Below are 67306 nucleotides of genomic sequence, written 5' to 3' on the forward strand. Positions count from 1 at the left end.
GCACTTTGTTCTGCCTCATCTGTAGTGATTTGCGGGACATCATCAACCAGGTTAGATTCATCACTTGATGGACTTTGTTTATCGTTGACCTTGTTTGATTCTTCATTTTTTTGTTTCAACTCCTTAGTGACTTCCTGTGTCTCAGTTGTGCGCTTACGCAATTTCTTATCAATCAATAAAAAAGGAGTCTGGGTTATTATACAAAAAAAATAGTTCAAAAATTATCAGTGTCTCAGCAAGTATCCAGTAACATTTTCATATTCAATTAAAAATCTAAAAGAAACCAACCTGGGTGTAACCAGCAACAACCAGATAGGACTCATCACTTGATAGACTTGATTTAGTGTTGACCTTTGATGATTCTTTATTCTTTTTTTTCGACTCCTTAGTGACTCCCTGTTTTACAGTTGTGGCATTACGCAATTGCTTATCGATCAGTATAAAGGAGTTTGGGTTATTATATAGAAATAAAAGCTAAACAATTATCAGTGTCTAAAAAGTATATAGTAACATCTACCCATTTAATTACAAATCTGAAAACAAACCTGGTAGTAAGGCTGTTGTGATTTTGACAGGCTACTGTCACGAATGATTTCAAACTGACTACGCCTCCTCTTTATATTCCAGTGTTGAGAGCGAATGTGTGGCTTCAGCCATCCTTCACGGATAAACACTTTATCACAATGTGGGCAGGCGACCGTTTTCTTTAGCTCTTGCAAATTCTGTACTTCTGTAGTTTTAGGTACTGCCTCCATATTTTCTTCTTTAGATGGCTAAGAGAAATACAAATATAAAAAATTAATAGGAAAACATGAATTGAAAGTATCACATATACAGATCAAAATCATGCATTGTGTAAGCAGGTACCTCAGTCTGGATTGGCATCTTAAGAGTTTTGCGTAATAAAGCCCTTTTAGCCGTATGGGACTTCATGTGGAAACGCAACTTGCTTGCCAAATTGAAGACTTTGTCACACTTTGGACAATGGACCTCACTTTTGCCAGTAACTTTGGCCTTCTTCACTGCATCATTTTTTCTTTGCTTCTGAAAGAAATGCAAGTCCAATTGACAATGAGAGAAGAAAGGAAAGACATATGCAAAGAGCTCCAAGTGTAATATGCCCTGGATGTGAAAGTGAATGAATAAATGTCTGTATGTTTTACAGAAGTCATTCAAAATCCCAGCATATTTATACATTGTCTTTAACAGTGAACTTGAAAGTATCATGCACTGACAAAAATATATATAAAAATATAAAAAATATTTGTATTGTAAACCGTCAAACCACCCACATAAATGACTCAAAAACAATTCATTTAAAACCGATTTTATTAAAACCACTGCATTTCAACTGCACTGTATATATACACAAATGGTACATAAAAATTAAAAAAAGTTGCGATTTTCTATTTTGTATATACATGTAAAAAAGTTTGTGATTTTCTATTTTTATTATATACATATTTACAAATTTCCATTTGATGGTTCTTCTGGTATCAAGACCTTCATTTTCTCACTTTCTCCTTCTGCAACATGTTCTTCTGGCTCAAAATGTTCCAATTTAATCTGAGTTGTATTGATCAGCATATTGACTGGTCGGCTGAACCCTTTCGCCTCTAAATAGGCATGTCGATGATTTATTCTAAGATGAGACCACAAATTAGAGGTGTTCTTCTGAGAAGCCTTGCTGGACCCCTGGCTAACTCTGGCGGCACATTGATGGCAGAAGACTTCACCATATGCATCTTTTGAGAAGTAGTCCCAAACTTTGCTAAAACAGCGCTGGGGTGCACATGTCACCTGCGAATCAATGAGAAGAACATGCATAAGCTTTGTGTTATAAAACATACTGAATGCTTTCTGTTGTAGAAATGACTTAAATGCAGGGGTTAAAGCAGACATAAAAAATGAAATTTATCCAAACATTTAAAAATAATAATAATTGACTTGATAGTAACAAGAATTTAATAATAAAATAATAAAACAGTATGTTCTTCAGCTCACTGGTAGTACTACAGTAGTCAACATTTGAAGTGGATCTAAAAAGTTAATCAAAGTAGTCCTAAGACAACGGGTATTGTTCAAAATTCATGTATAACTTTGATGAAAGGTCCTGATCCACTTCAAATGTTGACCACTGTAGTTTTAATGGTTTATAGCCAGGGTTTTAAACCAGGGTTCCCTCAGGATACACCATTGAAAACTATTTTCTCATACATGGTCTTTTAAGCATTGCATGATTTAAAAATCTGTCAATGATAAACAGCAGTTGAATAAAATGGTATATAGTACAACTATAATCAATAGTGCTTGAACCATCTTATCACTAACATCTACTTCTATAACCAGTCAATGTTTTCATATAAATGTAACTAATGTTATACTTTTAGTTCCTGTTTATTTCTATAGAGTGCAAATGGCAGATTGCCTTGTAATGATAAACTTCCCTAAGCATTTCTTTCTTTTCACGTAGTAGACGGCTAGCAATTTAGTACTATCAAGCTGATAAAATTGGTACAATTACAGTACATTTTCCTTGTTCTTCAATTCAGCTTTTGACAAACCCATAATCCACTTTTCAAGCTTTTTCCATAAAATGCATTATCTTCCAGAAAAATTAACATGATTACTTAGCTATAGCTGATATAATTGTTATGCACAAAGGCTGCAATCAGTTTGATCCCAAATCAAATAACTTCTTATCAGGTAACCTATCAGTCGCAGACATTTGTTTGTATGAACTGCGTGTTTCGAGCAACATACCAGCTCTTGTTTTCATAACTTTCAATTTTGACCTAAAACTCACCGTTTAAACTGCATCCGCTTCAGTAGTTGCTTTCTTGTTCTCTTCGTAGATTGGCTGTAGCTGTACAAACGTGTTCAGTTCATCCTAAGATAAGTTCTTACTATCTTAGAATTCATTGAACTACTATGGAGAGGTCATTTTCCATTCACTTTGGTGCCAATTAGTTAACGATAAAATTTATGAACTTCTCACTTATAATGGCAAAAACATATATATTTGCCAGAGCCAGACCAATTTATCGGCTACTATTTGCTTATTTTGAGATAACAGGTATCGGCCAATAACCATGAAGTGCTTATCCCCCACAAATTCTACTGACTGCTTTTGTGTAAATGGATAGTAAATAAAGTCTATTAAATAAAGTTTACAATTGTTTTGTGAATTTTGAGTAAATGTCGTCTAAAACAAGTTTTCTGCTCAGTTCAGCAAGTCCTTGGACATTTGTTATCCTTGAATATCAGCCAACCTACTTTCTAGGTATCAGCATCGGCCATTAAAAAAAACCCATCTTGGTCAACCAATACCTCGAAATGTGTGGTGTGAGATCTCTAGCTGTGCCCGTTTTATAATTTTTTACCTCTTATTGTATCAAATGACAGTATACATTTTACAGCAGTTTTAAATTTCAGTGATCAGACACAATGTTTACAAAGTCCAAATTTGTCCCGCACATCACCCCAAATATTCAGAATAGTGGTTGATGATAGCTTTTTCAATGACTGATTTATTTTCCTCTATTTCTTTAGATCAATGATAGGGCTTATATGTGAAAGAAAATATCCATGTACTCATATCTATAAACACTATTTCTTACACTAGAGAACATGAAGTGCAATACCTTGGGTGGTTTCATCTTCACATCCATCATCTCATCGGGAAGGTTTACAAGAGCTTTGCCAGTGTGGGTTTTCATGTGCATGGCTAACTGACAGGGCCGAGCGAACACCCGATCAGGGCAATGAGGGCAATGACACTTTATCCGGTTTGCTCCATTTTTCTTGGTTCGATGATGCACAGGGGCAGTAGTTCTGTTTACTGGTTCTTTATCACTGCTGTGGTCGCTCCCAGTAGACAGGCTGGCGGGCTCTTCTTCTTGGTCTGGTGCAGTAACTGCTAGGCGTTCGGGTGATGCGCTACTCCTGTTGGTCTGCTCAGAGCAATCTGACAGATCATCCACTACTCCTCTTGATAGCTGTGTGTCAGAGAAAAACAACACTAACATTAAGCATGCATTAATTAACCCTCCCATATTGTAGTGGTTTTTTTCACAAGGAATTATGGTATATGACTAATCTATCATATTATTACCTCTTCAATTTACAATTCAAGAACTTTATTTTTTTAGTTTTCTGTATATTAAGATATTTCAAAATTCTATATTAAATAAAAACTGATATTAAAATTCCATACTATTTTGTCAAAATAAGTTAAAAATAAAACACTAAAAACTCAAATTAACTAAATGATTTAGGCATCACAACAACAAAATAATGCATTTCACAGTATAATTCATTTTTGTATTTGCTAAAAATTTAATTTAAAAGGTGTTATTAAATTTTTTTCTTTATGTGCGCATGAGAAGAAAAGGTAATCTACAGTAAAATGTAAATATTGGGGACATGAGCATGTGCAATTAAATATACAATGTCAGCTCATGTGGATAATAAAAAAAGTTGATAATATCGGCTAACCATGGTCCTTTTACATTGTGCCCTAACCCTAGTGAATTTTAAATGCCATTTGAAAGACATTTTACTAATTAAAACGACATTTTCTAAGTGAATCAGTATATTCAATGTGAAAAATGAAGCAGAATAACAGAATGCTTCTGCTTCCCAATAAGACAAAAAATGAAAAAGGTAAAAAGGGTCAATTCTGTCATGTTGGCTTCAATTACCATGCTGATGTTTACCTGAGAAAGGGCTAGCTGTTTCTTCTTTTTCTTATTGTCACCATAGAAGAACGCCTTGCGCCGGCGGTACTTGTACGGCCTCTCAGTGGAATGGATCCGCATATGAACCATTAGCCTCTGTTCCTTTCCAAAAACTTTACCACAGTCTGGACAGGCAAAGGACATCCTCTGCCTTCTGTTGTACCCTCTCCAGTGCCTGACCCTGGTGGTACCCGAAGTTGGATCAAAGTCCAGAGGGGCCATGTAACTTTGGGCAGAGTCCCAGGTCATACCATCAGCCAGGCCATAGGAAATACCAGTGCTTGTCCCAGCAACGTCAGATCCCTGATCCACGCTTAGAGGTAATGTGGTGGCGCTGTACAGGGGGTGATCTGCAGTCTCTGTTTTGACTACAAGTGCTTGTGACTCTTGTCCAAATCCAAAGTTGACAGCGCGCTCATCTTGTGGGGATGGATTGGACTCGTCTGTGATGGAAAGCGTAACCGGTTCTGATGGGCCTGAGAATTTAAAGAAAACAAACAGCAACCATTTAATGAGATCAAGTGCGATTTCTGTTTTCAACCTAAGAAACTAAGTAGCTGTAGGTAAAATGTGCGGATTTAACACAAAAGGAAATGCTAAATATATTTTGTCTCGTATTTAGTTTTTGACTCTAGAGGGGGTATGTCTGTTCTGCGCGCCCACTTAAAGTTTTGAAGCGAAAACAACAGGCATACAAAACAACACACATCTATGTTTGCTTCGGCCTAATGCAGCTGCGAGCAATCATATGGATCTCATGGCAAATATTTACACTTCCTGTAAAATGATCATCCATTGCTATGGAAGACTAGAAGCTGAATGAACGCAGATGATCTCAACAAAACAAAGTTTGCGCGGTAGTGCATAGGCTAAAGAGCACAAACCTGTGTAGCATCTAGCAACCATATAACGTTACATGTCTCCGCCCCCAAAGTTTTCATCACATATTGCTATCAGTCTTTCACTATATTTTCCTTAAAACTGCATTAATCCCGGTGTTGTCCTACCTGGCCAGTCCGCCTGATTAGCCCCCTCCATCCATCGGAGCCTCCGTCTCAGAATCTCGTTTTCTTTCCGTGCCCGGATCGTCTCCTCCTCGTACTCCAGCACCGTCCCGCCGACCATCTCCATGATCTGCTCCACCGCGGCCATCAGACGCTCGTTCAGCGCGCGGTGCAGAAGCTGCAGTTTCGTCATTGTGGCTGTTTTATCTTTGCAATTCGGCAGCAAAGAGAAACCACTGAAACGGCTAACTATCCCAGTTGCATGAACACAGTGTGCCTTTCGCCTCCTAATCGCAAAGAAAAAAAAGCAGCAGGAAACTGCTGACTGCCACCTACTGCACAGGAGAAATGCTAGCGTTCGGTTGCAGAGCAAAAGTCATTATGCAAATTATTAGTGGAAGGGGAGCAAACCTGGCCGAATAGAAGCAAGACCGTAGTAATTTAAACGCGGTTCTTTTATATACAAGAATATGCATGGTCTTCAAACATTTAAGGAATTGACATAAGTAGTCGGTGACCAAACTGGGTCACAAGTTAAGTCGGGTGGATGTCAGGGGGTTTCAAACTGGGGCCTCGAGGGGGTGCTAGGGGCTCAACGGAAGAGTTCAGAGAGAAATGTTGTAATAATAATACTAATGAGATTAATGGCTCTTTAGTCTATATTTTATGGTTCTCTTCAGGTTTATACATCTATGGTGGGTAAAAAAAGAAGATACAATTTCACCTTAATAGAAAGTAAGAATGGAGGAACCCCACGCTGGAGGGATTATGTCTCCCGGCTGGCCTGGGAACGCCTGTGTCCCCCCGGAAGAGCTGGAGGAAGTGTTTGGGGAGAGGGAAGTCTGGGCATCTCTGCTGCTTAGACTGCTGCCCCTGCGAGACGACCCCGGATAAGGATAAGGAGGAAGATGATGATGATGATGATCAGAAAGTAAGAATGAAAATAATTTTCCAGATTGAATGTACATGTATTTCTAGCGTTATTTTTTTACTACATAGATGTATATATATATGTTTATATATACATATATATGTTTCTATTTTTTATTCATATTGTTATTCAAATTGTATATATAGATATATATCGGTATATATATATATATATATATATATATATATATATATATATATATATATATATATAAGAATTGGGTCCCTCGCAAATATCATAAGCTCCATGGCATCAAAAAGTTTGAAAACCTCTAATCAACACTGGAGTTCTATTGCAATTATTTTCCCATAGCGATTAGTTTTGGGAGGTACTGAAAAGTCATTGTGTATTTTTCTTTCTTTATTTTTTATTTTATTTTATGAATCTACATTTTACTAAAAAGTATTTTATATAATTAAGCTAGTTGTGTTGGTGAGATGAACCTACACAGATTATCTTTACAATTAATAATATTTTTCTTTTTAAATCAAAATTCCTTGTACTTTTGAGAATATTCCTTAAAATGAGTAGGGAGAGAGAGCCTTAGTTGGGTCCCATCATCACAGGGCCCAACCCAAGACAATGTATCCAGGTTTTCACCCCCGATGACGGCCCTGCAAAAATGAACCATCATGGTAAGTGTAAACAGTCTCGGTAGTAACTGGAATTATCGTTACTGCTTTAAACCTATGGTAACTTGGTAATAGTCACTACTGCAGTAAAAATATTTTTTACAGAAATATTCTGAAAGCTTCTTGCACCGTTTGAAGAACATTATTTTAATACAGTTTTACAATAGTGACAATTACTCTAGTAACTATGGTATCTACATGGTTAACTGTTTACATGAAATTTACATTGGTGTACCATTTGCACAAATTATTTCATTTGTGCAAAATTATGGAAGATAAGCTCATTGAGCCTGGGAGAAATCTGGGGTATAACCTACTACACATGGACAGAATGGCAGGCCAATGAAGGATGAATTGAAGAAACAATACAAATAGAGTACCAATAATAACTGAAGACACTGACATACTAAGAAAAAACAATGCTAAATGCAGTAGCTAGATAATTATAGGACATTTATGACATAGTTATGCCATAATTATCATATTACCAGTAAAATAATCATTATAAATGCATTTATTGCGTTAGTAACTGGTGATTCAGTGCTTGAACTGACATGTTTAAGTAAAACAATATGTGCTAAATGACAAGTAAAATATTTCCAAGATAAGGCATCATTAACTGCATCCCTGGTTATGCACACATACATAATCCTCACAATGGCCACATTAACATGTTCCTCAGATACAATAACTGAGATGTCCAATAACATTTCATCTAGTTTATTCAAGTGTTTGTTGTTACATAGAACAAAGTTCCTCATTTACACATGTTTGACAGTCATGATCTCCTGAAATTACATGATTTTCTTCTGACAATTTTGCAGTTTAAGTAAATGTTACTGTTCAGTCTACCACATTGATTAATTTCCTAATATGCTATTTTTTATCAAATTGTCCTCTCAGTGATTCCCGCAGTCACTGAAAACCTTGAATTTAAAAATCGTGATGCGTAGATACACAGTGTAGGCCTGGAAAAATAATGGAAATTAATAAAATATTAAAATTATTCCTTTCTAGTGAATATACATTTTAATAGCTATGCACTGCCTAAAATATTTCAGGCTAGATACTGCTCTCTGTGGAGTATTTATAATAGACAACATCAGTCTTGAAGTATGGTAACTCATGGTACTCTGTACAAAACACAAAGTGGTCTTCCACAAAGGGGAAAAGCAAAGCCATTCTAAGAGCATTTTTTGGCTTAGTGGAGACATTTGTGCACACATATTAACTGGAAAGGTCATTAAAATGTCAGTCAAACAGCATATCGGCTTTCTATATTTTTTATGTAACATGGAAGCTTCTTACATCCTTAAAATAATAAATATCCCAATACATCTATCACAATGCGGTGTTCTTTCTCGAGGTGTGCCTGCAGCGATCTGTCAACAATGATGTCCTCGTCACTCGGCGGACAGCTGTTGGTCGTCTTCTAGCGTATGCGCTGCTGGTTCTTCATTGAATCTCTGGCACGTGCGCTCATGTCTCCTCATGTTCCCGCTCTGGCTGAAGGTCTTTGAGCACCAGTTGCAGCGGTAAGGCCGTTCTCCGGTGTGTGTGCGCATATGCATCCGAAGGTAGTCAAACTTGGAGAAGTTTCTGCCGCACCAGTGACAGATGAAGGATCTATCGTGTAATTTCTTGTGGAGCTGCAGCTTTGCAAAGTCCTTCAACTGCCTTCCACATTTATTACACTTATATGGCCCTTCATGATCCTGATCTTTCGCTGATGCCCTCCTTGGTTTGGTGAATCGTGTGCGAAGGCGATCCCTTCGCTGCAGTCTCCTCAACGTGGTTGAAGTGTCACTGGCTGTTCTCAGCTGGTGAGCCGGTTCTGAGTCCTGACACGGACCGGCATGGGCAGGGGTAGTAGTAACTGAAGATGTTATTGTGATGATGGTGTCCTCGGGCTCAATCTTAATCCTCGGTGTTGAAACAGTGGGCAAGGTCACATCCCACATCTCATCCGTACTCGAGCTGTCGAACTGAGGAAAGAGTCGCTGTTCACCTGCATTTTTTTGATGCGCCGACTCCCTGTCCTCTGCCTCTGTCTTACAGGATGAAACGGCATCTAGTATGCGTGGCTTTAGTTCACTAGGTGAATCTTGACTCTGGTCATCGGCCTCCGGTTGCTGATCTTCTAGGTCTTCTGATTCGATTGGAGACGTGTACCCACGTGATGGCAATTTTGTGGGTGAGGCTTCATCAGGAGAGACATAGTGGACTTGTCCTGTATGGTGAAAGCAAGAAAGGATGAAAACAGTTATTAGTTGCAATATTGGTCATTTTAAGAGAAGCTGTGGTCATTATTATATTCATGAAATGCATACAAACAAGAATATCAGTTCTAAGCAACATAAAGATGTACAGATTGACCTTTTTGGGTGTGGAACTAAATATTTGTAATGGCTGAACGTTTTATCCAATTGAAACCTGTTTGACAGACTGCTTGGTGTTGTCAAAGTTAAAAGCGCTACTGAGAAATTACATTTTACTAGGGGTGTAACAATATATCATGTCACAATATATCGCAATACAAAAATGCAACATTATGTATCGTGGATAGTGATTAGATGCATTGTGTATAGGTCACGCAAAAATAAAATGACTGGGCATGAAAAAATTCAAGTTTAAACTACTATATATAATGTTGAATATGATGGATAATAATATGGGTCTTCCTGATAATGCCAAATGTCTTATGTTACCAGTAAAAGTGGCCAACATTATTTTAAATATATCTAGTCAGTGAAAGAGTGCAAGCATAATTGTCTAAAATAATTCTTTATTTTACCACAGCTGCCTTTATTTGATGAAAAATACAGTAATTAATACAGTGTAAAATTATTGATTTATATTGTAATATATTCTAAAATGTCATTTATTCCTGTGATGTCAAAGCTGAATTTTCAGCATCATTATTCCAGTCTTCAGTGTCACATGATCTTTCAGAAATCATTCTAACATGCTGATTTGATGCTCAAGGAACATTTCTTATTGCTATCTATGTTGAAAACACTTGGGCTGCTTAACTTTTTTCAGGATTTTTGATTAATAAAGTTGAAAAGAACAGCATTTATTTGAAATACATATTTTTGTAACATTACAAATGTCTTAAGTGTCACTTTTATCTAATTGAATGTGTGTTTGCTAAATATAAGTATGCATTTCTATAAAAACAATTTAATAACCCTGAATATTTGAAATGTAGTGTATATGTTACAGTTGTTGAATACAGAATACAGTTGTTTATACCTGTACATACCTGATTTGTGTGATTTTGTTACTCTATTAATTATTTCATTTAAAAAAAAAACATAGATGGAATTTCTTTTCCATTCTCTCACCTCGCTGGTCTTGTATCTAGCAATCAAAATAAAACATCATCATAATTAAACATTTTTATTGTATGAATTGCAAATTCCTATATTTTTACCTGCGTTGATAAATTCAAGTCCACACACTGACATTACATAACTGATAACTTAATAATACAAATATACAATAAAAACGATCAGTTAACAATGGTTGTGCGGGACTAGTCAAGTTTTCATAACATCTTTCCTATATTTCCTCGCCGTGTGGCAACTGTCCCCTCTCTCTCTCCTCCACCCTTCTTTTTTTCTGAATATAAATATGTTATTATCCTCAATGAATTGAATATCCATTCAACAGACTATGTTAATTATATTATTGTTGTTGTTGTATGATTGTAATAGCGGGATACGACAGAGAAGGACTAGACCAGTGAGGTGACAGAAACTTAGTGGTAAATAAATGACGTCTACGCTTCTGTGTCAGTCAGTTTCACTATCAAAATGCCGTTGACGGGAAAATGCACCCAGCCTGGGTTGTTTAAGAGTGAATTTACCGTTTAAATGCGCCTGATTCCTCCTCAGCACATTACTCAGCTGTTGTTTCAGCTTCGCGTTTTCTGATCGTGTTTGGGCTGCTTCCTTTTGATATTCATTCACCGTCGCTTCCACCTCCACCCAAATCTCACGAATGACAATTGACATTCGCTTCATCAGGTTAGAATGTAACTTATCAAGTCTTGACATTTTGCCGAAGTATAAAAAGAAAACAAATTCGATAAAACACTCGAATAAAAGCAACTCACTACACTTGCTTTTTCTTTTCTTGTTTTAGCGATACGCTGACTCTAGATGTAAATTACTGCCACCTACTGTACTGTAGCATATGCACTAGTAGACGTATTTTCACTGCCCTGGGTAATATCAAATCTTTAAAGTATTATTTATTTATTTATTTATTTAAGGAAATAAATGAGTGAAGATTATTATTGTAATTACACAATTTATTGTTTTAAGATATTTGTATGTTTAGTGTCTGTCAGTGACCCTTATTTCATTCAGATGATTGGACATAATCTGAAAACACCTTCATCTATACACCTATACACTGTTATCTAGCAACAACTTTAAACCAGTACGGTTAGCTAATCATGTACTGCACTCCCTCGTGTTTTTTAGGGCCCAAGCCCAAGGGGCGCAGGGTCCTATTGTTTTCCAAAAAGATTATTATTTTCTTTTTTTCTTTTCAAACTCTCAAGCACTTTTAGGGGCCTAGTACAAGTTGACATTGGGGGGTCCTGGGGGGGCTCTGTGGCGCACTCTTTTATGTGGTCATTTTTGAGGGGTTCCGTAGCGCACCCCTTTTCACATACAGTAACCAAACGTCACACGCTTGTAGATCTCATAAAGCTGAAAAATTTTAGCGCCCATAGTCATACGATAGCCCAACAGGAAGTCGGCTATTATGGGTTGTTTGAAAAACACATGCGCTGCATCCTGAATCAAATTAATTCCTGTGGTGAGCAGGACGAGGCCGAGGACTGTGAGAGAATGGCACGGCCATTCTCTCACGGCCCTCGGCCTCGTCCTGCTCGCCACACTTCCCTACTATATAGTATGCGAAAAACAGTAGGCCAAAAGAGTAGTATGTCCAAATACATAATTTGAAATTTGGAATTTGAAATACTCTTCCTAGGAGATTCATCCAATCGCCACCAAACTCGGCGAACATGAAGCCAAGATTTTGAGGATGCTAAATTGCGAGCAGATTTTTTATATCTTAAATTAAATTAATAATAATAAATTAATTTATGGTGATAAAATGAAAACAGGAAGTGTGTTATAACTTCTAAATACATTGACTAATTTTGATGAAACTTGAGCTGTATATTCATTGAAGGAGTTTGGTCACATGGATGTAGCAGCAGGAAGTGTATCACTTTAAAATTGTTTTCAAATTTCCCTCTTAGTTTTACCCGATAACTTCGTCAGAACAATGTCAAGAAACAGCAAATGCAAAACTTTGAAAGGATTTGTGATATCTTAAATACTGTTGCCATGGCAACGTGTCAAACTTTAATATTCTTTTTGGGTGTTCTTGAGACTCTTGTGCTTCATATTGCGTGAAAATCGACACACACGTGTCTATTGTCGGCCAATAGCATAGGCAAAGCCTTAGAAACAGGCATGGAAGAACTTCTGACAAAAGTGGGGGGTTAGTTACACATTAGTTTAATTATAGGCAAACTTCATCAAACTCAGAGGAACTGATGTTTCTGTTCATTTAATGGCTTAGTCTTTAATCATAAGATGGCTGATTGCACTCCATGTAATTACATCTTTCTGTCTCAGGTATTAATTAGGTTCTGAGAGCAGTAGCCCTTATCTAAAACATGTCTGCCACTGTCTGCCTGTGAAAGAGTTTGTAGTCTGGCTCTGGCTCACAAGGATACACAGAAGTCTCTGTCTTTTTAGTTTTTATTCCAGAGGTCCTGAACTTCACAATAACACCGGGCCTCAAGTGTCATGGAATCTGGTACATTTAGTGACAGAAACAATGTAGTAAAAACATGAGTAGCAAAAGATGATGATTAAAGGAATTATGGGAAAGGATGTTTTTCTATGTAATATAGTTATTTTTTAAACAGCTTTTAAGGACCTCCACTTGAATGAACATGCATCAAAAAAGGTTTAATGTGAGTTGGGAGTCTCATGGATTTTACTCCCATCCTTATCAAGTTCTCAAGTGCTATTAACATCACAGTCAAACAAGAGGCTTGCCAAGCAGAAAGAGACACAACCGCTCTGATCAGATTTAGCAATTATGTTATTTGATTAGATTGTGTAATTAAATCCCACAAAGTTAAGTGTGCACTACATCTCGCCGTCTCCCCTACTCTCTTTTCTTTGTGACATTTAACCTTCACTGGTCTCTCTCAGTCCATGAAGACGCTTTTGGAAGTAAGGGACTAGTTTATTTGCATTAGGTACATTTAAATTAACTCTTTATTTAAGCCTTATTGCCTATTTGTTAGCAGCATGGATCTATTTAGCAAATCTAAAGCTTTATATGGTTCTCTTATGCTCACCAAGGCTGCATTTATTTGATAAAAAAACTGCAAAAATATTTTTTAATATAGTAAAATATAATTACAATTTAAAAAAAACTGTTTAATATATTTTTTAATATAGTCATGTGATGTCAAAGCTGAATTTTCAGCATCATTACTCATTACTCCAGTCTTCAGTGTCTCATGATCCTTCATAAATCATTCTAAAATGATGATTTGATGCTCATTGCTCAAGAAACATTTCTTGTTATTATCAATGTTGATCACAGTTGTGCCGCTTATTTTGTGGAAACAGATACATTTTTCAGGCTTCTTGGAAAAATAGAAAATCCAAATGTTTTGTAAAATGATTTGTTTTGTATTGCTGCCCCTGGCCCACCCTTCCCTCTGCCTGGCTGCATTATGATTCACTTTTCAACATATTACTTGATTTTCTTATCATGCTCACTGTTACACAAAACATATGGCTATAAGCCAAGCATGTTGGCTAAAACATGTCCTTATGCATTGTTAGTGTCTCTGCCGTCTCTACTTGTTCATTATTCCTCTTTTCAGAAAGCATGTATTCGATCAGCCCCTCCTTTTCCCGTCTGTTGCACAAAAATATAAAATTTTCACTGTCTAAACCGGTCTGTCTCTGCAGCTCCTATTAATCTGGCTCACTCACACGCACACTTTCTCTCGCCATCTCCTCTCCTCCAGAGCCTTTTAATAATGCATGCTGCTATAAAATTCAAATGAGATAGATTTTTAAACACACCAGTGAAGTCTGAGCGCACACTCTCTTTCTCCCTACATCCTGCTGCACCCCGGTCCCTCACTGTCCTCCTCGCCTAACAACCGTTGCCCTGGAAACTGTAACGTCCTGGAGACATATGCGGTATAGAAGGAGCAAGGAAACAGCGGAGAGGGAAAGAGTGTTAGATCCAACAACATGCACACGGAGTCTCAAATATATTTATAATGACAGAGCAGTGGCATAATGAGGGACAGTTTATTCACTGGACTCATTGATGCATAATCAGTGTTGGTACAGAACAGAATAAGGATCAATACTGCAAGATCTATCAAACGCTTCGGTTCAGATACAGCGTACATCACATATTATTGTTCCAAAGCAATTCATTAAGGCATGCACAGGCAAATCTGGATTATATTAGCAACAAGAGTTATCATAATGCCTCTCAAATCATTTCATGTCACAGAGGAATCTTGAGTAGCACGGGTGCTTTCACCAAAATGCTGATGAATTTGTAAGGGAATGTTTAATAAACACAAATAACGGATTTATTCTTCACACCAAAAAATCAGAACAGCAGGTAGAACTTGTAACCCAGAGAATTGGACTCGGCTGTGGTCTTTGCAACATTTGTTTCAGAATTATAATATGTAGCGCAGACAATCTGTAATCAGTAAGCAAACATGCTTGTATAAGGTCAAAGTTTCAGAAAAGCACAATGGCATAGAAAACAAAAGGGCTGATTTCAAAATACATACCAATAAAAATTCTCAAGAGAGAGAAAATTTGTGAAAGCACTGCAGTGTTAACAGTCAAGAGTTGCATTACGAACACTGTTCATGTCCATCAAAGATATTCAGATTACCAGATGCAATTGGAAGCGGTACAAATATGTACAGAAACATATATACATACATATATATATATATATATATATATATATATATATATATACAAGCATGAATTGTAAGCGGGTTAAATACAAATAGCTGAGCATAACAATTCAAGAGAACAAAGCTGGCATTCACTGACTGCACGCAGTTGGATCAAATGGGCATGCTAAGGTCATTCCTATTTGAGTGGTGGGGATGTGAAGTGGCCACAAATGGAAATGTATCAAAAAGACAACTGTAGCTGCTTCTGTTGACGCAAGCCTAGCCCACTGCGAGACCCCAAAATGGAGGCCTCTCACTATACCCAAACTGAGTCAGCATGCTTATTGACGTCATACTGTTTGTGATACTGAATATTTTGCATTAGATAAAGAACATTTACAAAGTGCTAGCATAGGTTTTTGCTTGTAAAAAAATAGTAATACTTGATTTCAATCTGTAATTAATACTTCATACTAGACTTAACAAGTGCTGCCCATCTCTGTCAAAAAGCTGTTGACATCAATGAAACAGAATCGCATTCTGCATGCAAGAGACCTGAAGCCATGAAAATGAGGGATTTATGATATTATCTGTAAAAGAACTCCAAATATGTAGGGATGCACAATAATTGGGTATCATAGTTGTTGTCGTTTGGTAGTATTTTCATTGATCAGTCAGTCAATATTAGATTTTTCTTTTATTTGGATGATTTTGAATTTTAATTGTGCATGCTCATTTCATCAGTTTTTACATTTAATGTATCAGTCGTTGTATCGAATTGGTCAGTCAATATTGGAAATGTATTGGCTGATATTGAGTATTTAATTGTGCATGCTCATTTCCTCTGTTTTAAAATGTAATTTATCAGTTATTGTATTTTATTAGTCGGTCAATATTAGAAATGTTTTGGTCAAATGAAAATCTTCTTGCTTTTAGATTATTTAGATAGCCTACATTTAGAATAACTTTTACATACATTAATTAAATAACATTTCTTAAATGTAACCTTGAGTATTAATTTTAAGCACAATTTTTTGTTGAACCTAAATGTATTTTTAGCATTTTATTCTTTATTAGACATTTATTAGACACACATATCAACTATCGGGCAATTGTCAGATTATCGGTATGTACTACATTTTAATTATCGGTGCATCCCTGCATATACCTTCTTAAAAATGCATTCATGCTCTTATTTCCCACATGCCCACCTAAGCTGGAGTCTTGGCAGCATCTGAATTTTGGCACAGTCGGTGTGGCCTAACAAGGAATGAATCAGGTATCATTATGTTGAAGAAAACACATCATTCCACCAAGCAAACAGTTTTGGGCTGTGTAAAACGATTCGTCATAACCAAAACGTCCTAGCGTTCCTGCTGAATGTGCTGAAGGAGTCTGATTCTACGGTGTAAAAACATGAGTATCATCTTTTTGCCTCATACTGATTAAAACACAAAAAAATCAATGGTTTGCTTTTCTGTTTGCCTCGAAGGATCTGGCCGAGCATAGCTGTAAGGAAGAGGGTAGGGCATGTTGGCAAGCGTTAAAATATTGGCTTCCTTACACACACACACACACACACACACACACACACACACACACACACACACACACACACACACACACACACACACACACACACACACACACACACACAAGCAAGCAGCCAATCAGAGGCAGCTAGGATCCCTCTCAACACTACTGCATTCCCTACATCTCCCCATCTCTGGGGTATCTTTTCATCTGAAGCCACCGCCCCCCTCCTCTCTTCATCCTTCCATCTGTGGGAAACAAAAGACTGCAGCTTGGTCTCGGTCCCTCCCACTTTCTCTTCACCTCTCCCTCCTTCTCTCTCTGTAGGATTCTCTGATACATCTTTTTTGTTTTGTTTATGTGCATTACCCTGCATCTTAATACCTGTGCTTTATGTGTGAATAAATAATAAGAACAGAAAGAGAGAACTAAAAATAGAGAGGCGACTGTGCTGTTCTTCCACATCGTTTCATTCCTTTCCTTTGAGACAATCATCGTGTCTGATAAAAAAATCTGTTGATGGATGCCAATACAGAAGGCATCTGCTGATTTATACAATCGATTACATCTTAATCTGAGCTTTTCTTTATGGATTCACACTTCTGAGCAAACAGGGGCTACTAAGCTGAACTTAAAAGCCTAAAAAGACTTCTAATCTTTGTCCAAAAAAAAATCAAATCCTCTCCAGCAATTCACTCTGATTATTTTCCTCCCTCAAATCCTCAAGGGGTGTGCGGCGAATGAAATGAAATCATCTTTGTGGTCTCCTTACTGACATCATCTGAAAGGAGGAATCCTTTGTTGAAAAAAAAGAAAAAAATATGCATGACTTGCCACTTCACTCGTGATCCCGCTGAGTGTGTTGTTTCTGAAAGTTCTGGCATGGTAGAAGATAAAGGTAACATCCAGTTAGATGTTACCTTAAAACATTATAGTCTTCAGACAGAGTATAAAACAGGTTAAAAAGCATTCAGGGGCATTCAGATGTAGAAAGATGAATGACACATGGAAGAAGAAAATGGTCTTCATGTACTGGTTGTTGGGTGTGAAGTTTAGTGAATTTTACTCCATCCTGAGTGTTGCGATGGCCGTCAGGTCTTAAGAATTACTGAAAGAGAAGAAGAGGTGTTCAAAGAGTGAAGCAAAGTGAATTCAAACAAAACAATGAGGATGATAATGATGATGATGATACAATTACAACTCAATAAGAATTCAAATACAAAAAGGTCGCTCAAACTAAAGCAGACACAACAAACAAGATTTGCTTTATACAAATATTATTAACTTTTATTAATTATATATTTCAGTAACTTTCAACTGTTAGAACAAAGTCAGCTTGTGATGTTTCTGTTCTTTAGCATTGTATTTTTTTTAATTAAAGCATAAGTATATGCAGTTGTACTGTAGATGGATTTTCAAAATTGTTAAAATAAAGCAGGATACAAAGTTATATACACTACCGTTCAAGAGTTTGGGGTCGGTGTTTTTGTTGAAAGAAAGAACTTAAAGCTTTTATTCAGCAGGAAGGTATTAAATTGATCAAAACTGACATTTATAATGTTACAAAAGATTCTATTTATCAAAGAATCCCAAAAATCCACAAAAATATTAATCAGCACAACTGTTTTCAGCATTTATAATAAGAAATGTTTCTTGAGCAGAAAATCAGCATATCATAATGATTTCTCAAGGATCATGTGACACTGAATGAGTAATGTGAGTAATGATGCTGAAAATTCAGCTTTACATCACAGGAATAAATTATATTTTAAATTATATTTAAATAGAAATCAGTTCTTTTAAACTGTGATAATATTTCACAATATTTCTGTTTTTGCTAGTAAACTTTTGGTGTAAAAATGCCGCCTTGGTGAAAATGAGACTTCTTTCAAAACATTAAAAATCTTTCAAACCCCAAACATTTGAACATTAGTATATGTCATATTCCAACTTCTAAAATGACATCTTAATCTAAACAGTAATCCTTCAAAATATAATATCAGATGTTTAAATGGGTTACCTGTGAAAAAACCTTAATTTACAAACTAAAGAAACATTATTTTTAATCTGGTCCCTGAAATGGTCTCAACAAACTTAGATCCATTAACAACAGGCCCACGGTCAAACTTACCTGTAATCAGATCTAATTCAAATCCTCACGAGCTAAAGTCAATCTGACATTGACCCAAATCACAAAGTCAGCTCTAGGGTTACATTCAGTTTCACATGCTCTGGGCTCATGGGAAGGATACTCACCACCCCAGTTGATGACGATAGTAAGAAGAATGATGATAATCCCACCCACCAGCGACACGATGGACAGGACCTTTGCATTCCGGCCAAGACGGCGTGCGCCATCCACGTTGCCCTGCTGCAGACTGTTACGAGACTGAGATTGGAAAAAGAAGTTGAATGATCAGGAGAAAAAGATATACAAGTAGAATAAATAATTCCGTTATCATAAGAAAGAATTGTGCAAGATACAGTTTCTTTGCCAGTAAGAAATGTTTTCAGTTTACTCTCCAATGGCAAAAAAGTCACTTTCCGAGTTGCACGATTCTTGCATACACAAGTGAAATCGCAATCCCTCCTTACTCGACAGAAACTGTATCCAGACATCCCACCCCACGAACACACAAGCACACACACACCATCACTGAGAAGGTCAAGCCGACGATGTTGATGGGCCAGACAGGGCAGAGGCAGGCCAGAATAGCCCATATGAGATAATCGTTGGGTTTGGATCCGTCTCCTCCAGCATCAGTGGCTGCACTGGGCTGTCGGGTGAGCGATGGTCGAGGCGACCCCGCGTAACTCAGTGACCCGGAGCGGCTGCTCAACCTGGCGCGCCCGTTTGCTTGTGCGTGATTGGGTTTGACATGCTGCTGACGAGGAGAAGCAGCGGTGGGACAACCGGCGATAGGAGCTGGGCAAACACCATTACCTGTGTGATGGTGAGAGAAAGAAACACGTCAAAAAGCCAGACATTGGACGGATACATAAGCCTGCATTTCAGCCTGTCCATTTTAAAAGATGTGACTCTTCCGTTTGTTTCCAAAGGCACAAACGTCTCAGATTTTATTGGTAGATAGCTGCCACTCACTCATCTACTTGTTGAGAAAAACAGACAAGAAAACAGAGTGGGGGAGGATACAAATCCTGAGAAGAAAAGTGAGTGAAAGTAGAGTCTCTAAGTAGAGGCTCTAAATCACGTCCTTCTGACATCTGGTCTAAGATTAACACTCAAGGAAATTGAGGGGGGAAAAATGCGGAGAGGTCATCGAAGACAGAAGGGACAGCTTGTACATCACAGTGGGACTATGGTCATTATTATATCACAGCCCCCGTCCCCCCGGGTCATTATAAATTGTATATTTTAAAAATAAAAACAAACTTTTTAATAAACAAATACATTGCAAAATGCAAGACTATAAAATATTTTTAATTAAATGTTTTTTTACTTATTTCCATCTTCTCGTCAATGACTGTCAGGTGATCTTGGGGTGGGGCATCCTGGGAGGGGGCGGAGTCTACAGCAGGAGTAGGTGTTGTTGTGGGGGTTGGATCTTGCTGCTCATTTTTTATTGGTTGAGAGGAGATGGCAGTGAGGTCTGACTCTGTGCCTGGTTGCTGACTGGTCTCTTGCTCTGGCTGTTGCTGTTGCTGTTGTACCTCCTCTGCACCAGGGGCAGCAGTGGGAATGCTGGCGTCAGCATTCAAATCCATTCCCAAGATGTTTATGACAACTTATGTGTGGCAAAATCAAGCTTTTATGTCCAGATTCTGAGTTGTTTAGAACTGTTGGATAAAAGTAAAATAAATTAAAATATATAAGGCATCACATGAATTATATAATGCTCATTCACATACCACTTATATTATAAAGTCAATGATTAACACTGCCATTCAAAAGACTGGGGTCATTAAGAAATGATTTTACAGAAATGTATATTTTTTATCAGCAAGGACACATTAAATTGATCAAACGTGACATTAAAGACATTTATCATGCAACAAAAAATTCAATTTCAAATAAATGCTGTTCTTTTAAACTTTCTATTCATCAAAGAATTCTAAAAATAAATAAATATTACCCTTTCCAAAAAATTAAGCAGCACAATTGCTTTCAACATTTGTCAGCATAATTAGAATATGATTTCTGAAGGATCATGTGACACTGACAGCTTCGATATCACAGGAATAAATTACAATTTTAAATATTTTCAAATAGAAAACAGGAATTTTAAATTGTAATCACAATATTACTGTTTTACTGTATTTGTGATCAAATAAATGCATCCTTGGTGAGCATAAGAGACTTACCTCTAACAGACCTCAAACCTTGTCCCCCTGTCTAAGTTAGCAATTTACACTGTCTGTTTTCAAACCAGTTTCCCAAACACTACCCTTGTCTCTCACGTACTGGTTTGAAAGACAGATTGTTACGCCCCAAACTCACAGTTTGAACCAACATGATTATTTTGGTTTCTTAAACATACAGAGCAATGATTTGATGTGCTATAGAGCTACAGTGTCTGCATTATTTTTAAGGGAACAAATTCTTGTTGCTGCATATCAAGCTGTAACAGCACCGTTTAACAAAACCTTTAAGATCTCACCAACATTAAACCTACATTAAGTTGCTGGTAAAACGCATTTGAAGAAAATAATATGTAATCAAATTCACTATATTCTTTACTCCATGATTTTAGCAGGGTATGGCTTCATTTAAAAAGTCAACTGGTCTTGTGGCTCTGCACCTGTTTACCTGCCTACAGTGAATCTCCCTCACAGCAGAATACTGTCCTGAGAAATGAAAAATAAAGCCACCACAACCCGCTTTATTCGCGTGCTATCCTCACCTCATCATATACAGATGTGAAAGATGACAGATTTTTGAAGGTCTTCAAAAACTAGCACTCTGTTACACCCAAGATCCCAGAAATCAAGATCCTAAAATAAAATAAAAACAACCCGAATCATATTCATTATATTCAGATAGAACTTAAGTCAAATATTGATTGCTTTAAAGTCCACACGAGCATCAGACGTATCAAGGTCTGTGAGAAAACAAAGAGCATCAAATGACACACCCATATCTGCAACTATATATATAAAACCTTTTATGATTTATGACAGATAGGCTGAACACTGTAACTGACTTGTACACCATTTAACATAACGCTAAAATCAATGGAATAATCCATCAATCCCACATTAACGACTTTCCCCTTAGCCTGTCATCTGTCTCATTCTTTGAAAAGGAAAGAGGTTTCTGACTAGAGATGAGCACACAACAGACACACACGGGACACCACGCGTCTTCTGCACGAATGCCAAATGGCTATATATATATATATAAATAATAAATATATATAAGTAAAAAAAGTGACACACCCACAGGACCCGATAAAGACAGATGCGATAATCAAAATGCCAGTAATAAACCACAGCAGCATGCAGATCGAAAGTATACTCACCTTAATCTAGTGCAGAACAACTTCAAATATCATTATAATCCTTCTCATTTTGAATTTAAATAAACACTAGACATATGAAAGTTTCAGATGGTGCAACAGAATTAAGATTTAAAGGGTGTTGATTTACGCAACAAGGCAGCTGCGTTTTAGTATAAAAACGTGGGGTGATCTGTCTGCATAAGATCCTCTCTGTATGACTCTCTCAGTCTGTTCTTTCTCTCTGCGTGAACCACGAGGCTGAATCCAGCTTCTTATTCGCAGCTTCTTATTGACGCTATCCGTTCCACCTTAAATGACGCGAACTGCCGCGTTTGCTGGCTTCTTATTGACGCTCAACTTAGGGACCGTGCGGTTTTTCTCTTTTTCGCGTTTTTTTAAGGGATCGTGTTACTTTTGTGTCTATATTCAGACTAAAATAATAATAAAAAATGTTTAAATGCAAATAACACTGATATATCAGCGAAAATGGTCTGTAAAAATATAAAGGTACATAAATATAATTAGGCTACATTATTCTTTAATTATTGTACAAGTCATCAGCTCAATTTAGGGATCATGTGGTTTTTCACTTATTCACACTTATTAGAGATCCTGTTTGTATTTTTTATGTTTTCATAAAAGAATAATAAACTATTTTGAAAGGTAAATAACAAATAATGATAACACATAAATTACTGTAAAACTATAATTAGGCCAACATTATTCTTTAATGATTGTAATTAACATCATTTGGATGTATTCAATGCATGTATTTAAAAATAAATAAATATTATTACAAATTATAATTTCACAAGGTAACCAGAGATTATGCACCAGCTTGGATCCAGCCTCTTATAAAGACCCAGGTGACCCAGCAACTTTGAATAGATGACACCTAACCCTGCAAGGACTCCAGAACATCAAACATGAATGATTATACAAAATTATCATTTTATAATTGCTTTAACATACACATTCATTTTGCTTGTATATATATATGGTATTTTTTAAATATACTTTAAAAAATACTGGGTTGTTTTAACCCTATTTTGGGTCAAATATGGACAAACTCAAACATTGGGTTAGAAATGTCATTTAAAAATGTAACCCAATGGCTGCATGGGTTTGTCCATATTTGACCCAAAAATGGGTTAAAACCACCCAGCATTTTTTGAGTGTACTATAATTTGTGGTAGCTATCTTATAACTGTACTTTACATTTTACATCTCATTAAATCCTATTGTGGTTTTGTAATACAGAAACCTGCATTTTCTGTAAATTTGCCTTGATATGATATGTATTGTGAAAAGGGTTTTACAAATGACTGTATGAATTAAATTGCATTGACTTGAAAGTGCCATTGCATGGTTACTGTACATTAGAAAGATATGGACCTAATTTGACAATACAGAAGAGTTATCACATTGTTGGCCTATTTGGTTTCACTGATGCTTTATACCCTGTATCTGCTTGAATATAATCATGCACAATTTCACGTTTTACTGTTTAAAAAGCCAGTGCATTGTTGGCTCAATTGGGGGCTCTATATCTTAGGTGTATTGTGATGGTGCGTAAAAAGTTGCACTGGGGCCTTATACACATTGTTCTTGACTGTCACCATGCACAAAATGAGACATTTTTACAATCGCATCTTGAAGTTATGCTCCCATGAATTTGACAGATGTGACTAGTTATGGGGAAGTTGCAGTTTTGGTTTCAATTTCATTTTCTGCCCATTTCGCAGCGTTGTTTCTGGTAGCCTCAGAGGGTGCGTTAAATTGGACATTTTCCCATTAGAGTAGAGCTACTACTCTGACGAAATCCTCAATTTGAGCAGTTTTTACTGTAGAATTTTTTTTTATTAATTTTTTAATTTTGTACTTTAGACAGTGCACAATAAGCCGCCTAATGCATTTTCTGCCCATTTCGTGGCGCTGTTCCTCGGCCGCCTCAGAGGGTGCGTTAAATTTGACAGTGTCCCATTAGACTAGAGCTACTACTCTGATGAAATCCTCAATTTGAGCAGTTTTTACTGTAGAGTTTTTTTTATTAATTTTTTAATTTTGTACTTTAGACAGTGCACAATAAGCCGCCTAATGCATTTTCTGCCCATTTCGTGGCGCTGTTTCTCGGTCGCCTCAGAGGGTGCGTTAAATTTGACATAGTCCCATTAGAGTAGAGCGACTACTCTAACGAAATCCAAATTTTGAGCAGTTTTTACTGTAGAGTTTTTTTAAAATTAATTTTTAAATTTTGCTTTTTACATTGCACAGTAAGCCATGCATTTTCTGCCCATTTCGTGGCTGGCGCTGTTTCTCGGCCGCCTCAGAGGGTGCGTTAAATTTGACATTGTCCCATTAGACTAGAGCTCCTACTCTGACGAAATCCACAATTTGAGCAGTTTTTACTGTAGAATCTTTTTTTTTTTATGAATGTTTTAATTTTGCACTTTAGACAGTGCACAATAAGCCGCCTAATGCATTTTCTGCCCATTTCGTGGCGCTTTTTCTCGGCCGCCTCAGAGGGTGCGTTAAATTTGACATAGTCCCATTAGAGTAGAGCTACTACTCTAACGAAATCCAAATTTTGAGCAGTTTTTACTGTGGAGTTTTTTTTTAATTAATTTTTAAATTTTGCTTTTTACATTGCACAGTAAGCCATACATTTTCTGCCCAGTTTGCGGCGCTGTTTCTCGGCCGCCTCAGAGGGTGCGTTAAATTTGACATTGTCCCATTAGACTAGAGCTGCTACTCTGACGAAATCCACAATTTGAGCAGTTTTTACTGTAGAATCTTTTTTTTATGAATGTTTTAATTTTGCACTTTAGACAGTGCACAATAAGCCGCCTAATGCATTTTCTGCCGATTTCGTGGCGCTGTTTCTCGGCCGCCTCAGAGGGTGCGTTAAATTCGTCATTGTCCCATTAGACTACAGCTCCTACTCTAACGAAATCCACAATTTGAGCAGTTTTTACTGTAGAAATTTGTTTTTATGAAGTTTTGAATTTTGTACTTTAGACAGTGCACAATAAGCCGCCTAATGCATTTCTGCCCATTTCGTGGCGCTGTTTCTCGGCCGCCTCAGAGGGTGCGTTAAATTTGACATTGTTCCATTAGACTAGAGCTCCTACTCTGATGAAATCCTCAATTTGAGCAGTTTTTACTGTAGAAATTTGTTTTTATGAAGTTTTGAATTTTGCACTTTAGACAGTGCACAATAAGCCGCCTAATGCATTTTCTGCCCATTTCGTTGTGCTGTTTCTCGGCCGCCTCAGAGGGTGCGTTAAATTTGACAGTGTCCCATTAGACTAGAACTACTACTCTGATGAAATCCACAATTTGAGCAGTTTTTACTGTAGAATTTTTTTTTTATGAATTTTTTAATTTTGTACTTTAGACAGTGCACAATAAGCCGCCTAATGCATTTTCTGCCCATTTCGTGGCGCTGTTTCTCGGCTGCCTCAGAGGGTGCGTTAAATTTGACATTGTCATATTAGAGTAGAGCTCCTACTCTAACGAAATCCACATTTTGAGCGGTTTTTACTGTAGAAGTTTTTTTAAATTAATTTTTGAATTTTGCACTTTAGACAGTGCACAATAAGCGCCTAATGCATTTTCTGCCCATTTCGTGGCGCTGTTTCTCGGACGCCTCAGAGGGTGCGTTAAATTTGACATTGTCCCATTAGAGTAGAGCTCCTACTGTGATGAAATCCACAATTTGAGCAGTTTTTACTGTAGAAATTTGTTTTTATGAAGTTTTGAATTTTGTACTTTAGACAGTGCACAATAAGCCGCCTAATGCATTTCTGCCCATTTCGTGGCGCTGTTTCTCGGCTGCCTCAGAGGGTGCGTTAAATTTGACATTGTCCTATTAGAGTAGAGCTCCTACTCTAACGAAATCCACATTTTGAGCAGTTTTTACTGTAGAAGTTTTTTTTAATTAATTTTTGAATTTTGCACTTTAGACAGTGCACAATAAGCCGCCTAATGCATTTTCTGCCCATTTCGTGGCGCTGTTTCTCGGCCACCTCAGAGGGTGCGTTAAATTTGACATTGTCCTATTAGAGTAGAGCTCCTACTCTAACGAAATCCACATTTTGAGCAGTTTTTACTGTAGAAGTTTTTTTTTAATTAATTTTTGAATTTTGCACTTTAGACAGTGCACAATAAGCCGCCTAATGCATTTTCTGCCCATTTCGTGGCGCTGTTTCTCGGCCACCTCAGAGGGTGCGTTAAATTTGACATTGTCCTATTAGAGTAGAGCTCCTACTCTGATGAAATCCACAATGTGAGCAGTTTTTACTGTAGAAATTTGTTTTTATGAAGTTTTGAATTTTGCACTTTAGACAGTGCACAATAAGCCGCCTAATGCATTTTCTGCCCATTTCGTGGCGCTGTTTCTCGGCCGCCTCAGAGGGTGCGTTAAATTCGTCATCGTCCCATTAGACTACAGCTCCTACTCTAACGAAATCCACAATTTGAGCAGTTTTTACTGTAGAAATTTGTTTTTATGAAGTTTTGAATTTTGCACTTTAGACAGTGCACAATAGGCCGCCTAATGCATTTTCTGCCCATTTCGTGGCGCTGTTTCTCGGCCGCCTCAGAGGGTGCGTTAAATTTGACATTGTCCCATTAGACTAGAGCTCCTACTCTGACGAAATGCACATTTTGAGAAGTTTTCACTGTAGAAATTTGTTTTTATAAAGTTTTGAATTTTGCACTTTAGACAGTGCACAATAAGCCGCCTAATGCATTTTCTGCCCATTTCGTGGCGATGTTTCTCGGACGCCTCAGAGGGTGCGTTAAATTTGACATTGTCCCATTAGACTAGAGCTCCTACTCTGACGAAATCCACAATTTGAGCAGTTTTTACTGTAGAATATTTTTTTTATGAATGTTTTAATTTTGCACTTTAGACAGTGCACAATAAGCCGCCTAATGCATTTTCTGCCCATTTCGTGGCGCTGTTTCTCGGCCGCCTCAGAGGGTGCGTTAAATTTGACATAGTCCCATTAGAGTAGAGCGACTACTCTAACGAAATCCAAATTTTGAGCAGTTTTTACTGTAGAAGGTTTTTTTAATGAATTTTAGAATTTTGTACTTTAGACATTGCACAATAAGCCGCCTAATGCATTTCTGCCCATTTCGTGGCGCTGTTTCTCGGCCGCCTCAGAGGGTGCGTTAAATTTGACAGTGTCCGATTAGACTAGAACTACTACTCTGATGAAATCCACAATTTGAGCAGTTTTTACTGTAGAGTTTTTTTTTTTATGAATTTTTTAATATTGTACTTTAGACAGTGCACAATAAGCCGCCTAATGCATTTTCTGCCCATTTTACGGCGCTGTTTCTCAGCCGCCTCAGAGGGTGCGTTGAAAGTCCCATGGCCCCTCATACCAGCCTAAACCTACCCATGCGTATCATATGCAAGTAAAAACTCATTTTGGCGTATACATTGCACGATAAACACAATGCGTATAGAGACGCATTTCGTGTGAATTGGTTGCATACTCAGTGTGTTTGATTATTATCATGCACAATTTCAGACCGCCGTAAAATGGGCAGAAAATGCATTAGGCGGCTTATTGTGCACTGTCTTCGTTAGAGTAGGAGCTCTACTCTAATGGGACAATGTCCAATTTAACGCACCCTCTGAGGCGGCTGAGAAACAGCGCCGTAAAATGGGCAGAAAATGCATTAGGCGGCTTATTGTGCACTGTCTAAAGTGCAAAATTCAAAACTTCATAAAAACAAATTTCTACAGTGAAAACTGCTCAAAATGTGGATTTCGTCAGAGTAGGAGCTCTACTCTAATAGGACAATGTCAAATTTAACGCACCCTCTGAGGCGGCTGAGAAACAGCGCCGCAAACTGGGCAGAAAATGTATGGCTTACTGTGCAATGTAAAAAGCAAAATTTAAAAATTAATTTAAAAAAAACTCTACAGTAAAAACTGCTCAAAATTTGGATTTCGTTGGAGTAGTAGCTCTACTCTAATGGGACTATGTCAAATTTAACGCACCCTCTGAGGCGGCCGAGAAACAGCGCCACGAAATGGGCAGAAAATGCATTAGGCGGCTTATTGTGCACTGTCTAAAGTGCAAAATTAAAACATTCATAAAAAAAAATTCTACAGTAAAAACTGCTCAAATTGTGGATTTCGTCAGAGTAGGAGCTCTAGTCTAATGGGACAATGTCAAATTTAACGCACCCTCTGAGGCGGCTGAGAAACAGCGCCGCAAACTGGGCAGAAAATGTATGGCTTACTGTGCAATGTAAAAAGCAAAATTTAAAAATTAATTTAAAAAAACTCTACAGTAAAAACTGCTCAAAATTTGGATTTCGTCAGAGTAGGAGCTCTAGTCTATTGGGACACTGTAAAATTTAACGCACCCTCTGAGGTGGCCGAGAAACAGCGCCACGAAATGGGCAGAAAATGCATTAGGCGGATTATTGTGCACTGTCTAAAGTGCAAAATTAAAAAAATTCATTAAAAAAATTCTCCAGTAAAAATTGCTCAAATTGAGGATTTCGTCAGAGTAGTAGCTCTACTCTAATGGGACAATGTCCAATTTAACGCACCCTCTGAGGCGGCCAAGAAACAACGCTGCGAAATGGGCAGAAAATGAAATTGAAACCAAAACTGCAACTTCCCCATAACTAGTCACATCTGTCAACTTCATGGGAGCATAACTTCAAGATGCGACAGTAAAAATGTCTCATTTTGTGCATGGTGACAGTCAAGGACAATGTGTATAAGGCCCCAGTGCAACTTTTTACGCACCATCACAATACACCTAAGATATAGAGCCCCCAATTGAGCCAACAATGCAATGGCTTTTTATACAGTAAAAACATCTGAAATTGTGCATGCATATATTCAAGCACAGATACAGGGTATAAAGCATCAGTGAAACCCAGTAGGTCAACAATGTGATAACTCTTATGTATTGTCAGATTGGGTCCATATCTTTCTATTGTACAGTAACCATGCAATGGCACTTTCAATTTAATGCAATTCAATTTAATTCATACATTCATTTGTATAACCCTTTTCACAATCATTTAAGGTAGCTTTACATAAAATGCAGGTTTCTGTGTTACAAAACAATAGGATTTAATGAGATGTAAAATGTAAAGTACAGTTAAAAAATACCACAAATTGTAGTATTTAAAAAATATCATATATATATATACAAGCAAAATGAATGTGTATGTTAAAGCAATTATAAAATGATAATTTTGTATAATCATTCATGTTTGATGTTCTGGAGTCCTTGCAGGGTTAGGTGTCATCTATTCAAAGTTGCTGGGTCACCTGGGTCTTTATAAGAGGCTGGATCCAAGCTGGTGCATAATCTCTGGTTACCCTGTGTAATTATAATTTGTAATAATATTTATTTATTTTTAAATACATGCATTGAATACATCCAAATGATGTTAATTGCAAACATTAAAGAATAATGTTGGCCTAATTATAGTTTTACAGTAATTTATGTGTTTTTATTATTTGTTATTTACCTTTCAAAATAGTTTATTATTCTTTTATGAAAACATAAAAAATACAAACAGGATCTCTAAAAAGTGTGAATAAGTGAAAAACCACATGATCCCTAAATTGAGCTGATGACATGTACAATAATTAAAGAATAATGTAGCCTAATTATATGTATGTGCCTTTATATTTTTACAGTACATTTTCGCTGATATATCAGTGTTATTTGCATTTAAACATTTGTATTATTATTTTATTCTGAATATAGACACAACACGATCCCTTTAAAAACGCGAAAAAGAGAAAAACCGCACGGTCCCTAAGTTGAGCGTCAATAAGAAGCCAGCAAACGCGGCAGTTCGCGTCATTTAAGGTGGAACGGATAGCGTCAATAAGAAGCTGCGAATAAGAAGCTGGATTCAGCCTCGTGCATGAACCTGTGTGCGCGTGCTCGACTGTGTATGCGTGCGCGTTTTTCTTTCTTTTTTTTTGTGTGTGGTGGTTTACTTGTAGAGAACCTCTGGATAGTGGTGTGGATTTTGATTCATCCCAGTGACTCGAATCTTTTGATTCGACTGAATAAAATCATTTAGACATGATTCTTGAGTTACATTCATTTTTTACAGTCTATGCTTCAAACCCGTTCTTCAGAAAGTCTATGGGAGACGTCACAGACGCTTGTCCATATTTGTCTATGGTTACATTACATCGTTACATCAGTAGGCCTTCAAGGTTGTTTTCGCACTCATACACAGTGACAAAAAAGGAAAAGGCAGATCTGCTTTGTTGTAATTTGATTATGAGCATACTCTCTGCTTTTAGTGACTGTCAGTGGATATGTAAACATTGTTGTATATAAAGGATAGTCTTTTACGTATTCGAATGTAGGCTTATGCCTATAAAGAATAGGTTGAGTTGAATGATTTCCTGTCAAGCTCACAACGCACATCGCCACACGCAGGCGTAAAATGGCTACAATCTAAAGTAAATTTCAAAGATAAACGTCCATATAATTGGAAATTCGCCGTTAACCTTAATTTGCCACTTATTAATTAACCAATAGAAAACCAACTGAAAAGGGATCTATAGAAGCCTGTTGGGTTCATTCTGTCACGTGACAAACGAACGACTCTCCGACTCGGGATGTAAAATCGGGTGTTTCTCGTTTATCTTTAACTGCATTATAATTATTTTCTCATTTGTAATATGATCAACGATTGTGTATGTGAACGTGTATTGGGCATTTGGCTATGAAAATATAACATTTAAACTAATAGTTCACTTTGAGCGGGAGAGTCAGTAACATGATTCGAGTCACGATCAATGCCCCACCACCACTTTTTATATGGCAGCGCCGACATGTGGCCAAACACTGAAACACAAGAATTCACAACCCGTATTTCAGGGGTTCTCAACACTGGCCCTACACTTTCCTGCAGTTTAGCTCTCCAGCCCTAATCAAAGACATTTTAACAAGCTAATCAAGGTCTTCAGGATTACTAATATAGGCATTAGGCAGTTGAGTTTGATCCGGGTAAGAGCTAAACTCTGCAGGACAGAGGACGCTGAGGGCAAGAGTTGAGAACCCCTGCCATATTTATTAACAAGTTTTGGAAGACAGCTGATGCAAATGCAAAATATTTTATTTTATATTTGAGAAGACATTATTAGACAATTAAAAAATGTTTTATTGCTGGATAAAGCACAGCAGAGTAAAAAAAAAATCTAGAAAGTTCTTTGGGATTAACTACTGATTATGAATAGTATAAAGACACCCTAGGCGCATTTCAACACAACACAAAGTGAAGACTTGAAAAAGCAAATGTGTTAGTAAACCGAACGAAAAAAATCTTTTGAGCATTAGTTCACATGAGAAACAGGACAACAAGGCTACTGCTAAAACTGCAGTTTCATGTGTTTAATGTATTAGCTATTAATAATGTAAACTACAACATGGCGTATAACATTACAGTTTTATTTATGCATTTCATGTGGTATAAGGCCTCTTAACCTCTGTCTCTCCTATTTTTTATTTATTCATCTTGGTCTTTGCCCTGCAGAGCCCCCAGGAGGCCATTAGCAGTAGAAAAGAGATTAATAGGAGAGGAGCCATCTGTAATAAGAGTAGACTTCAGACCCAAAGACTGCAGGAGCTTCACCTGAAGAAGAAGAAGAAGAAAAAAATGGTACATGTGAGCTAAAATATTGAAACAGTAGAATCTTTTCACACCTCAAATCCATTCAAAATGGTATTATGAAAACATTTGTGATGCAAAGCCTCCATAGAAAGATGTTAATTTACTGTTTCAATGTTCTTGAGTTCACTTACCTGTAGTTCGGGCCCGGCTCGGGCCATTTCCTTCAGGGTATCGGCGCCCAGATTACCGATCAACTCCTTCAAGCGCAGACTCTCAATCTCTGCCAGCTTCTGCCGCTTCTCCACCTCCATTCGGTCCGTCTCCTTCTTGTAGATCAGCTCCTGCTCACGTGCCTTACACAGACGGGCCAGCTCAGAGTCCTGACACACAGAGGAGAAGAGAATGGTCAAAATCTAATAGGGTAAGAATAGATAAAGATGAGATCTAGCACATTTTGGATGACATACAGCCTCGATTTTCTGAGCCTCTGCTTTGAGTTTGGCTTCTTCGACCGCTGCCTCTCCATGTATACGAGCAGCCTCGGCTTTAGATTGTGCCTCGGCCTTCGCTGCTCCTGTGCTCTCCACTGCAGCACTGGGATGCACACACAGTGATTATTATCTGTGAACATGTTAAATGTGCACAACAGCTTTAGCATAGCACTGGCCCTTGCAGTGAACTCACCTCTGGGCCTCCAGCTCCAGCAGCTCCTTCCTCGCCTTCTCTGCCTCTGCCTGGTCTGAGATCTTCTGCCTCTCCAGGCGACCCCGAGCCTCCTGCTCCAGACGCTCCGCTTCATGTCTGAAAGAAAGGAAATGAGTGTAAATGGGCACGACAGACAACTGTGGAAAGCTGGAAGAATAACAGGAGCTCGATTCTTCCTCAAAGCAGGACAGAGTAATTTATTACTTACGTAAATTAAGATAAACGAAGAGACTGAGAATTAGATGAAAAGAAACCCATCAGGCTAAAGGCCCGTTCACACCAAGGACAGATAGGCCGATAGCAGGCCAAATGAATAGCAGAGTCCACACCACAACTATCAACATGCACCAATGCTACATGTCATAATCATTTGTTCACAAACAAGTATTCATTACTTCAATTAGCTCATTGTTTCTGCCTAAAATTATTACGTTGTTTAAATGAATAAATTTAGCTAACTGTGATTTTGTATATGTACATTTCTGAAATACATAACTTGGACAGTTACCTCTGCTCTGATAACAGATCACTCTAAATCGTAAGGTGGACTCAAAAGGTGGCTTTTTTGACACTTTGTGTATTGTGAAAATAACTAGTGAATATGAGATAAATAAGAGATAAATGTGAATTGAATTGAACTATAACGATAACGAAAATACACCTTAAAAAATAAAATAGAAATAATTTTTTCTAGGGCTAATCAATGTAAATTGTTATAATTATTATTTCTGACATACCAATAATTATATATATAAATAATTATCGGTATGTCAGAAATAATAATTATAACAATTATATTTACGATATATTATATATATTCTGCAGCTGGAAGGCTTATTTTGTCTGATTTGACTGCTTCTGTATTTTGCTTTTATCTCACCTGTTTATTGGGTATTAGTATTTTGGATTACCCTTTCAACATTTGTTTTATATTTGGTTGTAACCTTGTCAGCAGTATTATACCCATCTCCAATGCTGTCAATTTCCCTGTGCTTGCACAAACCTTTCTTCATGAAATTTATTTCAGTTTCTTATTGATTGCATGGAATTTTATGGTTAGGTTTTCAGATCTGAAACATGCAGTGCTCAGTATAGGTTGTGGCTGTTTGTGGGAGATCAAGTTCCCTCATCCACAATTTATTGCTGATCCCTTTGTTTCTTTTGATCTTTCTTTTTCGATGTGTCATTTGACACAACATTGTCTGTATATTTAGTATCTAATAATGTTAAATTCTGTAAAATAAGAAATTTTGTAGAATTTAAATTTAAATAATTATACCTCACATATTTAAATACTTCTTTTTAAATTAAATAACTTAAATGTTAAAAAAATATAACTATTAAATGTGAAAAATATGAATATAAAGAATTTAAGGGAAAAAAAATGCATCATAAAGAGAGAGAGATGAAGTGTTTGGTTTGTACCTTGCGGCAGCCTCTTGTGAGTTGGTGGTGATCTCAATGGCTAGTTGCACGCTCTTTTGCAAGGCGTCGCGGGTGCGCTGGTCCACCGGCTCCACAGACTGAATGTCCACGCTGCTGATAACTAACCCGTTCTGGTTAAAGCGCAGACTGGACCGCACCGCAAGCTTATCATCAAAACCAAAGACAGATGAACAGATGATCCTGATGGAGTTCTGAAAGAGAAATAGATTCATATGATCAGAGTAGACAAGGACAAATAAGACTTGGGCATGTTTTTAAAGTCAGGATTTGAACAACTGAGACAGATTTTTTGAACCATCAATGTCATTCATGTTTCCCAGTCAGAAAACTGACCTTAACCTCATTGTACATCGATAAAAGACCTAAAAATTGCTCTCCACTGCCATTCCACAACAAACTTGGTAAAGCTCAAGGAATTATGTGAAGAGGAATAGACTAACATTGCCTAATTCCTGTATTGTGGTGCAAACTTTATAGAGTTTTATCCAAAAGTCTTATCCAAAACGGCTGTAACAGCTCATTTTAGTTCTTGATTTTGTAAAATTATTTGAATTGTTTATAACTGTATTTATTTCGGGGGTCGCTGTTGCAAAGATAAGCAAAACATTTTAATTACATCAAAATCATAGGTATCATAAGTAAATGTGTTGTACTGCCATGCAAACTTATTAGCTTTGAATACATGTGCCTTGACTACTAAATTATTCACTGAAATAAGACCTGAAAATGAATTGCTGGACAAGTGTTCAAGGCATGTTTATGTACAGAATAAAATAAAAAAACATTAAAAAATCTTGTATGCCATAACATATTGATTTAATCCATATAAAAAGAAACATCAGGAAAGAATGTCCTCTAAGATACTGTGAAAGCTTAAATAAAGTAAACAGTGATACATGTAGTGTTAAAAGAAGTCACAGATTGTTTAGTTAAAAGCTATCAATCATGTGAGCTTAATTATGTGTGGTCTGTAATCACATTCTGCGATGTATGCAGTATTAAAACAATGTGTTTTACTTTCAAATAGAAAAACCTCAATCATATGATTTATCGGTTTTGGGCACACAAGTTTCTATTAAAATATGATTGGCTAACATGTGCCAACGCCTTTTATGGAACTAATATAAAAGACCAAATTATAAACGCATCACCACCAAAGGAAGATCTTCAGTCGAACAGTGGTTTTCTTCAACACTCAGAAAGGTCCTGTATTTACAGGTAAGGTTGTGATGTACTGATCTGATCAAAAACTTTTTTCAAATTTTGTTCAAAGAATTGTTGAACTTTTCTAACTTTTGCTGACATTTTGTACAAAATACTTGATAAAAAAATGTATGTAAGAAAAATGGTCATGATCCTTATTTGAAAGTAATACTGTTGTTCCATTAATAAAATTAATAATTACTTTTACAAACATGATTACTTTATTAGCTTTATATACTTTATAACAAACTGAACGCGGAGATACAATTGTGAATACGAAAATAAAGCAGTGGATTTTTCTTTGTAAAGTGAAAACAAACCTGAATGTGGATTTCAGCTTTCATTTTACAAGGAAACATCCACTGTTACATTTTTGCATTTTGTATGCTTTTCAGAGCACCCATAATATTTTTGAGTACCAGATGCACTCTGGAATATAATATTGTTTTCAAGATAATGTGTATTGTTTAAAAATGAAATGTAAATAAATGTAACAGTAATTATGTTTTTTTTTTAAAATTATATAGGCAAATTATATATTGCTTCTTTTGCAGAACTATACAGTATTTACTCTGTGGCTAAAAAAAAATAATCTAAAAAACCCCGAAAATGTCAACTGGCAAGTACATAACAAACATTGATGTCTCCACCTCTGCATATGAAGAAAGTCAACTCAAAAATAAACTCTATCAGAAGATTGATGTTAATCTCAATGAGGGTATCAAAGAAGCTAGAAACCAGGTCTTTCTTTGGTACAAGAAAGGTACAGAAACATCACCAAACCACCACCCAAACCTATAAACCAGGATCCAGTTTTCATTCAACACTGACATGGAAATTGGTCTTGCTGATGCAGAGTATAGTAAAGTCAACAAGGATCTGAATACAGGAGTTCGTGGAGATCCCATCTTTCTGTGGTACTACAGTGGCAGCACTGAATCTGACATTCCTATTGTCAGCCTAAATGTAACCAAAGATGCAAAAGAAGAACCTGCTCTTCTGCAAGATGGCTGGGAGAGACTGGGCTGTGATCTGAACCGTGGTGCGGGAGGAAACTATATCTATCTGTGGGTGAAGAGAGAGAAGCCGAGCTACATCTGTGAGGTCACAGCATCTGTTGACTTCTATGCTGACAAGCACCTGTTTGAGCTGGGCTTCACTCGTGTGGATGAAGACACCAACCGTGGTGCTGGTGGAAACCAAATTTTCATTTGGTATCGGCGCAGAATCGATATGAGCAAAGCTCTCACTGCTCTTGATGTTTCCACATGTGCCCGAGAAGAGTCTAACCTTCGCATTAAAGGGTTCAAGAGAGTCAATGCTGATCTCAATAAAGGAACAACTGGAAAAAGTATCTATCTGTGGTACATAAAAGGAAATTGTGGATCACCAATAAAAGCCATGGTTCTATTGGTCAATCCACAGTCTTGGGATGAGTATACAAAGGCTAATATCGTTATTAACAAAAACCTGAATGATGGCAACAAAGGCATGGACATGTACCTGGCATATAAGTAAAAGAGCAAAACTGCCCTCGTGGTTTGAAAACACCTATTAAAAAATCTAATCATTACCAATATATGGCAATTACACGTTTCATAACTGATTAAACCTTACCAATATTTTTTCACACAACCAACCAATTAATAATGGAATCACACTTCTTGAGAGTAATTTAGTTTTAGAGCAATCTGTAATCTAGTATTAGTGCAATCAATGATTTAAAATCCATTGTCTTTTAACCATGTTTTGATAATTGTTTAAAGCATATTGTGATTTGAATTTTCTTCGACTTTTGTGTCTGTTATAATGCGTTGTCAATAAAAGTCAGCTATTAGCATTAATCATGGTATAGTGATTTTTTTTTATGTGTTCTTGACTTCTTTTTAGAGGCTTAATCATACATTGGAAGGGGACAAAACAACAGAAACACACAATTACGATTGCAGCGGCTAGCTATGTAAAAGATCTAAAATGTTGAGGGTTTTGTCTATGGGTTTTCAGGTTTGCACATAATCACTCATTGCAACACAATTATGGCTTAAAGTCGGGACACTAAACATGTAGGAAAGAGAAGTATCAGAGCAATAAAGCTCTAAAGGTGTGTCACATACTTTGTGGAAGTCGTCAAACTGCACTGAGGCAACTGCTCCTCTGATTCTGGAAGCGATGGCCTTGCATGCATCGCCCACAAAGTCTGGCACTGAGAACAGAGTCGCAGCCTGGGCCGCATCAGCAGGCAGTTTGATGTCAAAGTGCCTGATACCCGAGAGAAAGAAAGAAAGAAAGAAAGAAAGAAAGAAAAAAAGAAAGAAAGAAAGAAAAAAAGAAAGAAAGAAAGAGAGGTCACTGCTCTGTTTAGCTTAATGATATAGTCTGTTTGCACTTCATTTGTACTCCTCGAGACATTTCGAATAAGACTTTAGAGCACAGGCACGCCACGTACCAGTTGTAAGAGAGCTGCAGCTGCAAGCGGGCATGGTCAGCCGTCTCTATGGTGATGATGTCGGTACAGAAGTCTGGGCCAAGCAAGAGACAAATGGTTTTGATGACATTAGGACGTTTGGGTTTGTCTCCGGAAAGGGAGAGCATCGTAAACTGCTCATCGGGGCCCAGCATCACCATCTCAGGTCCAAACATCACCCTGTGAGAGACACAGAATGTGAAAGAGGAAAAGTAGGTTTTTAACTTATAACTGTACACAACATGAATAACACGCATAAGATTTTGAAACAAATGAAAACACTCATAAGAAGAATTGTACAGAAACTAAGCAAAATTGCAGGTGTGAACAATGTCTTAAAGGGATACTTCACCGGATTTTCATATTAAACTACGTTATTCCCTTAACTAAGAGGAGTTGATACATACCTCTCTCGTCTCAGTGCGTGCACTACATCGCTCTGTCTTGCGGCGAAACTTTGTTAGCACTTCGCTTAGCCCAGTTCATTCACTAGGATCCAAGCAGAGAAGCGACCAAACACCTCCATGTTTTTTTTTTATGAAAAACCGGTGGAGTATCCCTTTAAGAAAGACGCTGCATAACTATATGACTGTCACTCAGACAAACATTACATTACCTGGCCTTCTTCTCTCTGTAGTCGTACACCTGCACGGCCGCATTGTGTGGGATACGGTAAGACACCACTCTGGTTTTATCTCTCTCAGCTTGCACAAAGTTCCTTCCTCGATCAGAGCGGTCAGCTAGCGGGTCACGGGATTGGACCAGAAGAGCCTCTACATTGGCTGGAAGCTCTTTCTCCCACAATTCCTCATCGTGCGTTAGCATGTATGTCTGACCAATCACGGCACGCACCTGAAAACCAGGCATAAAGTCAGCTGGGATATGAAGCACTTTAATTTCATTATGTTGCTGTTTGTGTGGTTTTACCGTTTACCCTTGTGTTTGTTTTGTTGTGTTAGTATGAATTAAATGAATTGAACTCCAGTTATAGTTCTCCAATTAGAAACATGAGTCTTCCTTTTTATCTTACAATCATTTCCAGAATGCAGTAAACTGCAATAGAAGAATTTAAGGAGTAGTTCACCTCAAAAAGAACAAATTCTTTCTTTATTTTTATCCTCATATTTTTCCCCAATGCATATGACTTTTTCTTCTTCCGAACACAAAAGGTGGATTTTCATCCTAGCCACTCTTTTCGTTATAATAAAAGTGAATAGAGACTTATTATAATATTCTGAAGCCAATATGACAGCTTTGTCTGAGGAATAGACTGAAATTTAAGTCAATATTCACAAAATATCTTCCCCTCCGAAGTAGCTTTTTAAATCAAATAAAATTTAATTAGATGCAATAAGAAAAATGACATCTTTGTCACTGTGAAGATAGACAAAATGTCGATTTCTTTGACTGCTCTCAGGCCTACAAGATTCATAATATTCTTATGAAGAGATTCTGAAAAACAAATAAAATAAAATGAGATCATTTTTATCTTGCCTTTCCAGATTTTATATCACGGACATAGATTCCCTCATTCTCATCCAGCGGGATAGCGTCTCGTCTAAGCATCACCTCCACGGTGGCAGGCGGCACATATTCGACTGGCCCACGCAGCATCCACCGGTCACCTGGACGACGTTGTGTTCCCCTTAATTTGGTCCGCTTTTCCCCTTCTTCTTCTTCATCTACCTTGTCCTGCTGGAATGGTACGGTGCGGAGAGATGGGGTGAAATAAAGAAGGCGGGAGTAACAATGGCAAACATTAGTGTAGGGTGGGGACGGACTCTGTAGCACAAGTGGCATACGTTTAGACTGTGTGTGTGTGTGCATAAGCAAAAGTGAATAATAAATAAATAAATGAAATGCAACAGATTGAAATCATATTTATCCAGAAAAATTGATGGGAATTAAATAATTTATAACAGGGAGGGGGAAGAAGGGAATGAATTAACGAAGGAAGTGATTTCCCCCATCATTAAAGTACTCTAAATGTCTGCGTTGAATGCGGACTGATCCAGAATCAAGTTCTTCCTGTTCACACAATTTATGACAAGGAGAATTATGAGTTTCAAAAGCGCTCTATTCATAAACCCAGTTCACAAACTGAAGAACGAGAGAGTGAAAAAGCACTCTCTTGTCTGGTGTGTGCCTTCTTATCACGTAAACATGAAGACAAAGATTTTGGGAATGCTGAAAGGGACATATTAACCATTGGGATCAAGGGGCAATTGCTGCACCTTACGAAACAGGTAATATCCGTGTACACTAGGCAAACACAATACACCCATTCTCTATTTGTTTTCTTTTGTTCTGAAATCTCCAACAACAGGTCTCCACCCTTCATTTTCACCCTATATTCGGTCTGTTTCTCTCCTTGTTTAAATACTATTTGAATGAATCAGAGCTCTCTTGTCTTTCAGGACAAGAGCGCAGGAGTTCAGAACACCTGTTAAACGCAGTATGCAAATGCTACAACTCTACCAGCTGTTCATATACTGAATTTCTAGTTAATCATGTACTAAAAGGATCCTTTTTGTAACTAATTATAGATGATTAAAGATGTCCTGTACCCCCTCTGTGTCAATGAAGGCCTCGACAGCACGCAGCACGAGCCCCTCCTCCTCAGACAGCACATACACATCCTGAATGCCGTTCTCCAAATACTCTCCGGGCCTGAGGAAGAAGGAACGCTCACCCTGTGAGACAAGGAGAGATAGAATAAGGAAGAAAGAGAGTCAGTGCATGTTACACTTGAAATTAAATCATTTGAACTTATTTATTGGTTTTTTAATTAGAAACCTAATCCCCAATCCCTTTTATATGGCTCTTTTATAGTTTACATTGGTTTCAACATTCATTCAACATAAAACCAGACAGATTAGGCTGATTAGGCTTAGGCTGAAAGTACAGTGGCTCCAAAAAATTGGTATTGGCATTCATTAAAAACTATAAGTTGTTTTTTTCTATTAGAGTATATAAAAGTTGGTTGGTCAGAAATTAATATAATATGTTACAAAACATTTCGCAGCACAACGGTGTTCAACACTGATAATAATTAGAAATGTTTTCTGAGCATCAAATCATCATATTAGAATGATTTTTGAAGGATCATGTGACTGAAGACTATACTTCTATAATAGTATACTAATACTATACTAATCATAGTAATGATGATTAAAATTCAGCTTTGACATCACAGGAATAAATTATATTTTAAATAGAAAACAGGTATGTAATGTAATCTCAATTGTACTGTTTTTTACTTTTAAAAACATTTTTAAAAATTGTAAACACATCTTGCACACAACTGTGTAAGACTGGAAAAACTTGAAGGACTTTAAGAGAGGGCCACTCTCTGAGAAAACAAAGGAAATTAACATTTGAACTCCCCCTCATGCACTATTGAGACGAAGGTCTCACCTCCCTCATCCTAATCTACATTTCTCTCCCCCATTCTTCATCCTGGCAGAGATCTCCCAAATTCACACAAGAATCTAAATGGTTTAATGTGAATGATTATCATCTAGTTTTATACATATTTGGTATTATTTGAAATGTCTCGGTACGACTGGTACAAATGTCTCATTCCCAAAGAAGTAAACCCAAAAGGTAATAAAGTTCTTAGGAAGTTTAGAAATATCTTCCACACCCTCTTTGTAAGGCCGTCTAACTCGATCCAATGGCGGTATTCGAATAAGCGGTGAAGGTCTTTGCGTGTTACTGTCTTTTCTCGTGGCAAAGTATTTTTGGTTAAATGCAATACATTTTATCTTATGTATTAACTCGTTTCATCTGACTCCATAAAATGAAAAGGTTTTTCAATGCTATCTGTGCATCATTAAATGTGATCGAATGTTTTACTATTCTTTTAAACTCTTGAATGAAAATAATGTCAAAGTCAATTAGAATAATCAAATGTCACAATTTAATATGTCAGGTAAATGAATCATTATAATTTCATAATCAATTCAAGGATAATCAATGCAAAACATCAAATGCTCTAGAACAAAGAGGAAAAAGTTTACCCGACAAGAAATGCGTGAGGCAGAGAGACTCGCAACTCTCAGCCTCACGGGCCGATCTCAGATATAGAAAAGGGCCTGAGCTCTCGCTGCGTTTCATTATATACCCAGACCTCATTTCAAATCTAAACATCATTCACAGTGGAAATTTACCTGTAAGTCACCATTTGCTAGCAGTGAAAAATTAGCATTCAGTCAAATGGTCGAAGGTGTAAACTCAAAGACACACCCTCCAGTATTGGAGGGTGTGGAAGATATTTCTAAACTTCCTAAGAACTTTATTACCTTTTGGGTTTACTTCTTTGGGAATGAGACATTTGTACCAGTCGTACAGAGACATTTCAAATAATACCAAATATGTATAAAACTAGATGATAATCATTCACATTAAACCATTTAGATTCTTGTGTGAATTTGGGAGACCTCTGCCAGGATGAAGAATGGGGGAGAGAAATGTAGATTAGGATGAGGGAGGTGAGACCTTCGTCTCAATAGTGCATGAGGGGGAGTTCAAATGTTAATTTCCTTTGTTTTCTCAGAGAGTGGCCCTCTCTTAAAGTCCTTCAAGTTTTTCCAGTCTTACAACTGCATTGAAATGCACACTTAATATTACTTGAAAGGAATAAAAACCCTAGACCCTCTCAACTCCTTTTGATTGCATATATTTTAGCCAAAAATTGCACAATTGGTTAAGTGAAGTTTGCGGATACCATTTTCATTCATATATTTTTATATATATATTTTTATCTGTGACTTAAGTGTCCTACTTATTTTTTATAATGTTTATATAATGCAGCAGCCTTCAGTGCACTTAACATGAAAAGCTGTAGTTGTCCTGTGTTCACTCACCTTCACCACTCTCTTCTGTCCGAGCTGAGGTTTTCCATCGGCCCCCACGGGGTCCAGGACCACACAGTACTGCCTGCTGTTCAGAGTCGTCACGTCAACCACCCCGACAACCTCCTCAGCAACAGAGGGTATGTGAGCTTCTCTGTCTGCCACAGTCACCAGCCACTCTTCTCCAGTGCGGCGCTCACGGCTCCCGGCGTCCCGAAACGGCCGGATAGCGCGCACATGCAAAGCTTTCTAATGAAGGACGAAATGACAAGCAGGCATTGATAATTACATCTGGGGCAAAAGTGTGCTCTGAAGCTGTGACTTCATTAGTGAAGTGCTTTCATCCTTAATTAATGTGTGCTGTACGTTAACCTTACTGTTGAACCAATTAACCCCCCCCATCCCTCATTACCTGTAGACTTAAGTGTGAATGGAGAAACAAGAGAGGAAAAACATGTGGTCATAGTATAGAAAGGGACAGAAGAGGGTACCTTGTCCGTGAGGATGAAAGCATTGACAATATCCACAACCTCTTCGTGAGCTCCAGGAAGATAAGCTCCCACCTTACTGACCTGCCATTCCTCACCTGAGACACATATACACAATTTCAGCCATTTGTTTTTAAATATGCATGCAAACTATTAACTGTCAACTATGTTTGCACATAAAAGACAAAACAACACTGGACCTCAATGATTATCATTGTTTGGACTTTGTTCAAAATATCTTCTTTTATGTGCCACAGAAAAATAAAAGAACAACATGATGGGGAGTAAATTATGACAATTACATTTTTTCTTTAGTATGCATGTCTGCAAATGTGTCTCACGCACCAGTCACTCTTTGGACTCCACTGCGGTCCAGGCCCTCTTTCCGTGCTCGGAGGCGAATGGCCTGATTCTCTCTGATCACCGTGGCCTTTATGACTTCCAGTACCGTCACCTCCTTTCTGGGAATGTACGTCCCTGCCAGGAAAGAAATGCTCAGTAGGTTAGACATCTTACATCATATGATGTCATCAATAATGTATGGATGGATTATAATGGATGCAATGCACTATACTGTGATAGTGAATTGTGAAAAGAAGAGATGCAAGTTACTCACACTTTTTTCTAATCAAAGTAAACATGAAATCAAAATTCAAGTTAAGTTCGGTTTATTTGTATAGTGTTTTTACAATACACATTGTTTCAACGCAGCTATATTATATTGTGATATGTATCATTACTGTTATAGAAAATTACTCATTTTGTTGTATTAGATTAGAAGTAGAATTATTTATATAAGTTATACCATAATTCTTGAGCAAGCAAGTAGACTAAAATTTGACTCCTATTTACTACATGTTCCTGGTTATATTTTGCACAATGTATCTGTGAATTCTATTCCAAAAAAAATGTCTATTAATTAGCTTTTCTTTTTCAGCTAACTTCACAAACTGGCTTCATTCTAGTCTATTTAATTGATATTCAATCTAATCAATTCCTAATGAAGTTTCACTCAGAAATGTCATATTTTGGAGGTAAATTGTGTTGCAAAGGGAATTTCCTGTTGACTTTTATTTTAATCTATCAATTGATCAGCATCTGAAGCTACCTGCCTTTAGCATAATGTAGTTAATATCTGAAAATTGATGCCGAATAAACCCGCTTCCCTTTTCATGGCCTCCTCCTCAAACACATGTTTTCAATTAAACAAGGGCTGTGAAAAGATTAATCGTGATTTATCGCATCCAAAATAAAAGTTTGTGTTTACATAATATATTTGTGTGCCCTGTGTATAATTATTTTGTATATATAAATACACACACATGCATGTATATATTTAAGAAATATTTGCATGTATATACTGTATATATTTATATTATAAATAAATATAAATATTTATATGTAAATAACAAATTTTTCTTAAATGTATACATGCATGTGTGTGTATTTATATATATACACAAAATAATTATACACAGGGCACACAAATATATTATGTAAACACAAACTTTTATTTTGGATGCGATTAATCGCAATTAATCTTTTCACAGCCCTAAATTAAACATAATAATACTATGAAAAGCAACACTGAATAAGAGAAGAACCTTCTTGAAAGGTGTTTGCTCTTCACTCACTATGTGTGAGAATTACTGTAGCATTACCCTTTGAGGAATAACTTTACTGCCTTTTATCTTCCCCTGATAACTTTATAACTTCATTATTTTCAACTGATATTTGCTTTAAACAGGAAACTACTCCAGGCTGGCTAAAGCTAAGGTTAGTTGTGCTGCGGTGGTACCTGGTCCCTCAAACAGCCACTCGTCTCCTGCTACTCTCTTCTCTCCTCCCTCCTCTTCAAAGTCCAGCAGGGCCTGCAGACGCAGAGCTGTGTCCGGGTACACAATCTGCAGCGGTGTCACATCCTGCGAGAGTTAAAGAGAGAGAAGAATATGTAAGTAATACTTATATTATGATATACCCTAAGAATTATAATAAATGTTAAAGAGAGAACCAATGGTGCTTGTTTTGACCTACTTAATGTGAGCTAATGGGAAATTCGTAGGTTTGGTACACAGATTTGACTTATGACGGAAACCACAACCCGTTGAAACTACCCACATGCCTGAGCCCTGAAGCCACAAGGTGCATAGCAACATGTTTCGCAGACATACAATAACTCCATACCTTTTGAACCTCTTCACCGGGGTAAAGAGGGAACGGATCCTGGGTCAGGCGAATCTCTAGGTCAGCATGTCTGAGCTTAGCTTGCCCTGATACGTCAAACTGAACTCGGCCTTCATCATCACGAGTGACAGGGTTTAGCACAACACAATAGTGCCTGGGTGGCACCATGATCATCCGGACAGGGGCAAACAAAACCCTGGTAGGAAATGCGAGGATGAGTTCAGTGATGCGGGCAAGTAAACACCATCACAGTAATACCAGCATACATAGACTACATTCAAAAAAGAAATAAATACTGTAAAAGTGACAGTAAAGACATTTAGAATGTTACAAAAAATGACAAAATAAATGCTGTAAATGTTTTCTATTCATCAAAGAATCCTGATAAAATGTATTAAGCTTTCCACAAAAATATTAAGTAGCACAACTGTTTTTAGAATGGATAATAATCAGAAATGTTTCTTGAGCAGCAAATCATCATATTAGGATGATTTCTGAAGGATCAACAGCTTTGACATCAAAGTAAATTTAATTAAAAGTAAATTACATTTTAAAATATAATTAAATAATGTTTTGATCAAATAAATGGAGCTTTGGTAATAAGCATAAGAGACTTATTTCAAAAAGATTAACAAATCTTACAACCCCAAAAATTTGCATAAGTCTCAGAAACTAAAAGAAAGAGTAAAAGAGAAAAATTAGAGACTAAAAATAAATCTATATGAATCATAAAACATCAATCCAAACACTATTAATAAATAGTTAATATCCGCTATTGTTTGGATTCTGGACAATAGAAATAGGCTTGATTACACAGTCTCCCAGCAACTCTCTCCCTCGCCACAGTTTGAAATTGGGCAACAATACTAATATGTAAATGCCCTACCTTTAATGCCCCAGTAATGCCCCTGCAATTTCTTTGTAGACATCAAAATAAATTAAAAATCTATTTAGGTCAAATGTAAAAAGCTAAAGTCAGCCAGAACCTGTATTTCAACTGCATTTGCACAATAGAGTAGTTAACCTGCAGGTTTCTAAGTTACCTCTCATTGTCCTGGCGTATATAGGTGAGAGGGCCGATCTCCACCCGTGCAATGTTGGTGTTCTGATCCAAGACATGGATATAATGGTGAGGCGGGATCCTGATGATCGAGGCATCGAGCAGCTGATTAGCATCCATATTTGTTCCTACAAGCATACCCTCACAAAGTTAAATTTGGAATTATGTAGAGATTATTGACCATCAAATCAAATTCAGGGTCATGTGTAATACAGTGATATTACTCCCACAATGTGATTAAATGTTTATGACAGGTTCCATTTGCCCTCCGTTATCTAAAAAAACTTTCATTGTCTATGTCAATTTGTATTATGCATAAAAAACCCAATAATATAAAGGTCAGCAGAGTTTTCAAGAGCGAACACACCTCAGCTTCTTATCTCTTTAGGGCAAATTCATGATAACGCTGCTATGGGCCACATGACAACACTTAGCTCGTTGTCTTTTTAAACTGGGATTATAACTGATAAAATGTTGATAAGTCTTTGATTATATCAAGTCTAAAATATGGATTTTATTTTGAAACAGAAAATTCTGTCAATCACACCCACACAATTACAACACCAATCTCTGAGAATGTTGCACAACGCTTTCATCACTCCTTGCCCTAAATCGGTGATATCAGGTAATGTAGCTTACAAATTCAGTTAATCAGGTAATGTAGCTGACAAATTTAGTTATGCAATGTCATGTAATCTAAGTGTGCTTTAAAAGACGTAAAATGTTATCTTTCATTAGGATGGATGGGTGGATGTTGCTGTTTGACAAATAACATATTGTTTGGAAATTAAGCAAGATGGCCTGTGACACGGGGCAAAAAAATATGACATAATTCAAACACTATTATAGCTTATTTATATAAAAACTAAAACTTCATCAGTAACAGTTTACCTGTTAAAGTAAAGCAGAGAAGTGACCTTACTTCAATAAGCCATAATATAATATTGAAGAGTTTCATTTTTTACACGGTTTTTTTTTTATCTGATGTTAATTGTAATAAATGTAATGTAAGCAAATGTATAGGCCTACTATGGCAAAACTGCTAGATGTGACATTAGTAATAGTCTGCGTATACAGTGGAAACATTTTGACTGATCCACACTAAATTTAAGTATTTTATCATGCATGACAAAAGTGACCAAATTAACAATAGATACAATTAAAACACCATAGTTAAATTATTTGAGTATTTTGAATGCCTGCATTTAGAATAGAAGCAAAGCATGGTAATCTCTTTCGTGTCGTTTTTTGTTTTGTTTGCTTGTTTAGTGGGTGTTGTACAACAGGTTCACATTTGATTTTAGCACCACAGCAACAACAACCCATAACGCAAACACATTTGTCTTCGAATCAATCAATCAATCAAATCTTCCGCATGCTGTGACGTCAGTAGGAGGGCTGTCGACGTTAAAGGTGCACCAATCGTAAAACACCGAGGATGAACGCGGAAATTAGAGACTTACACTAACTCCTTTTTTTAGTTTATTGATTTATATAACCTGAAGAATCCATCACATCTGAAATAATTGCCTGAGGCGTGGTACCACAATATAGGTAATTAACGACGTCACAATTAAAACTAATTTTTAGTCTATTTGATATACTGTGCGTGTAAAGATTACTTTATGTTCATTTAAAGTACAAGTAGGCTACACTACGATAGTCTTCTGCAATTAAAAAGTGCAAGCACTGTCAATGTTTTGCTTAGCGTTGCTTTATCACATACATTTTTTGCATCGTCCTCCGCGCTTTAGATATTCATTCGTTCGCCTTTTGTCATCGCGATTACAACCAACTAATTAAGGAAAATTCACAACTAACCAAGTAAGATTGATGTAGCTGTCTAAGTTATCCTCAAAGTTATGGCGATTCGTCTTCCAATTATTGTAAAATAAACGAGACTTACAGTTTCAGAAGAATACGTCCTTAAAACTGCCAGTCCGAGGTTGGATGGATCCGTCAGTTTAAAGTCAACTGTATGAATGCTGCGCAATGCTCTATAATAAACACGCACTGGTAGAGGTGTGTCATCCAGGGAAGGAGGGGGCTCAATGTAGGATTTCCCGGAGCTGGAGTCACAGTATCACGTGGCTCACAAGTATTACTGTAGCTGGGTCTTGATGTAGCACATTTCAGCAAGTAGTTCATTTCATTTATTTAATACTCTAAAGTTTAAATCATCCAACTAGGTATTCGCTTTGTAATATTGCGATCAAATGATTGTCAGTGCCACGTTAAGTAGTTCCCACAATATATCCTATTTAAATGGCCCTCTAGTAGTACTATAACTATTACAGGGCCATTATAGGGCTAAAACTTTTCTATGCGTATACAACTTCCTGTTTTATCAAGGTTGTGGTAGACTAGTGGTTAAGGGTATTGTTAGTACGGTGAAAAAGTTCTCTATGTGAATTTTTCTTTCTTTTTTGTTGTTGGTACATCAGTATTCCTAAATAAATTGCAGCAGAACAGCAAACATCACAAAACCACAAACAATTACAGATCAATCGAAACAGACTACGGCAACTACGTTTAACGAAATGTTCAAGTTCAATTGAAAAAAGCCATCAGTCAGTGCCAAAGGTCCAACAGAAACACCCACATGCTGTGTTCCATAAGTCCTCATTCTAACCATGATTCTAACAAGCAACGAGAAGACGTACACCCAATAAAAGTTATTGTTGCTCGCGGGGGCGTTCTCTTCCGTGTCCCTCTCTCCAATCAGAGGAGTCTATGTTGAAGGTTCTGCGCATGCTCAAACGCAACTTTTTCATGTGTTTCTCGTGCGCAGGCTCTGGTGGAGGTCACTGTGATCTAACGGCGTAGTGGGTGAGTGGTCACGTTGGGAGAGATTATTTTAATATGGATTTGATGCATTTGTTTTATTTACACAGCGCCTATAATTACAATGTGACTATTGAAAGGGACACGAGCATGATGGATTTACCTTTGTGGGACGGTTGGCAGCAGGACATGATTGCATGTCAGTTGCAACATTAGCGTGTAGCAGGCTAATTAATTAAACTTCACTACGACGGAAGTATTTTAGTCCCTGTTGATATTTATCATATAAGTTATTGTGTTAGCAAATACCAATTTATCTGGAGTGCTTTATAATTGTAAGGTTGTTATGCAGATGCCTTTCGCTGACCATGTCTGACCCTCTCAAAATGAGAACAGTTTAGCACGTTTCATTCATGTCATGTCACTGCTGAAGAGTCAAGACTATCCGGACGGAATGTTTTGATTATTTAAGGGCTTTTACATTCATAAGTGATTACCATGAAGCGATTATTAAGATGAATGTGCTTCTCTCATCAGATTGTTGCCATGGCGAAACTCTTTGAGTCCATTGGAAAGCTGGGATTGGCCTTGGCCATCGGAGGAGGTGTAGTTAATTCTGCTCTATTTAATGGTAAGTTCAGTGGTGCTCAACTACTTAAATTCTGTGTAATGTACCAAATAAATCGGTATTGAGTTTATAAAATTGAAATGTCACGCTATGTGTTTTAATTAAATTTTGAAGATCTTTTGTTTTTTCATTGCAGTGGATGCAGGACACAGGGCTGTCATCTTCAACAGGTTTCGAGGTGTCCAGGATGATGTTGTTGGGGAGGGCACACACTTCCTTATACCCTGGGTGCAGAAGCCAATCATCTTTGACTGCAGGTCCCGTCCACGTAATGTGCCAGTCATCACTGGTAGCAAAGGTACATCATGCCATTCTTTTATTGTTTCTGTCTGACTGCCATAGGTGTAATTTGAGGGTGGGACATATCCCCACCACTTTTTGCCAGGGTCCATATTGTCCCCACCACTTTTTGAAACTTCTCTTGGCACGGATGTACCTAACAGAAAGAAACATCTTCATTTAATTAGCAATTCATTAGTTTGTGTTAAATAAGAGGGGATCTAGTGCTGGAATGTGTTGTTCTTGAAGTCATGGTGAGTGTTTGTTGCCGCTGTTATCAGTTCTCTCTTAGTGCTCGTTCTCAGTCTTCGGACAGACGAGTGCTTCAATCTATCGCTTCACACCGTTGTATAGACTATTCGCTCCTGTGAAATCCAAAACCAAATGCACATAAATGTGTCCCTGCTGTTGATAAACAATCACTGATGAACACCTTTGGTTTTAATGAGAAAAAAAACTATACCAGGGAAGATTAGACTCAAAACTTCTCTAACCCTTTAACAAAAGTTCTACCACCAGACCCTTGTGGCACAAGAGTGTTCCATGTGAATCTATATGTTTATTCACTGACGTGAAGAATCTCAGGTCTAATATTGTATGATATATAGTAAATGTAAGGATGAAACTATCATTGTAGTGTTCTTTTTTCTCCAATTGTACATATCATTGTATTAGCAGCCCGACCCACTTTTTAAAACAAAGTTACGCCACTGACTGCTGTTCTTCATTTCGTCTAGAATTTTAGTTTTCTTTAATGTCTATCTCATTCTGTTTCTCTTACAATATGTTGAGGTTTCTTGCTTCTCTGCTGTTCATTCTTTTGTCTTCACTAATAAAACTGGTTTATGGTCTGTCTTTGTCCTTCTCAGATTTGCAGAATGTGAACATCACACTGAGAATCCTGTTCAGACCAGTTGCTGGACAACTGCCACGTATTTTCATGAGTATCGGAGAGGACTATGATGAGAGAGTGCTGCCCTCCATCACCACTGAGGTTCTGAAGGCTGTAGTGGTGAGTGTCATACATAACGTTAGGAAGACATGTACACTACTCTTCAAAAGTTTGGGGTCAGTAAGATTTAGCCAGGATGCATTAAATTTATTGAAAGTGACAGTGAAGACATTTGTAATGTTACAAATACATTCTATTTCAAATAAATGCTGTTCTTTTGAACAAAAAAAACATATTGACATATTGATTTTATAAAAAATGTTAAGCAGCATAACTGCGTTCACCGCTGGCAAGGCCGTCAAAATTTGTTCTTGCCGCCCTGCCAACAATGCTGTAGAAAGATTTGTGGACGCTCTGCCATAGATCGAAAGCTTGGTCTTGTAAATTTTTATTTAAAGGAGCCGCAAAGCAAACAAACATGTTGATCTTATTTGTATAGACTGACCACAAGTAGGGTATAAGTTAACCTCATGAAATCTTTTAAATGTAAAAGTAAGAAATTGATCGATGGAAAGATCTTAACGATCATAGTTTATATGTTTGCTAACTAAATGAAATCTATTTGTGGTTTGGCTTTTGTGTTCATGGTTAAGTGCTAGGTCTAATTTCATCAGTTTATTCATACTTGGCACGTGACGTCACAAGTACTGGCTGGCGGGCAAAAACTTTGTTCTCTAGCAACGAAACCCAGTAAACTAATCAAGGATCTTGCTAGGACGTCGCCAGTTTTATTATACAAAAGTTGGTGTTTTGAGGTGTAAACGACATGCCAGATAGTTGGTGCGCGATTGGCTGCACTATTATTCAGCATAATCGGGTTAAGAACGTGCATGTAAACGTGCTCATTCCCCGAAAGTGAAAGTAGAAACGGAATGAGCTTTCACCATCTGTCGCTGCATTAATGCCGCGTTCTCTCAGAGACGACGATGGATATAACGGTATAGCGACGACTATCTTAATTTACTGGCTTAATATTTCTCTTGTGGACCTACATTAAGGACAGTAAAAAATTAGAAGAATATTTCTATTTAAACAAGTTTTTGAAGCTGCTTTTGATTTTCACAGATGGCAGAGTTGTGCTGTTCGTGAACTAAAGACTGTTTTTAGGCCTATATAATTTTAGTGATATTATTAATATTTAGTAATTGTATTGTTTTTAGTGTTTAGCTTTATAATGGTAGTGGATTGCAACCATCAGTTTGAAAAAAGGCATTTGGCCGGAAGCTAGAATTTTACTTTGTAATGTTAAATATGAATATGTTTCCTGCACAAACTCATCACTTTGCTTCAGAAGGCCTTTGTTAACCCCCCAGAGCCGTGTGGCGTTCTTATATAATGGATGGATAGGCTTCTTTTGAGCTTCAAACTGATGGTTTCAAACCACTGCCATTATAAAGCTTTGAAGCATCAGTGAGGGAGTTTAACACTATAAGGTGTATTAGGGATGGGCATGATTAATCGACGATCGATTATTGATCATTAAGAATTTCGTCGATCACGTTAATTTGTTATCGATTATCATTAAACTAATGCTGCTGCGTTGCGTAGTGTGAGTGGAAAGTGAACGTGTTCCCCGGGCTGGTCAAGTTAGCGCGGAGGTACCTGTGCATCCCGGCAACGTCAGCCCCCTCAGAGCGGGTGTTTTCAGCGGCTGGACTGAAGCCTTGTTTACACTCGACGCGTCCGCACGAGCGCGAAGGTGAGCGCGGCAAAAATGACATCATTGCGGTATTCGGTGTTTCACAGCCGAGCGCGTCGAGTATAAATGCCTCGTCTGTTTGGGGAGGTGCGCGCAGTCTGTGGAGACTCGCGCTGCAGAGCCAGGCGAAAGTGTAAACGAGGCTTGACGGTCAAGTTGCGGTCGCGTCTGACCCCAGATCATGTCATCAACATGCTTATCTTTCTCAACAAAAATCAGTAGACTGGTGTAGAAGTTGTATGTGAGTTACTAGTTATTTTTTATGAGGCTTTGTTAAGTAGCCTAGCCGAATTGATTGTTACAGTAGGTAGGCTAATCTTTCTCACTCTCTTTCTCGACTCCGTTCTTGGATAGTTCTGAGTTACATTTTGACAAAACCTGTCAGATCTAAGTATTATTATGTTTTTGGTTAAGTTATTGTTTAACATGATTTTTTTTATTATTTATTATTTTGGAACAAACGAGGGTCTGTTTAAGAACGCAAACTCGCAGCTGCAGGTTCCGTTGCTTTCGAGCACCGCAGCGCATATATATCTTCAAGTTTAGCCTAACCAAACGTCCAGTTTTACTGCCACAAGTTGATCATCTTGTAATAAAGATCCAATCGAGGAAAAACGCGCTGTATTTTTGTATTTTCATTGCATTTTTAATTTATAAAAAGTATATAATATAAAAATAAATAATGAATTTGAATATAAAAATATTAATGATTAATCGATAGTCGATCGTTAATTCTCCCGACGATCGACTAAGAAAATTTAATCGAATGCCCATCCCTAAGGTGTATACAACTCCGATGTATTCGTATGAAAGAACAAAGTCTTATACACCTAGGATGGCTTGAGGGTGAGTAATGGCCTGTCCCAATACCTCCCCTTACCCTAGATTTCTGCCCTAACCCTTGTTTTTGCGCGTTCTCGTGTGGGGGTAGGGTGTCCCAATACTCCAAAGAGCAAGGGGGAGTGCTATTCTCCCCTTAAAATCAACCCTCAAAACATAGTGCGGTCTAATGCAGGCTTAAAACGAAGTGGAAGATGAAATTACCCAGGATACCTTGCGGACTCAGCAAGCCAAATGTTTTTAAACAAGATGGCGGACACCGCTGGAAAGGAACAATTGAAGTATATTTTCGCAAATAAGCATGTTAAAATTTCTAAATATATTGGAATATGTTAGTTTGATGCACATCCAATGGACTGTTAAGTTTTGAACACTAATGTTTGAAAATATTTCACAAAGCTATCTATATGACGATGTTCATGATATCTGCCGAGTGCTTCGAGAGAGTCTGCCCATCAAATATACATCTGATCTGGTTCATCTAATTTTATTTTCAATTTTGGCTTCCAAGGATTATAAAAAGATGTGATGTAAAACTATTAAAAACTAGCACGTTCGTCTAACTTTAGTGCTTCATCTTTTTCTTCACAGCGCCCTGTCATTTCTCCCTAACGTTAAACCCAAACTGCACTGAGCACAATCAGTGATTGTTGTAAAATTGCTAATTCTAAATTGCGTAAGGTGTTTGATTGTAAAAAGTGCTATTATAAGCACAATGATCTGTGCAAGAGACCATGGCGGCGCGCGCTCCGAAACGGACTGCAACTAGACAAGCAAACTATATTTTGGGTTTCGTGTGCGCGTTTAAACGATTAAATGCAGACAAAAATATGGCAAATGCGTCTTCTATATTCCACATGTCTCTTTTGATTCATCAGACGTAGATAAACGAACACAGGCCACACAACAGGCAACACAACAGCTGGAACCGGCATTTTCTGAATGAAAATAGTAGTAGTAGTAGACACGTTGACGCTGCGCGTGACGTAGTGATGTTTGCCGCGCTAATTTGCATATAGTGGTGTCCCATTTCATAGGGAAAGATCTTCAACTCCACTTCCCTCGTAGAGGGGACTTTACTTTCGAGGGCACTCAAAACCAAGTGGAAGTTTTAAAGGGGGAGAAATTGGACAGGGCCTAAATCATTGGGTAATTTTCATTTTCAAGTGAACTATTCCTTTACCATGAATTTGTGTGCAGCCTACATTACAATAACTGTCCTGGTTGAAGTATAGCCTGAATGCATGGGACACGTCGTACGGGAAACCTGCCACAGCTGCTTGGAAATGGGAATTAAAGTTTGGTTGGACTTGGAACCAAAGTTTAAACGACTGTGTTCTCTGGAATCTTCTCAAGCAGAGGACTTCTACATTCCGATTGGTTGCCGCCGAACCGCGTCATTGCTCATTACCATAAAGTTGCCCTGACTTCAACTTTCCTCGACGCCCACACCGTCCAAGACGCGCCGCACCGCTACTCGCTGCCAGCTCACTTTGAAAAGGAATGACTTCCGGACACTTTGATGCTCTCGACGTTCGTTCACACCGAACAGTAACTGGTTTCAACATTGATAATAATCAGAAATGTTTCTTGAGCTGCAAATCACCATATTAAAATGTTTTCTGAAGGATCATGTGACACTGAAGACTGGAGTAATGATGCTGAAAATTTAGCTTTAACATCATAGGAATAAATTATATTTTAAATGAATTAAAATAGAAAACAGTTATTTTAAATTATAATAATATTTCACAATATTTACACAGATTTTACTGTATTTGATTAAATAAATGCAGAGAATAAGAGACTTCTTTCAAAAAAAAAAAATTTTTTTAAATCCTACCCACCCCGAACTTTTGGACCGTAATGTGTATAGGGCTGGATGTTGGTAACGTCTACGGAACATAAGATGAAACCAAAACCTTGCATGGATTAAATGGAATTTTAAGGTGTATCAATTTTCCGCAGGCCCGTTTTGATGCTGGTGAGCTCATCACCCAGAGAGAGCTGGTGTCCAGGCAGGTCAGTGAAGATCTGACAGAAAGAGCATCCACCTTCGGTCTCATTCTAGATGACGTCTCTCTGGTAAAGACCTCTTTTTTCCCCCTCTGTTGATGTTTCAGTTTCTCTCTCCTCCAGTGTCTCACTCTTTTGTCTCTCTCCCCTTCAGACACATCTGACGTTTGGCAAGGAGTTCACTGAGGCTGTCGAGATGAAGCAGGTTGCACAGCAGGAGGCTGAGAGAGCCAGGTTTGTTGTAGAGAAGGTAAGAGCCTCTGTTACGAACCCTTTTGTTAAAAGTGGCTTCATAAGGGTTTCACAACATAAAGAAGGACACGTGAGACTTGAGTACGCTGCGATGACATTTATTACTCACAAACATCCAAAAACTCAAGAAACGCGTATCACAAATAAAGAAAATATTGCTGGTTCTCCTCTCTCCTGCCATACTCCGCTTCAGCGTCCTTATTATAGTGGATCAGAAACGACTCCAACGATGCAGGTGTATAATGATACACAGGTGCAGATCCATCAGTAAACTCAGACACAAAAGAAACACAGAGTCATGACGTCATCACAAGTAGAGGAAAACACAAGACACGAACCGTAACACTCCCCCACTTAAAGAAAGAACCAGTCTTCTTTTTAGACAGGTTCTGGACGAAGCGACCAGTAAAAGCAAACAAGAACACCATAATAAAAGTAAAATTACACATATGCTACATATAAATTAAATTATACATTTACCTAGCCCCGAGAAAGGGCATCTGCCACGACGTTGTCAGTTCCTTTCTTGGGGTGGATCTCAAGGTTATAACATTGAGCCATTAGCGCCCAGCGCATAAACCGTTGGTTATGATTGTACATTCTATTTAAAGGGATTATGGTCTGTGTAGACGATGACGGGAGTAGAGCTGTATCCAACGTACACATCGAAGTGCTGCAAAGCAAGCAACATAGCCAGAGTCTCTTTTTCGATAGTAGAATAATTCAACTGATGACAATTAAATTTAGCTGAGAAATAAGAGACTGGATGGGATATGCCATCAGCACCAGTCTGAAGCAGGACAGCTCCAACTCTTTTCGCGCTGGCGTCTACCTCGAGCCTGAACGGGCGAGCCAGGTCAGGAGCAGACAACACCGGAGCACTGCAAAGGAGAGACTTTGCACACAAAAATGCACTTTGACATTCCACAGTCCAAGTAAAAACAACTTTAGAGCTACACATCTTCGTTAAAGGAGCAACTATAGTCGAGAAATTTTTACAAAAACACCTGTAATAGCCAGCCATGCCTACAAATCGTCGCAACTCTCTCCTAGTAGTGGGCACAGGGTATGCAAGAATAGCGGTCACTTTTGTGTCAACCCGACGTACTTGACCGTTTCCAACCTGTTTCCCCAAGTATGTAACGGAGGCTTTCGCAAAATCACATTTAGTCAGATTTAAAGTTAGAGGCGGCGGCTAATCGGCTAAAAACATAACATGTGCAAAGTAGAAATGTGATCTGTCCACGTAGAAGAAAAAATAACGACATCATCAAGATAAATATTACAGTTCGGAACATCACCTAAAACTGCAGACATTAACCTTTGAAAGGTAGCAGGCACGTTTCGAAGACCGAACGCCATACGCGTATATTGAAAGAAAGAATCGGGAGTCACAACTGCGGAGACCTCAGAAGCACGTTCAGTTAACGGCACCTGCCAATCGTAATGTACCGAGCAGTGCCAAGATTGTCAATACAATCCTCTACTCGAGGCAGCGGAAATTCATCCGGCACAGTAACAGAATACAGCTTGCGAAAATCAATACAAAAACGGAATGAATCGTCAACTTTAGGTACTAAAATGCACGGTGAACTCCACGGGCTATTATTCTTTTTGGCAAAACCATTTTGAACCAGATAGTTCACTTCACATTTCATGATCTCCCGTTTAACTACTGGACAACGATACGAATGCTGTTTTATTGGAACTGCATTACCCACCTCAATATCATGCTGGATGACAGAGGTACCAATCGGAACATCACTAAACAAGTTAGGATAATTTTCTACCAAATCAATCACATCCTGACGCTGTTCGCTAGATAAATAGGACAAACGAGATGGTAAAACTCTTAAAATCTCTGAATTCTTTAGATGACCACCCCTGAACATCTCCGTGGACATTTTCAATCCATCATCTACATCTTCAGCACCCATTGTACTAGACAGCAAAGATACTCGTTCTACATTTAACACCGACTGTGCCTCAGTCTGGGACAACCCATTCACCTCATCAGTCTTCTCAATTCGAGCTACATATTGTTTCAGCATATTTACATGACACAAATGTGTCTTCCGTCGTCTTTCTGGTGTATTGATTATATAATCAGTGTCACTCAGCTTGCTCTTAATCACATACGGACCAGCAAATCGCGCAGCTAAAGCAGAACTGGGCAAAGGAAGCAACAGTAAAACTTTTTCGCCAGGCGTAAAATGATGCACAACCGCGTGTTTGTCAAAACAACGCTTCATTTTTCCCTGTGAAAGAGAAAGAGCTTCGTTCGCAACAGCACAAGCATTTCGCAAACGTTCGCGGGTACGAGAAACGAAATCAAGCACATTGTTTCTCAGATGTGCCAGTAGAGAGAAACTCATATTTTAGTACTTTTAAAGTTCCCCGTACATTGTCCAAAAACCAATTCCGACGGACTAAAACCAAGTGACTCTTGTCGCGCTTCACGCAATGCAAATAAAACCAAAGGGACCCCGTAACAGCCTCAAAATGGAATAGTGCCGTGCATGGTCTGAAATAAACACTTGCCAAATGCAAGTAAAAATTGTCTTTGAGTTACTCCACAGTTTCAATACCAAACCTATTAGGTGTTTATATAAATGACACTCAATGTTTTCAGTTATGCGCACTATCAACACCAAAATCACCTGCTAAATGAAATGTGCATTTTGCTGAGTGCAAAATTTATCTGATTTTTTACCCTCAGAACAACGTGGCAATGTAATGTATGTGGAATAGTCCCTGCATTAAGATAATGGCGAAAAAATTCCATTGTATTTTTTTCTAATTTTAAATATACTCTACCATTCAGTAGTTTGGGGTCGGTAAGATTGAATGGTTTTGAAAGAAGCCTCTTAGAAGTCCTGACCAAGGCTGCAATCATTTGATCAAAAATACAGTAAAGGCAGTCAGTCATTACATGATCCTTCAGAAATCATTCTAAAATGCTAATTTCCTGCTCAAGAAACATTTTGTATTATCAATGTTGAAAACAATTGCTGCTTAATATTTTTGTAGAAAGCACGATAAAACAAAATTCAGGATTCTTTGATTGAATAAGTTCAAAAGGAGAATTTATTTGACAGAAATCTGCCTCCTTGAATAAACATACTTGTTTCTTTAAAAAAAGAAATTCTACCCCAAACGATTTGAATGGTAGTAAATATTAGAATTTTATGTATATATTTATTTGATATTTAAAAGGCAAAATTAATTATTAAAAGTTAAAAAAAATATGCATCTAAAATGGAAAACTGTTTTTGTTTTTCCCATAAGCAACAGGTGATGTAACATTTGTCTCTGTAATTGTCTCTCAGGCAGAACAGCAGAAGCAGGCAGCCATTATATCAGCGGAAGGAGACTCCCAGGCTGCGCTGTTGATCGCTGATTCTCTAGCAGTAGCTGGTGACGGCCTGGTGGAGCTGAGAAAGCTGGAGGCAGCTGAGGACATCGCCTTCCAGCTCAGCCGCTCTCGCAATGTTACCTACCTCCCGTCTGGACAGGGAACGCTCCTTCAGTTACCACAGTGACAGGGAAACTAGAGACACACACACACTCACTTCTCGTTTTTTTCTTCCAAATTTGGCTTCTTTTGGAAAAGGTGGTGTCTGTAGACCCCATGCAACTATCTGATCAGCCTATAGGCAAACTTTATAGAAGCAAAGACAACTTGTGTTTTTCTCTCTTTTAGTCCAAGAATTTACTTGCTCTCTTCCTGAAAGTATGGACTGCCACAAGGTGGTTACAGCAATTGAAAAGAGTCTGTGTGTATGCAAATCTACTGCTGGTGCATATATATTTGCATTTGAAATGTTTTCTCTGCTAAATACGAGTTGGTATTGTTTGAAATTAAATATGAGTAGTGAGACACAGAGACTGCACTGTCAATGTGTGCCATGCTGCTGGATGATTGACATCAATCTCACTCTCTGCTCCTGCAGGAGCGGCTGTGTTGTGTTTTTTTTGGTTTGAAAATGTTTTGTTGTATGTATGTGGCAGAAGGAGTGCTCTTGTATTCGATAAGTGGGAAATTGATCAAGTAATCATTAAACAGTGATTCATTTATATTAAACCACAATACAATTAAATGCGTCTTCAAATTAAATTCAATGTTTTTTTTTATTATTTTAGAAATTGTTCTTAATGTTCTTACTTGAAAATGAGAAACTGTAATGAGAGATCCATTATTTTAATTTATAGACACACAGGAAGACAAAATATGTGTCATACATAATTTAATACTATATAGACCAATTTCCTTATTCACTGCTTAGGCCTAAATTGTGTTTTAATATTTTTATTAACAATTTCACCAATCCATTGTAATTACATACAATAAAGGAAGAAACAAAACAAAATCCTAGTCGTATTCATACCCAACCTAAAATTTGAAAGTCGTAAATAACGGAAAATAGAAAAACTACCCAAGACATCTCTTCCACCCCAAACCCTCAGAATTCAATCCAATAGTGATATCCAGTGGTAAGAGTAGCATATAGAAATAAAATGCATATTAATATTCACAATACTGAGGAAAAGAAACAAAAGGGGACCTGGGGCCGTACGTAAAAACCCGATCAGAGTAAAATCTTTGTCCTAAGTGTGTCAAAATTCTAAGAAGGATGCGATTTTACTCCTATTCCTAGACACAAGAAAGCTGGAGAGGTACCCTAACCCGAGTTAGGAGTAACAAGGTGGCAGCAGAGATGAGGATGCCACAAACTTTCCAACAAAGATATGTTATTGGAGTTATCATGGCAGGGAGTTGATAAATTATATAAGTTTGATTGACAAGGTATTCTTTTTATGACTGACCTAGTAAGACATTTATTAACATCTGCCACTCTACAAATCCGTGCTGAACGTAATATATAAGATATTTTTTGACGACTTGAGTTGGGCCCATCAGTCCACAGTAAACAGGCTCTCAAATAACACTATTGTGGCACTAACCACACCAAACATACAGTAGTGGCCAAAAGTGTTTTCCAGAGAATTTTGATTGAACCATCAAAACCATTATTATCACAAATAAAACAATTGACTCCAAACACTACTCATTCCACATCAACTTAATTTCGTCGTTTAGGTCTGCTTCGCATGCGCCCTTTACAGCACTGGCTGAAGACGCGGGTCCTGTGTCGAGCATGGGCATCCGGTTGTTTACATCTCAAGGTAACTCAGAACTGTGTCACAGCTCTGGAGCCCTGGAAGGCGGTCGACTGGTATCAGACAGGTGTAAACCTGGGAGTAATCTCTAAACTGATAGTGGTTTCGATAGACGCCTCAAATTATGGCTGGGGCGCCCTCTATGAGGGCAGACGGACTTTTGGCCTGTGGTCAAGCCAAGAAAAGGGCTTGCACATAAACTGTCTAGAGATGAAGGCGGTCGAGAACGCCTTGCGGTTCTTCCTTCCCCTTCTAAAGGGCCACCATGTCCTTGTCCGCACAGACAACATGTCGGTGGTTTCCTACATAAATCGCCAGGGCAGTGTGAGATCACGGAACCTTCATGCACTGGCAGAATGCATCCTTGTATGGGTTCAGCGCAACCTACTCTCGCTGAGAACGGCGCATGTGCCAGGCCATCTTAATGTGCGTCCAGACAGGCTGTCCAGGGACAACGTTCCCCCAGGGGAATGGTCCCTCCACCCTCAGACAGTTCAGCTGTTGTGGGACACCTTTGGCACAGCAGAAGTCGACCTCTTTGCGTCTCAAGACAACGCTCAGTGTTCAATATGGTTCACAAAGAACAAGGACACGATGGCCCATCACTGGCCCAGCCGCCCTCTCTATGCTTTCCCTCCGATCATGCTGTTACAACAGGTAATCAAGCGAATAAGGGAGAACGGTTCCTGTGTACTTTTAGTAGCTCCGTTCTGGCCGAACCAAGTTTGGTTTCCGGAGCTGATGCAGCTTCGGAGAGCTTGCCTCCGTGGCCTGTCCCGTTGAGGAGAGATCTCCTCTCATAGGCCGGGGGTACAATTTGGCACCCACGACCCGAGCTTTGGGCTCTGCATGTGTGGGCCATCAACGGGTACCCGTCAGACTCCCCGACGGAGTGTTAAACACGATTACGCAAGCTAGAGCCACCTCTACTAGACGGCTTTTTGCTTCCAAGTGGTCAGTGTTCTCAGGTTGGTGCTCAGCTCGCAACCTGGATCCACAAGATTGTGGGGTGTCGGAGGTTCTCTCCTTCCTACAGGAGCTCTTGGATAAGGGTAGATCCCCATCCATGCTCAAGGTATATGTGGCGGCTATTGCTGCGTTTGTCAAACATTCGCATGGCCAGTCACTGGGTAGGAACGACCTTGTAGTCCGCTTCCTCAAGGGAGCTAGAAGGATGAACCCTCCTCGCCCCCCCTCGGACCTTTCCTTGGTCCAGGAGGCCATGAAGGGTACCCCTTTCGAACCTCTACAGTCTGTGGACCTTAAGCATCTCTCATTGAAAACAGCCTTTCTGGTGGCTATCGCCTCAGTCAAGCTGGTGGGTGACTTACACGCACTTTCTGTTAGCGCGTCGTGCCTTGAGTTTGGGCCTAATGACTCCAAGGTCATCCTCAAACCAAGACATGATTATGTCCCCAAAGTACTTGCCACTCCTTTCAGAGCACAAGTCTCTGTGGATCTGACAGCGAGTCTGACATTCTCTCGTCACAGGCGATTTTTTGAGATTTGCCTTCGAGGGCCAGGCATATCAATACACAGTCCTACCGTTCGGCCTGTCCCTGGCATCCTGTATATTATGATGTGCATGGACGCTGCTTTCGCGCCCCTGAAACTTCAGGGCATACAAGCTTTGAACTATTTGGACGATTGGCTGATTCTAGCTCGATCTCATTCAGAGCTCAAAGAGCACCGGACCATATTACTCGAACTCCTCGAGAATCTTGGTCTCACAGTCAATTGGGCGAAGAGCTCGCTGTCCCCCAGCCAGGAAATATCCTTTCTGGGCACAGAGCTGAACTCGCTGTCAATGACAGCGCGACTATCAACAGAGCGCATACTGAACATTGCGGCACTAATAGTCCCGCTCAAGAGATTTCAGAAAATGCTGGGCCTCATGGCCTCATCATCATCAGTACTCCAGCTGGGTCTGCATCGCATGCGCCCAATGCAGTGGTGGCTGAAAGCACGAGTGCCGTCTCGAGCTTGGGCCTCCGATCTGTTTCGCCTCAGGGTCAATCAGAAATGCGTCGCAGCTCTGAAACTTTGGAAGGCGACCGACTGGTACTGGTACCACCGCCTCTTCAATCTGACATTCTCTCTTCGGATCTGACAGCGAGTCTGACGTGAATCTCCTTTGCCTGGTTAGGGCCCTTAGAATTTACGTGGAACGTTCGGCTGCTTTCAGACGGTCAGGACAGCTATTTGTTTCGTTTGGTGGCCGATCTAAAGGTCTAGTTGCCCATTTTTATATCCCCATATCATATGAACTCAGGGCGCTCGCCCTTGGATCAGTGTTCTGGTAGATTTAGCACGCACAGCGTTTTAAATTGGATTTAAATTGCGTAATAGCTTACGCAACATGAGAGTACTCTCGTAAGAGAACGTCACGGTTACTAACGTAACCTCGGTTCTCTCTAGAAGAGGGAATGAGTGTTGCGTAACCCTGCCGTGCTTGTGCTACCATCTGGTTTCGCTTCAGTCGATGAAAACCAAGGAGCATCTTATCGAGCTCTGGCTTATATAGGCATAGGCCACGCCCATTCGCCCACACGCCCACTCATTGGTGCTTACGTCACGTGCAGTGCCTCGATAGGTTGCAGCAGTTGCCGCATAGCATCCAATAGGCGCGCAAGCTGCCTCGCCTTGGTCTTCTAGCTGCAGAAAGTGTGTTTTAAATTAATAAAAATTATAAGGATAATTTTTGGCTTCAGTATTCTCGAGAAAATCGGTTTCCCTCTAAGGTATTTTTTTCAATAGTCAACTAGCTAGCTATTTATTAGTTATCTAACATTAAAAACATTTTTCTATTTATTGAGAAAGTCATACAAACCTCAAAGTGTTAACCTGTCACCTCTGACCTTCAACAGCTGTCACAGCTCCTTGTGCAGATGGGATGTGTTGTTGCAGGAACTGATATGCTATAGGCTACTCCTGACTGGTCGAAATCTCATGCTACTTAGGACAAATGTAATGTACAGAAGTAGCTGCACTGCTTAAATACAAAATTAAAGTTTTTGAACGAAAAGATAAGTAAAGTCACTCTGATGACAATTTTTATGTGAAATGTGCATATTTACCCTCAATTGTCATGGTATGGGGAAAATTATTATTTTTTTAAACTTGAAACCAATTTTATTGGATTCCTTGACCCCAAAAATGTACACTTTTACACCAAATTTGTCATTATAGCAATAACAGAAGCAAAGATATGGGCTCTAGAGTATTTTCGGCGCATTGGCGGCCATTTTTGAAAAAACATGTTTATTTCTGATACAAAGTGTGGTCTCACTTGTGTCTTAGGATAAATTGATTTGTATGACCCTAAGGTACTTCCATACCAAAGGAGACCATTGCATCATGACTTGAAGTCAAAGGCCTATTTTTTGGGCTTAACCTCCCTACTAAATGCAGAGCAATTTTTTAAATAAATGTAAATATTAAATGTTTCAGTGTCTTAATTAAATAATTTTTATTATAATGACTTTAAATGTTTGGTGTCATACTGCCATAACCACACTTCCAGGCTCACTATTTGCTAATTCAGAGGTTGGCATCATTCAGAGGTCATTTTTAGCATCATGTTGTTCTTATTTTAAAATGGCTAAACAGACAGTTGATGGGCCCCACTGACTTCCATGGTATATAGGGGAAAAAATACTATGGAAGTCAATGGGGGTTTCAAACATTCTTCAGAATATCTTCTTTTGTGTTCAGCAGAAGAAAGACGTTGATACAGGTTTGGAACAACATGAGGGTGAGTAAATAATGACAGAATTTTCTTTTTTGTGTGAACTATCCCTTTAAGTCAAAGCTTAAGCCTATTCTTAAAGGGTTAGTTCACCCAAAAATTCTGTCATTATTTACTCACCCTCATTTAGTTCTAAACCCATAAGACTTTCGCGCATCTTCAGAAAACAAATGAAGATCTTTTTGATGAAATCTGAGAGCTTTCAGTCTCTCCATTGACACCTACGCAACTGAAACTTTGACGCCTTAAAAAAGTAAATAAACAGATCATAAAACTAATCCATATGAATTTGAGTGTTTTTGTCCGAATTTTCTGAAGAGACACGATCAATTTATATGATGAACAGATTGAATTTAGTCTTTTTTTTCACATATTATAAACATTTACCAGCGAACATAAACAGAAGCTCAACGGTATTTGTTTGATGCACAAGAAACCTCTCGTGGAAGCTCAAATGTGCTGCGTAACACGAGAATGAAACTCATTGGTTCTCGCACGTCAGGCGACCATTCTTGAGCTTCTGTTTACCACAACTGATGTGTGCCTTGAATATGAATATTTACATGTGAATAAAAGCCTAAATTCAATCTGTTCATCATATAAAGCAACCATGTCTCTTCAGAAAATTTTGACAAAACCGTCTCTTTATTAACTTTTTGAAGTGTAACTGTCAATGGAGGGCTCAAAAAGCTCTCAGATTTCGTCAAAAAGATCTTCATTTGTGTTCAAAAATGATGAACGAAAGTCTTACGGGTTTGAAACAACATGAGGGTGAGAAATTAAAGACAGCATTTTCCTTTTTGAGAAGTTTTACATACAGCCCCAGAATTTTTCATATAACGAAAGTCTAAAGTCTATAGAGAGTTCCTGATTCTTTCTAGATGTAAGGGCTTGGAGCCAGAGGGGCGTAAGTGGCATTTTGGGTGAATATGAGTTCTTGATATCAAAATAAAGGTCTCGATGAGCTCTATCCAATGGTGCCAAAAAAACTATCTGAGATCAAACTGTATTGAATGAAGCAACAAAACAATAAAGACCTAACACAAAAGTGTGAGTAATGTTTGGAGCCAGAAGGGCGTAAGTCCACTTAAGTCCTTTCTGGCTCTGAAAAATACATGTAGGACCCACATTTTTGTTCAGAGCCAGAAGGGCGTAAGTGTAGTTGGTGCCCTAAAACAGCATTCAAAATGGCTGTATATTATATTAATATGAATGTGTTAATCATAAAAGGGATAGTTCACCCAAAAATGTAAATTCTGTCAGTAATTACTCGCCCTCATGTTGTTCCAACCCCGTAAGATCTTCGTTCATCTTCGGAACACGAATTAAGATATTTTTGATGAAATCTGAGAGCTGGATCACTCCTCCATAGGCTTCTTCAGGGATTGAAACTTGCCGGCCCCGAAAAGTTATTAAAGACATCGTTAAAATAGTCCAGGTGACTACAGTGGCTAAATCTTAGGTTTATCAAGCAACGAGAATACATTTTGTGCGCTATTCATTAAACTATTAATTTCCTTCTCTCTGGGCCTCGAGTGAGTTCACTAGTGTAACAGTGCAGCGCTTCTGTGTTGTACGTCACACGTAGGCTCACTATTGGCCGACGCTGGTCATGTGGGTGATGCGTGTGACGTTCAACCAGAAGCACTACGCTATTACACTACGTGAATATCTTGAGGCCGACAGAGAAGGAAATGAATACTTGAATAAAGTCGTTATTTTTGTGTGTTTTTTGCGCACAAAAATTATTCTCGTCGCTTAAGATGGATAAACTTAAGATTGAGCCACTGTAGTCACTTGGACTATTTTAACGATGTCTTTAATAACTTTTCTGGGCCGGCAAGTTTCAATACCTTACAAGCCTATGGAGGAGTGATCCAGCTCTCAGATTTCATCAAAAATATCGAAAGTCTTACGAGGAAATTAATTACTTGTTCAAGTGTTATTCAAGTGTTAATTATTCAATCAATTCCCCTTTTGACCAATTATTTTATGCATTGTTCAGCAGATACGCCCATTATGTCCATAAGACTTGGAAATGTTTTTGCAAAAAAAGGCGTATCTGACATTTGTGCTAAATTTTTTTTATTTTAAAATGTTTTAGAACATGTTCATTGTGTTAATATGCCATACGTTGTTTACTTAAATATTCATGTAAGTATGCCTGGTTCCCATGTTTGTGGTTTAAGGTTAATAATACAGGTGATTGAAGTGTGGTCAAAATTTTGTTTTGTCTCTCCTGTAAAGTTTGTCAAAAACCACTTACGCCCCTCTCCAAGACCTCAATGTAATGTACTATGTAAGCTACATTTTAGGCCACATTTGTGAAACACACGTCAGACTTGGCAAATATGCCTTTAGTGTCCACTAGAGGGCATCAGTGCTTTTAAATCTGAAATCATATGCCTTCGCATACACCTAAGAGACCATGAAACATAAAGAAATGACAAAATGTCCATATTGAGTTTAATGCAAGGAGCCTTTACGTTAAGAGTTGTAAAATAATAATAATAACAATAATAATTGAAGTTATTTTGACATACAGATTTTCTTTATTGGGAATAAAAACATCTACCACATTATTTTGCCTT

The 67306-nt window shown here is 38.1% G+C and overlaps 6 protein-coding genes across 28 annotated transcripts in view; 2 read left to right on the top strand and 4 right to left on the bottom strand.

Annotated features, from left to right (window-relative positions):
* The window catches only part of LOC143721660 (uncharacterized), a 15566-nt gene extending 9011 nt beyond the window's left edge, over positions 1-6555 (bottom strand). For 6 of the 17 annotated variants that reach the window (XM_077212285.1, XM_077212283.1, XM_077212282.1 and 3 more), the window contains exons 1-7: positions 5747-6555; positions 4719-5215; positions 3645-3998; positions 868-1044; positions 546-773; positions 289-426; positions 1-188 (exon numbers count right to left, since the gene is read on the bottom strand). The exon at positions 1-188 is cut by the window's left edge and continues 328 nt beyond it. In XM_077212285.1, coding sequence (XP_077068400.1) covers positions 1-188; positions 289-426; positions 546-773; positions 868-1044; positions 3645-3998; positions 4719-5215; positions 5747-5936 — 1772 coding nt within the window. In that variant the 5' untranslated portion in view covers positions 5937-6555. The remainder of the gene's footprint in view (positions 189-288; positions 427-545; positions 774-867; positions 1045-3644; positions 3999-4718; positions 5216-5746) is intronic. The other 11 variants (XM_077212295.1, XM_077212293.1, XM_077212292.1 and 8 more) reach the window with 5 other exon arrangements.
* Positions 6556-8010: 1455 nt separating this feature from the next.
* LOC143721662 (uncharacterized) lies at positions 8011-11476 on the bottom strand. The gene is made up of 2 exons (XM_077212297.1): positions 11178-11476; positions 8011-9536 (listed from the first exon to the last, which is right to left on the bottom strand). Exons 1-2 carry the CDS (start codon positions 11365-11367, stop codon positions 8710-8712), a joined length of 1017 nt encoding a protein of 338 aa, XP_077068412.1. The 5' UTR covers positions 11368-11476; the 3' UTR covers positions 8011-8709.
* Positions 11477-15994: 4518 nt separating this feature from the next.
* On the bottom strand, positions 15995-22615 carry LOC143721663 (uncharacterized). Of its 2 annotated transcripts, XM_077212299.1 has the most exons (6): positions 22319-22615; positions 21701-21791; positions 20300-20636; positions 19490-19782; positions 19095-19227; positions 15995-17946 (listed from the first exon to the last, which is right to left on the bottom strand). In XM_077212299.1, exons 3-6 carry the CDS (start codon positions 20562-20564, stop codon positions 17930-17932), a joined length of 708 nt encoding a protein of 235 aa, XP_077068414.1. In that variant the 5' UTR covers positions 20565-20636; positions 21701-21791; positions 22319-22615; the 3' UTR covers positions 15995-17929. The 2 variants fall into 2 exon arrangements, with proteins under 2 accessions (XP_077068414.1, XP_077068413.1); XM_077212298.1 differs by lacking the exon at positions 21701-21791.
* Positions 22616-31417: 8802 nt separating this feature from the next.
* mvp (major vault protein) lies at positions 31418-48984 on the bottom strand. Of its 3 annotated transcripts, none has more exons than XM_077212301.1 (17): positions 48243-48984; positions 46320-46464; positions 45277-45472; positions 44891-45014; positions 43438-43569; positions 43096-43190; positions 42617-42853; positions 40316-40441; positions 39243-39443; positions 38365-38600; positions 37731-37928; positions 37399-37543; positions 34061-34272; positions 32615-32731; positions 32398-32524; positions 32122-32310; positions 31418-31951 (listed from the first exon to the last, which is right to left on the bottom strand). In XM_077212301.1, exons 2-17 carry the CDS (start codon positions 46454-46456, stop codon positions 31826-31828), a joined length of 2598 nt encoding a protein of 865 aa, XP_077068416.1. In that variant the 5' UTR covers positions 46457-46464; positions 48243-48984; the 3' UTR covers positions 31418-31825. The 3 variants fall into 3 exon arrangements, with proteins under 3 accessions (XP_077068416.1, XP_077068417.1, XP_077068415.1); XM_077212302.1 differs by having other exon boundaries at positions 39243-39440; positions 48243-48977; XM_077212300.1 differs by lacking the exon at positions 48243-48984 and having other exon boundaries at positions 46320-46474.
* On the top strand, positions 35234-37128 carry LOC143721667 (uncharacterized). 2 transcript variants are annotated; one of them, XM_077212307.1, is made up of 2 exons: positions 35234-35299; positions 35812-37128. In XM_077212307.1, exon 2 carries the CDS (start codon positions 36116-36118, stop codon positions 36800-36802), a length of 687 nt encoding a protein of 228 aa, XP_077068422.1. In that variant the 5' UTR covers positions 35234-35299; positions 35812-36115; the 3' UTR covers positions 36803-37128. The 2 variants fall into 2 exon arrangements, with proteins under 2 accessions (XP_077068422.1, XP_077068421.1); XM_077212306.1 differs by having other exon boundaries at positions 35256-35299; positions 35839-37128.
* On the top strand, positions 47719-59903 carry phb (prohibitin). Of its 3 annotated transcripts, none has more exons than XM_077212305.1 (7): positions 47719-47890; positions 49658-49751; positions 49885-50046; positions 50897-51039; positions 55487-55603; positions 55689-55784; positions 59116-59903. In XM_077212305.1, the coding sequence occupies exons 2-7, from the start codon at positions 49667-49669 to the stop codon at positions 59326-59328; spliced, it is 816 nt and encodes a 271-aa protein (XP_077068420.1). In that variant the 5' UTR covers positions 47719-47890; positions 49658-49666; the 3' UTR covers positions 59329-59903. The 3 variants fall into 3 exon arrangements, with proteins under 3 accessions (XP_077068420.1, XP_077068419.1, XP_077068418.1); XM_077212304.1 differs by lacking the exon at positions 47719-47890 and adding an exon at positions 49060-49165; XM_077212303.1 differs by lacking the exon at positions 47719-47890 and having other exon boundaries at positions 49635-49751.
* The last annotated feature ends 7403 nt before the right edge of the window (positions 59904-67306 follow it).

The sequence above is a fragment of the Siphateles boraxobius genome, unplaced genomic scaffold (assembly GCF_051911475.1).
Source record: "Siphateles boraxobius isolate OS27281-9 unplaced genomic scaffold, OSU_SipBor_1 66, whole genome shotgun sequence".
Classification (NCBI taxonomy): domain Eukaryota; kingdom Metazoa; phylum Chordata; class Actinopteri; order Cypriniformes; family Leuciscidae; genus Siphateles; species Siphateles boraxobius.

Excerpts from the sequence above, each read along its gene's own strand:
- LOC143721667 (XM_077212307.1), top strand. The coding sequence starts at position 36,116 with ATGGAAATTGGTCTTGCTGATGCAGAGTATAGTAAAGTCAACAAGGAT.
- LOC143721662 (XM_077212297.1), bottom strand. The coding sequence starts at position 11,367 with ATGTCAAGACTTGATAAGTTACATTCTAACCTGATGAAGCGAATGTCA. Across the intron at positions 9,537-11,177 it reads GAATCAGGCGCATTTAAACG|GACAAGTCCACTATGTCTCT; the intron begins GTAAATTCACTC and ends TTCACCATACAG.
- mvp (XM_077212300.1), bottom strand. The coding sequence starts at position 46,474 with ATGCTTGTAGGAACAAATATGGATGCTAATCAGCTGCTCGATGCCTCG. Across the intron at positions 43,570-44,890 it reads GTGGCTGTTTGAGGGACCAG|GGACGTACATTCCCAGAAAG; the intron begins GTACCACCGCAG and ends CTTTCCTGGCAG. Across the intron at positions 37,929-38,364 it reads TACAGAGAGAAGAAGGCCAG|GGTGATGTTTGGACCTGAGA; the intron begins GTAATGTAATGT and ends TGTCTCTCACAG.
- LOC143721663 (XM_077212298.1), bottom strand. The coding sequence starts at position 20,564 with ATGGATTTGAATGCTGACGCCAGCATTCCCACTGCTGCCCCTGGTGCA. Across the intron at positions 19,783-20,299 it reads TGACGAGAAGATGGAAATAA|GTAATGGTGTTTGCCCAGCT; the intron begins GTAAAAAAACAT and ends ACCATCACACAG. Across the intron at positions 19,228-19,489 it reads GCTTGACCTTCTCAGTGATG|TCTCGTAACAGTCTGCAGCA; the intron begins GTGTGTGTGTGC and ends TTCCAATCTCAG.
- phb (XM_077212303.1), top strand. The coding sequence starts at position 49,640 with ATGTGCTTCTCTCATCAGATTGTTGCCATGGCGAAACTCTTTGAGTCC. Across the intron at positions 49,752-49,884 it reads TAATTCTGCTCTATTTAATG|TGGATGCAGGACACAGGGCT; the intron begins GTAAGTTCAGTG and ends TTTTCATTGCAG. Across the intron at positions 55,785-59,115 it reads CCAGGTTTGTTGTAGAGAAG|GCAGAACAGCAGAAGCAGGC; the intron begins GTAAGAGCCTCT and ends ATTGTCTCTCAG.